The sequence below is a fragment of the Electrophorus electricus genome, chromosome 10 (assembly GCF_013358815.1).
Source record: "Electrophorus electricus isolate fEleEle1 chromosome 10, fEleEle1.pri, whole genome shotgun sequence".
Lineage (NCBI taxonomy): Eukaryota > Metazoa > Chordata > Actinopteri > Gymnotiformes > Gymnotidae > Electrophorus > Electrophorus electricus.
The window spans coordinates 8156305-8228393 of NC_049544.1; the positions used below are offsets into that span (position 1 = coordinate 8156305).

The window sequence follows — 72089 nt, forward strand, 5'->3', positions numbered from 1 at the left end:
GGAACTGTACCCTTCTCTATTCACATGTTTAAGCATATGTTGTATGGTCAAGTAACCTTTTTAGCTTGGTTTGATTGGCAGTGGGAAGGGTCAAGAGGCAGACAAGTTCATTCCTGCTGCCCCCTCATCGCCTCTCAGAAAACAGGAAGTTGAGAACCTCAGGTGAGATCTAAGTCCCCCCTCCCAATGACAGAGCAAGAGGAAAAACAATCTTATTCAGATAGTTAGTTTTCCTTTAAAGGAATCTTAGATTTACTAGATTTCCACTAGATGTGCAACTTATTTCCAAATTAGATTACAAATTGAATTTATTTTAATGACACATTTTCTTTTCTTAATGAATGTGTAATAATGGTTGTGTGAAAATACTTTGATGAAATTATCTAGTTAACATACTAATCTTTTTTTATTGAAAATCTAAATATTGTGTTAGAAATGTGTTGGAGTACTTTGTAAAGTGCATCAGTGTTTAGCATATAAATAGCCTTTTACCTCTTGAGCACCACCTTTTGCCCCTCCTCGTAATCTCCCTGCCCTCTTCTGTGCCATTCCTCCTTCGTCTCACTCACTTTGTTTTTTGTCTCTGGAACTAATTAGTGAGGCAAATCTTTCTATTTTGCCCCTCTCCCTCACTCTCTCTCTGTCTCACTCTCTGTCTTTCTCTTGTGCTGTTTCTCACACCTCTGTCTACTTACTCCCTCTTTCCCCATCTACTCGGGCCTTTATTTTGGCATAGGTTGGGCCTGTGGACACAGTGACATGAAAAGGAGAGGGTGGGTGGGTTGAGGGCTGACCCTGGGTTGACACCCTGATGCGGTGACACGTTTATGAGCGCGCCCGCCACTTACTCAGGTTTCACTTCCCGGAATTCTGCGAGCCTTTTGTGTCCAAGCCAACCGCTAAGAGGCCTGCACGCCTGCCCTCCGTCTGCCACCTTCTCTCCCTTTCTTCCCCAAGCCCTTTTAACGATGGCCTTGGAGCAGAGCTGGAGCTAACAGAAAACAGAACAAAGCTGAAAGGCTATGGAGGGCTTTATTAAGAATACCTCCAGTTATTGTTACACATAAAATGGATTATCATTTGTACTTGGGAAATTAGGATGTACAAGACATATAAAAGATTAAATAAATGACCCAAGTTTGTTTCCTGCATCCTCTGCGTCCCCTCTACTCCTTTAGGGAGCAACATGTGCTAATGATTTTGCACATAAGTGAAAGCTTTTAAACAGAGTAAGTCATCCTTATTCGAAGAAGCAGTTTTTTTTTTTTGCTTTTACAGTAAAGCCTTGTCTGCCATGTCTTCCCATATAAAGGGTCAGCTAATGTGGCTTAGTTTAAACATTAGAGCTAGACTGTGCCTAAACTTGTAAGTATTTTTGTGGTTTGTGAGCTGGTGCTGGGGGCAACTTTGCTGTGTTTGGCGTCCATGGTAATGGTTGAGTCACAGAATCTAGACATTTCCCCACACGCTTTCATTAGCTGAACAAGTGTATGTGGCGCCACTGGAAGATTATTGAAATCTCCTAGAATGTGTGATTCATTCCTTAAATAATAATGTTTTCTCTGCTTCTCTCTGTTAAGGAGATCAGTAGCAGGGCATTAAAAACCTGATGTGAAATGAAATGTTTTGGTTTAATCTCCCCATTCTAATTGTATCTGCATGTTATAACTGATGGAGTTCAGCATTTTATCACCACCACTGTGGTTGTGGTGGTGTATTCCTACTCCCATTCCCATTTGACTGTTTCTGTGATTCTTTCTTACAAAGGTGCTGCATTTTAGCCTGTAGTGCATATGTGGCTCTAGCCCTTGGGGACAACCTGATGGCTCTTAACCATGCAGATAAGCTATTACATCAGCCCAAACTGTCAGGATCCCTCAAGTAAGTCTTGTCTCTCCTCAAAGCGCTTGCATTCCATTCTACACTCCAGTAACTTTTTCTCTGTTTCTGAATGTTTTCTTTGATGGAACCCACCTGAATGAGATCTCAATAACTATATGGATGGGATGCTGGGTTCTTACATTTAAGCCCTGATTTGACTATTTTATCATTTCTGATAACTAAAAGCATGAGTTGTCTTCTCTGCACTCTTACCAAACAATGAACTGTCCAGTCATTTTGTGGTCAGTAGATGGGTTAATGCCTGTCTTTAGGTTTCTGGGCCACCTGTATGCTGCTGAAGCTCTCATCTCTCTGGACCGAATCTCTGATGCAATCACTCACCTCAACCCTGAGAATGTTACAGACGTATCATTAGGTGTGTCACCCAGCGAGCAAGACCAAGGTAAATGCATGTACACATGCTCTTCATACATCTTCACACACTCTTCAAAGATCCAAGGTTGGAATGTTGCTGAAAGTTAACTGTTTTTCTGTTTTGTGTGTTTTCCCACACATCTGGCACTGAACCTACAGGTTCTGATAAAGGGGATCTAGACCCAGTTGAATCCTGTGAGTTTTCCATACTGTCATTATTCTTTCTGCTTCTTTACCCTGACCTATTTGGCTTTTGCATAATTATGAATTATTAAAATCGCATTTACATTAAAATCTGAATGTAATAGTATGAATGTCTGTGTTTTTGTGGGTGTGTGTGCAGCAGGGAAACAGATTCCTCTGTGTTACCCCAGTACTGTCAGCTCTGCCAGGGGCATGATGCTCTTTAACCTGGGCAGTGCTTACTGTCTGCGCAGCGAATATGATAAAGCACGCAAGTGCCTTCATCAGGTGAACACCACACGTTTGGCCTCTAGTTTGACTAGGCCCTAAATCTCAAATATAGTTTATGTAAATTAAGCCTTTCTAACAGGTTTTATTTTAGATTATAAATTGAATTTTACATGTACCTATTTAACCTATAAACATATCCTGAGTTCCAGATAACATCAAGTCAAACTGTTAAATATTAATGTTTTACATTATATTCAATCATAAGTTCATAACAAATGTTTTATAGATTTTCAATCAATTTGTCAAAAAATCTTTTACAAAATGCATAACATGCAAAACACCTATAAGGAATTAGGTAAAGATCATAAGAAAAACTAAGGCCAGCCCTGTTTGAACTTGCTTTGAGAACCAGAATTTCCCAGGTTTAACTGATCTCTCGAACCTCCTATGAATGAAGGCCCGGTTTGACCTGTCTGCTTCTCCTTCCTCCTGTCTAGGCAGCCTCCATGGTCAATGCAAAGGAGATTCCCCCAGAAGCTATTCTGCTGGGTGTGTACCTAGAGCTGCAGAATGGTAGGTTCAAGCCCCAGCAACTCTGAGCTACATTTAATCAAGTACTGTCAAAGCCATAGGACTACAAGGACAGAAAAAAAACACACTACATCCACTCTGCTTTATATGGATTTGCTAACCTGGATCTTAATAAATGCATTTATCTCTTTGGTTCCTTCCATGATATCTATGCTGTTTCATGGGATGGGGGTGAATAATCTGAATGGCTCCTACAGGTAACACACAGCTGGCACTCCAGATCATCAAACGCAACCAGCTGCTCCCGTCGGTCAAGTGCTCATCCTCTCCAGACCTGCGCAAGAAGCCTCCACCTTTCCAGCCGCCACAGCCCATGCAGCCAATCCAGATGCCCTCTTCCTTCACACAAGTGCAGCGCAAATGATGCACGCACTCACCCCAATGGCATAAACACCTCTGTAATGCTCTTACTATTTATGAGTCTGCAACAGCTCAGCTAAATGTGGATGAGTGAAGAGATGGCTAGTAAGGAGGGCCAGATGAAGGAAGAAGGTGGTTAAAACAATTCATCTGTTTCCTTTGGACTTGCTTTCTGTGAGCTCATCTCTTAACTGTACATTGATGTATTCTGGGGTCTGAAATCCTAAATAAAATTTATTTACACTTGTGGGTTTTTTTGTTTTGTTTTGTTTTTTTTCAGTGAATTAATTCATTTGTTAATACAAACTAGAATGTAGGACTTTGTATCCAAATAAAAAACCTTAAACATGACGATACATAATGACAAAACGAGAGGTACATGAAGACAACTGCAAGACAAATAAGAACCCTGAACAGAATGAATGTCAACTTTTTTTGAAAATGCTTTTTTGTCTTCAATATCTAAGGCTAAAATAGTCTTCTCACCCTTTTTTTTTTTACCCTTCAGCCTTGGTTTAAAGTGCTAGACATGACTTCTGTAATCTGACCCTAGGGAGATGCAAAACTATTCAATGTGAAAAGTTGGTGAGGAGGTGTTAAAACAGATCTTCCAATCTGTCCCATTTTATAGGTTTGTAACCATTTCTTGAACACATTTTCAACTATTATAACTATCAAAGTAAACGGCTTTTTTTAGGCTTGAGCTAACATAGTAGTTTTTATTTAATAGATTCAGCTGTGATTGTAGTTTCTCTTCACTAAAGCAAGAGTTATTCCACATATCTCTGCATTGTAATTGCTATATTAAAAAGTTGATGTAGTCCTTTTGCACAGATATAAACACTTCCACCTCCAGCCGCCTCCAGCCAATAGTACTGTTTTGAATGATAAACCCCATAGAATAATACGGACTCGTAAAAACGACACAAAAGCAATTTTGAAAAGCCTCAGATCTGGAACAGCCAGCGCCACCCTGTTGTTGGCTGGAGCCACAAACAAACAGCCCCTCACTGTGGAATGCACTCTCTGTGCTGACCTGGCGTCAGACCAGGCCACTGGGGGTGGACATTCCACCTCTTTCTTTCATGTGTGGTCCCTCCCCTTCTTTCTTTCTGTGTCTCCATCGAGGGTGGCCAGTCCCTACCAGATCTTTTCTCATGCTAAGTCCCTTTACCCCTTCCTGTCCTCTCCTCCCCCAGCGCTCAGTATTGTTACCCCCATGTCCCCTCTGACGTATCCTGTCAACGATCTTCCAGAGAAAGCGACTTTTATTGTTTGTCTTTTGTTAAAACCTTTAAAGCCTTTAAATTATGCTTCTTTGAGCATAATTGTTGTGCTTATACTGTAACTGTTTTCATTAAAAGCTTAATTACTTCTAGTGCATGAAGTACATCATTAAATGAACCAGCATTGCCTAAAATGTCAACAGCAAAAAAGGTGGGAGGGTGAGGGTTAAAGGTTCTTAGAAAGTTAATGGAATGACTATTTAACCAAAGACTAAAGATTATGTCTGTTGTCAAACCACACCCATGGTAGAAGTAGTAGATTTAACAGCCTGTTTGTTTAGGGACTTGGTTTAATCTCTGTTTTACTTTGTCACATTTTATTTTTGAATTGCTATCAAGTTAGATATGAAGGTCTTGTTGCTGTTTGAATATATCAGTCCCTTCATTGCATACCAGAGTATCTTTCAGTCCCTTTTAAAACTCTTAGCACATATTTACCCATTTCAGTTCTTCCTGAAATTTCCAAAAATCCCCTCTGGCAGTTTCACCAAGTGAAATATCATGGGACAAAGTAAGAGAATTCAAAAGACAAAGTTTACCAATCCAGTTTGTGTGGCTAAGCTTGCTTTAGACCTGTTATTTTAAGATGCCATCTGCCCAGCCATTCTGGCTACGCTGCTGTCTGAAGCTGTGCTGTGACCTTTTGGGCAGGGCCCTGCCATGACCCCTGGCCCCTTGGTATGTAGAGACACTAGTTTCTCACACCACATTGGTGGCCATGCAGTCTTTTGTTAATATTAAAAAAAAACAAAAAACACCACTTTAAAACACTACCTCTGACATGAATGAAATCAAGCAGCTCCATCAACCTGACCACAATAAGTAAGAAAGTAATTAGTAATTATACAAATGCAAACTGCTGTTTCAATTGAAAGTAGAGACACAAATCAAAATTCAGGATCCCAAAACATACAAGTTTATTTAAGTGTAAACAACTGAACATACCAAAAACCAAAACAAAACAAAAAAAACCCCCCCAAAAAACAAAAAAACAAACAAAACAAAAAACAAAAACAACAACAAAAAAATAACACAAACAAACTGCATAGTAAATGTTTAAAGTTCACAAAAAAACGAGCACAAGACTCAATTCCACCAAATGTTTCATACAGAACCCCACGAGAATTGTGATCGAAGGTTCGAGAATGGTGAATTCTGCTTAGACAGCAAGTGTGGGAGAGCAAGGGAGAAGAGAACCAAACAGACCTCTAGGAGGGCACCGAATATTAAGCCCACCCACAAAAGCAGACCTGGAGGCTTTATCTGCTCCTTTGATCCTACCATAATCATTAGATTTTAAAAGACAAAGCGGCTCCCAGGTCTTAGACAACCTCTCCACCCATCTTGACTTACTCTGTGATCAAGGTACATATCAAACCAACAGCTGTACTGACTAGAAGACATGTCGTGATGCACTGAAATACAAACTGAATTTCCTGAACATAGAAAAATGGACTGCTTCCATCAGAAAAAATGAAAACAGCTTTAAATAGTTTGGATTCATCTCAAGGCAAAATAATTTATTTTAAAGTAGCCAGTTTGTTTGTTTCTTTGGTTAATTTAGATTCTCAGTATATCGAAGTTTGAACACATCTATATCTGCAATGAGATTGTTTACTTTCTTCGGGTATCAAAAATATATCCTCAAAATTGTTTCAGTGCCATTTTTATAGGATTATTAGACAGTGATTTTCTAAGTATCATTTTTCTATGTTTTATATATTTTGCCCATTCCCTGTTCAAAAGCTTAACAAAAACTGCAAATTTGGTTCTAAAGGATCCTATGGAATTCAACAGCAAACACCTTTTCCCTTTTTAAATTGATCAGTACAATATATGCACACAAAAAAATAGATACTAAATCTTATGAAGTACTAACAAAGGATTTACTATCCAATTGTAAGAAACAAATACTGAATTTGAATCAAATCTCTAGAAAGCTACCTGAGTTGGTTTTTTTGTGTTTTTTTTCTTAGATAATACAATCATATAAAGACCATGCACTTCTGAACTGTTTACATTTTTCCTTCTCCTTTTTCCAGATTAGGAAACAGGTCAAAAGCTGGAACACACCACAGTTGGTGGGAAACCCGTACAGACACTGGCAAGAGGTCCAATCAAGAGATAGTATGTGGTGAACAGACATTAGAAAGGGCACCGTTCAAGTCTGATTAATTACAACAACTTTAGATATATGTGTACATTTAAAATTGTATTGTACTGGCACCATATGCTATGAGAAAGTTAACCATCCCTCAAAATACATACTACTCTTAGATATCTTCCCTAATCAGCACACAGTCAATATATTGATGAAATACTGGATGGTCAGGTTCTGGTTTAGTGTTACTGAAAAATGAGGTGGGGGTTACACATGATGGCTCCTCAGGACATATTTAACTTGTATTGCTGTCAAACACAAATAGTATACAATTCCTTAATCAAATCTACTGGAATACATCTGTCAACACTACATTTTAATGAGGAACCACTAGAGTTGAGGTCAATCACATGAAAATAATGGCCCTCATCATTTTACCCTAATTACCATATAGGTTATTATAAATAGGGAAATTGTAGGTTTAGAGGGGAAAGAGGAGAAAGAAGTAAATAAAACACAAGAAGGGGGGGCGGGGGCCGGGGGGCTCTTTGGCAGTTTCCATTCTGATTAAACTCCAAACGTAGGAAAAAATTCAAAGCATACTGCAGCAGTTTTAAGGCATGTGAATTTAAACCTTTATCCTAGTGTCTCACACAGACAAGTACCTTACTCTATAAAGCTATCTATCAAAGAGTAATACAATCTTGTAGTCAAAGCAATCCACCACAACCCAACTCAGGAAAACTGTGTGTGTTTGTGTGTGTCATTGTTTCCCCTCCATCACATACATTTGTCTACAAGGGCTTTTAAAGCACGCAAAAATATTTTTTGTTTCCTCTTAAAGGGAAGAGATTTCTTTGGGTTTCTGGGGACAAAACTGCAGCTAAATCCCAAAAGCAATTCAAATGCTTGACATTAATACTGAAAGATCAAATCAGTGTAAAATCAGTGTCTAAGCAGCAAATCCATGTTTATCCCGTCTACTGCCCAGTGCACATGCTCTTCTCCCCCTTCAACAGGTCCAGCACTTGCCTACAAGCCCCTTGGTTAGTTTTGGAATCTTTACATTTCTAATCTTTAGTTACCAGCCAACATTCATTCTGTAACCCTGGGATCATTTCCCCCACTTCCTGAACTGGTCTCACTCACTGTGTTGGACAACGCGCAAGCAACTACAACAAACTTCGGAGGCCTTTACAGCCCCTTCGTCTTCAACGGCGGAGTAAATGGGCCCCCTTAACTTCACTCAGCTGAGGTGCACATGAAGGTAATGCAGTGGGGAGCTACTTCACAGAGGTGATGTTGCACAAAATTTCTCTGTAGAAAACCCAAGTCTAAAATATTCAACCCAGCAGCAGTCTAAAGAGCAGCTCCAGAACCAGTGTCCATTCAGACTTCCTTTTGACACATGCCTATTTCCAGTAGTCACTGTTTGGCAAGACAGAATTCTGGGCTGCATGTGAACAAAGCTGACTGCAACACCTGGGTACAAGAAGCCAGTCTAAATGGAAATACTGTTGGTACAACCTACTTGTTGCCTGGTCATGTACTGCAATGCTGCCATGCTTTTCAAACACTCAACTAAAATTTTAAATGTCCTGGTACTTTGAGACCTGGTGCTAGTACTTTTGGGAAGCACCACACAAGTGGAGCCCATTCCTGATGTCAAATTAGAGCCACATGGGGCCTATTTTTGCAAATATGTCTGACCTGACCTTCACCATTCACAAGTCACAACATTATGTACCAGACTTAAAAGTAGCAACCCAGCACAGGCACACAGTCAGCAGGAAAAGCCCTAGATTTCACCTCTGCCACTGCATGATCAGCTTAACAGACAAACACCCATCCAGAAGAAAAAGGAGCTGACCAAAAGCAATACCTGCAGAAACACTTTGGGCTTTAGGGCCTGGAAACAGCATGTCAGGAACCAGCACTTTTTGAATAAATATTTCTCACTGGCACCTCAGCTAGACTTCACTAAAACAGTTTTTAAATTTTAAACACATTTTTTTTTTTTTTATTCTTACATGCCTTATCTTTAGACTGGCTAAATATAAGGGTGAAATCTGCTGGGTACTATTCTGATGCATGTCAGTGCTCGTCTTTTTTGTTACTTTCAAATGCTTCCTTTTTTTTTTTTATCAACAGTAAAGAGAAGCAGGCAACATCATTCATTAAAGTGGTTCCCCACAAATAAAGCAATAATTTTAGATTTAATTTTAGACCATGCTCAATTGATTTTAGACGTTTTCAAACTGTGTTCCATTGACAGAGCAAATGGTCTCCCAGGAGATCTAACTCGTAGCTCTTTCTTTCAGGATTTAGCCAATAAATACATTCCAGACATTCAGAAAGGGCTTTCCTCCAAATAAACTTTGTAGTCCTACACAGTTTGGATTACATCCAAGTTTGCCAGCTACAGCAAGTCAGCCATGTGCTAACCTTTCTGACAATCTTCACTTCATCTTAATGGTGCATTAGATGAAGAACATACAGAACAAATACAGAAATAAACAAAACAAGGGATGATTCAATTTTATCGCAGGTCCCAATAATAAACAAACAAAAACATTTTCAAAGCTTCATGGAGATTTCATACTCCTTTTCTCATTTTCATCAACACGTTTAAAACATTTTTGAAAGTGGGAATAATCAGATTCTTGCATTACTCAAACCCCAGGGCTCTGTTCTACACTGAGAGCCCCAGCAACTAACTCAGCTAAAGCCCACTATTCATACTATAGGCCATCTTGCATGGTGGTCATTTTGGTGGTCATTTCCATAGGCTTACATATTACTTTTTAAAATGGAAACAAACACAATGTGAGGTATGTAAAATGAGGCATTTGTACACAGAGGTACATTTATCATGTGAGGTAAGGTGTTTAAATGAGGTATGATGCAAATGAAAACCAACCTAAAAACATAACATGAAATTCAAAACAAAACAGTAGATTTATCAAAACATTATCCAAATGTTCCTGCCAAAACATGCAGCCCTCGTCTTTTGGTTCACTGTACTCAAACATTCAGGGGTCCAACCTGTGTTATGTGCACAGTAAAGATCAGGAGAAATTTGTGCGAGCTGTGCAAATATCAACCAAACATTGCTTCATTTCTTATGTTATGTCCTCTGACTCTACAAATAAAAAAAAAGCACTGAGGTAGACTTCTTTATAAAACTTCACAGACTCTGCACACACAAGAGAGTACATTCATACATAAGCTGGATGAGGTAGGTATAATGCAGAGAGAGAAAATTATTTCAAGAATGCTAGAAATTCCCTGAGAAAAAAAAAAAACAAAAACAAATAAGAAAAGATTTCAAGACACAGATCAAGAGCAGAAGAGCCTAAACTACCAGCAACCACAGTCTTCTTGCTCTACTCCTACTCTTAGACAAATGGCTTGTGTACAACGGACACTTTCGCCAGCAGCGTAAATCATACTACAAATCACTATATATATATATATATATATATATATATATATATATATATATATATATATATATATATATATATATATATATATATATATATATAATATTATATATTAAAAAAGGCTCCACACTACTTCCACTTTTCCAACATTCAGCCATGGTTCGCTCCTGACCAGGGTGTTCCTAAAACCTCCTCCCCCCCCTCCCCTCAGCCATCATACTTTTTAAACCTTATATAACATCAAAACATGAGGATCCGGTTGTTTCCAAAGTCAACGGCTACAATCATTCCGTCGGGGGTAACGGCTATACCCGACGGGCGGTCCATCTGCCCAAAGCCGCTACCCTGAGTCCCAAACTTGCATAAGAAGTTGCCATTGGGTTCGAACACCTGAATACGATGGTTGCGGGAGTCGGCCACAATAACGCGATCCTCTTGGTCCACGGCTACGCCTTGCGGACGTAGGAACTGCCCGTTGCCTGTTCCCTCTGAGCCGAGAAAGCGGGCTGACTGGCAGTCAGGCCTGATGACGAGCAGGCGATGATTGTTAAAATCAGTCACAACTAGATGGCCCTCCTGATTGAAGGCGACCCCTCGAGGAGAGTCGAAATGCTTCCAGAGAGCACCTTCAAAGCCGTACTTGTTGAGGAACACCCCATCGGGCCCGAACAGCTGCACGCGATGGTTGCGTGTATCCGAGACGAGGATCTTGCCCTCAGAGTTGACGGCCACATCCCAGGGGTAGTTGAACTGCCCATTTTTGGTTCCCTTTTCGCCGAACTTGAGCAGGAACTGGCCGTCAAAGGTGAAGATCTGGATGCGGTGATTGTCCTTATCAGCCACAATGATTCTTCTCTGGCTGTCACAGGCAACCCCAGCGGGCCGGTCAAACTGGCCAGGCCGTGAGCCCAAAGTGCCAAACTTGTGGTGGAAGGTGCCACACGGCTTGAAGATCTGGATGCGATTGTTGCTGCGGTCCGCCACGATCACGTAGCCTTCCTTATCCACGCAGATGCCCCAGGGACGGCACAGCTGTCCATCGCCGTCACCCTCTCCACCAAAGGACGCCACAGGCAAGCCAATGCCACTGTAACTGCGACCGGATTTGACCATGACCTTGAAGGGGCTTCCCTCGATGTGCTGGTTGGAAATGAGCACTGAGAGCAGATGCTCCCCTTCGCTCTTGGGCACATAGCTGACTGAATAGGTGCCGTCTTGATGGTCAGACACGTCTGCGCTGGAGAAATTGCCGTCCGGACTCATCAGCACCGCAGAGACGCCATCACCACCGGACAGCCGCGGCTCTCCGTCGTGGTCGTGGCCCACCACTGTGAAGGACGCCAGCTTCCCCTGCAGCGCCCTCTTCAGGCCTTCACCGTGGGCCTTAGTGGCGGCCGCGAAGGCCCCACTGCTGATGAGCCCCATGGACTTGATGGCGATGAGCAGTGCTTGGTCCGGAGGTGTGAACATAATGCGGTCGTCCTCCTGCGGCTGAAGGACGCAGCGCAGTGCCTTCAGCTCCTGCAGCTGTTTCAGCATGTGTTCGCGCGCTAGCAGGATGTCCATGCTGCGGCCTTCCTCCAGCACCTTCGTCACAGTGGCAATAGTGCTGTCCAGCTTGGTGAGGTTCTGGTGGAGCTTCTCCACCTGGATGTAAAGCGACTTGGCCTTCACTTGCCGGATCTTCTCCAACTGCACAAGGAAACAGAGGTTTGAACAGGGAAGGCTGCCTGAAAGATTTTCAGTGAATTCACCAAGACAAAAGCTCAAACAGCAGCACATACGTTTCTGCTCTTAAAGTATTAAAAACTACTTAATATACAGGCTTTATCACTGTAGAAAATCGCTACAACGTTTGCACATAAATGCAACACTGGTTCTCCAGCGATAACACTAAAGAAATATCTGAGAGCTTGGAATGTGTGTGAATAATATTAATGTAGCATGACAAACATCAATTAAAAAGAATGAAAATGAAAAGTCATTTCATTTAAAAACACTCGTCAATGATACTGAATTTTCAAATCCCTCTGTTGCTAGGACACACCCTGAAGTCTAGCTGCTATTACAGGATTAACTAGTGATCATCAAGCAACAAAAATGCACTGATGAATCTTGTTACACACTGGTTTGTTCAAGTGATGCCCGATACCATGGCGTTAAAAGACAGCTTGGGCTTTCAAAGCCTCCTGCTCAGGACTAAAAGACCAGGGCTGTAACTGTATACACCATCTGACCCTCGACGTCACAAGAAAGCACTCGCTCCTGAATAGGGTGTGTTCCTGTCCAGCCAGCAGTGTAACCTTAGTAGTAAGGCGATCTTTCAGTTAAGTGAATAAAGACTCCTGTTCCTAATGCCCATGGCAAACATGGAGGGGGGCCCCTGGTCCAAGCTGGGAAGTCTGCTTACCTTCCACAGTAGCTCACACTCGCGCTCCTCCAGGGCTTTTTTATGGCGCAGCGTGGTGGTTTTTACCTCCGACTGCACCACCTTGGCCTTCAGCTCCACCTGCTCGGCGATGGCTTGGGCTTTCTCAATGCTCAGCTGCAACAAGAGCAGCAGCAGCAGCAGCTAGGCCGCTTAGTGTTCACAGAATACAAAAAACAGCATACTGTACAATATACCTCAGCAAGCAGTTTAAAAAAAGAAGGGGGCATAAAAGCCCCACGATGTGTGAAGTTATGAAATACAGAACAGACAGAAAAAGTAGTACAAGAAATGGTTTAGTTCAGACAACTGTCAGTAAAAGACCAGAAATTACTTCTTAGTAAGGGATACTGAATACTGTATTCATAAATACAGACATCCACAAAATTAAGACCTTCCCCACACACATGCAAACACACACGTACACACAAATGCTGACGTAGCTATGCTAGTAACCCTGAATGGATGCATGAAAGCATGAGGTTCCCTTTGTGCCATTACACAGAGGGGGGGGGGGGAGACATCAGGCAGCAGTGTCATGACCTTTAACCTCTGACTAAGCAGCACAATGCTCTGGCAGAGGGAGTCTGGACCCCCGCACTCCCCCTCAGCATGCATAACGACAACCACAATCTTCCAAGGGTTTTTTTGGCATTTGTTTGGTTCATAGAGATTATTTCCCAAAGTTGCCATTGTCCTCCATGTAAGGGAGATCCAAGAATTCCCCTGTAATTTGGAGATAGATAAGTTTTTTTCTGACAATACCATCAATGAGATTTTGCAGTTTTGAGTCCTTGCAGTCATTGTATATGTTATTTTTTTCAGACTGTATACATTATATGTAAAGATGACTGGGGCCTCATTACCATACTTGCAGAACCGTCTGCATAATCGAGAAAATAATGAGTACTTTGACCAAGTGGCCGGGGGTCTGATGCAGGACGAGGGGCCGGGGGTCTGATATGGCACGGGCCAGTCACGGTCAGGGCACTCTCAACGTGCCGCTGTCCGATGGCATTGTTAATACCCTGCAGGCGCTTTGAGGCCCATAACCGATTAGAGGCTTCCTATTTAACACCACGCAGTAATAGGATTAGGACAGGGTCCAAGAGCCCAGCCGAGCTGGGGTAGCTGCAGCTGGTCCCCTCTGCTTCTAGCCTAGAGCTGATGAACCTTCCAGAGAGCAGGAGCCTTCCAACAGCATCTGGCATGACAATCATTATGAAACACTTTGCCAGCTGACCTTCCACTTTGGAAGCTAAACATTAAACTCACACTGGGGGGCTTGGACTGTCTTTCAAAGCACAAAACAGCCTACCATTCGCCAAAGCAACCAAATGTGTGATCTGTATTTGAGAGCCTGTGTAGGGGCCCGTCTGAGCCAAAAATGAGCACACTGCCAAGAGCAAATCCTGGCTGATCCAAGATGTCTTGTTTTGGAAGCAGCATACCGTGCAAAGCACTTCAGTGGGCCCAGAAGTGACGTGCAGTGGAGGGAGTGTCCAGAGGAGGTGCACAGCCAACTCAACCCGCACATTAAAGAGAGGGCAGGGCAGTCATGCCTTCTTAAGTCCTTGTTCAATAGCATCCATGCTCTGAAAGCACCAATCTGTTCAGCCTTTCTCTTTCAGACTCCACGGGCTCCTCCTGCAGATAAGCTCTGCTCAGTGTCACCAAGAAACATGCGAACATCTCTCTTTGGGGACACGTCACCCCTAGCCCCACCCCCACCCTCAAACTGTCCTCTGAAGCCAAAAGTAGGAGTGATCGAAACATTTCCTCTATATAGAACTAATGATGCATCCTGTTCTGGCCATCGGGGCCATGACTGTGGCTTGGAAATTGGCCCATTCTGGTCAGAGGGAGGGGGTTCCCCACAACATAGGTCCACAGACACTTTATCAAAAACATTTTAGCCTTCAGTCAGTCACTTTTCTTTTACAAAAAGAAATTATCCATGCATATTTTTATTTATACATGCTTTTCCATGTGTTGACAGCTCTCCCCTTCCCCAAATGCAAACTGAAAAGGTAGATCTCATACATGTCACAGTTCAAACAGGCAATAAAATCAATCAGCGTATGGCTAAATAATAATTAGTGCAAAAATCTACAACTAAAAATGTAAAGCGTAAAACGCTTTTTTTTTTTTTTTTTAACATTATTTTCACATAATAGTCTCTAAATCACAATATTCTGTCCCAATATGTAAAAGCCCATGATTGGTGGATGGGTGTGGTAGAACGCTGTCTGACCTGTACGGTCTGCCTGCCTTGCTGGGCATCTGCGAGTAGTTGGATGGTGAGCGCCCGTGAGTCCTGCAGCACGTCCTGCAGGTAGGACACACTGTGGCCCACGTGTCTTCCCACGCTGCACTCCCTGCAGATGGGCATGGAGCAGCTCTCACAGAAAAAGCGCAGCACCTGGCAGGAGAGAGCCAAACAGCACATCAGTCCCATGCATAGCCACTCCCAGGCCAGCCCACCACCCAGCTGGTATCCAGGTATTCATTTGTGCATCGCTGTACATAATCATATACTGCCATACTTCCAGACTCAAACTCAAGCCACATCAGTAGATTTCTCAATGGCAACAGTCAAAAGAGAAAAGAAACTCAAGTTAATCATGGTTTACCAAACTATTTGATATGTGCCACATTTATTAAATATCACACAAATGCCATGGTTTGCTGCAACATCACACCAGTAGCTACAATACACAAGCTCCTTCCACAAGAGAAACTGTCTGACCTTCCCAGCAAAACAGAGCATGTAAAACCTGAAATAACAGACAAAAATGAAAGAATCTGTTTGTAGACCAGTATCCTCAGTTATCAGGGAAAAAGAACCCAGCTCATCACTAAGGTCAGTGAGTGACTAACGAAGCAAAGAGGAGGTGTCGTCATCCTTTCAAGCTCCAAAACAAAGCCCCTCTTTATTGGTTTCCTGTGTTCTGACAACATGTGATGGATTGCTCAAGACTTATTGTTCTGTCATTCATCTGTCTAATTTTTTAATTATGTCACTGTTGTTTAAGAAACATCTGAAGATGAGACGAGACAACAGCCTTAAGGGCTTTTCAGTTTTCATTTGAATTTTTAAAAAATCCTGCAGTAATGTGTTAGAAAATAGGATTACTGAGTAAGCCCTTAATAAATTGTTCTTACGCTCACAATCCCTGCAGTACAACATTCCCATAGAGGTCTGTACAAGCTGCCTCCTTCACAGGAACATCTTTACCAAAGGTTCTATCAAATGCTAATGGCACACCTGCCGAGCACAGAGCAGGAGCAGCTGCCAGGAAACTCTGAGCTGTGGTTCCACTCGTATTACCTGCCCGGAAAAGCTGGCCCTTCTCTCTGTGAACCAGATGGCCTGACTGTGCCAGTGTACACAGAGTCCACGTGCAAGTACAGCCTGGGAAAAAGCTTTATGGAAGGGCAGACCTGAGGGAAGAGCTGAAGACTTCTCACAGGGAGATGACTAACAAACACTCACTCACCATTCTTTTGGGGGAACCTACTGTGATGGCCACAAAGACCCAGAACAATATGAAATGAATGCAAAAGGAACACCACTAAAGAATTCAATACTGAATAAGTTAAACATACCCTCCACTGATGGCCATAAAAAAAATAAAATAAAATAAAACAACCAAATTAATATTTGGGAGAAATCAAAACTATACAAAAGAGTGCAATTTGAATCAAACTGAAATATTAGGCAAAGAGTTTGTGGTCAGCTTTCTTCAAGACTCTGATTTATGATACATACACTTCACGCACTTGTGCATGTTCCCCTGTTCTTTTTCTCCCCTTCATTAACTAGTTCAACCCCTCTCCCCTCACACATGTACCCTCTCTCTCCCTGAAATGAGGGACCATTGGGCCTCTGGAATCTAGGGGTCTTTAAATGTCTTTGCAGGTATGGACTGATGTTCTCTTGCAGTAAAGAACTTCAGGCACAAAATGAAATCTGTATTTTGTTAAATATTGGGAAATAAATATTCATAGACAAAATGTTTACAGAAATTTTTACTTCAAGAAATCCTAAATTTAACATGACATGAAAGCATATGTAATACGAGTTTTGACATGACAGGACATGACAAAGTATATGCAACAGGCTTCAGGGAAAGAACAAATGGTGAAAGAACAAGCTCAATAATGAAGTCTCCATCAAACTGCTCAAATATCTTGGAATCTAATTTAAACCCATGCCTTTTCATCCTTATTTAAAAAAAGAAAGATATTATATAATATATCCCTGTCCTTGCGATTTTCTTTTATACTGAACTAATGTATAAGGCACAAACAAGGCATCAGTTTTCTCTATGAAATTCCATGGTAAACTATAGTACTACATTAGGGCGAACACAGTAATACTAGAACAGATGGCAAAGCTGTTATGATCACTGGCCAGCATCCATGCCATTCTGGATAAATTTAAGTTATTAGAGCAAAAAACTTTTACATTTCTTTTTTGAACGCAATACACCAATGCACTATATACAGAAAAACCATTTTAGATGCAGTTTGTCTTTTAATAAAAACTGACTCAAATATTAGGTCTCACACAAACACAACAGAAAAACCGGCTAAACCTGAAACCTTGCCATTGCTAGTTGAGAAACAAAGATGTCAACAGTAAGAGAATTTAGCAAAGTGCTTCGCTCCACTCACTCTCTAGCACCTCCCTTACTCCAGCACCCCCACCACACAGCCCGACTCCAAACGAGAATTACATGTTGCTACCTCCTTTCCCCTCCTGCAGTGTGTCATTCAAATACAGGTCTATACGAAACCTTATTTTGAATGCTACAGTCTTCATTTGGGGTTAACACTTGTAATGTAGCAAAAGAATTGGCAAGAAAAAGGTATTATATGGAATGATCCTAAACTAAAAGAGCTACAACAAAACAGCAAATGCCCGTTTTGTGAATTACAAATCAAAATCTCTCTCACTCTCTCTGTGCAAGTAACCCCCTGACCACTTTAGGAGGCGACTACCCTTTCAGGTGACCTCATGGACTGTTCACGAGAGGGCAAACAAACCTCTGCCTCTAACCTGGGTGTGTGGATGAGACAATAAGAAACTGCCATATTACTCCTACAACACCTACAATTCACCAGGACACCTGGACCTGACCGACATCGTAACCTTCTACGCACTTGTATATAACAGGATGAGGCACAAGCATTCTGTGTGTCCAGGAGTCCGTTCCTCAATTGAATGTTGGGACACATGCTAAACAGCAACAATAAGAAGCCAGTTCTAGGCCTGTGGAGGATGGAACCCTTCAGACATGCCAACATGCCCTGATGGCCTACGTCTCCGGCTAAAACGATATTACACCTCAGTGCTATTAAAGGGTTATTGATGAGTAGTACTGGCCTGTAGTTTTTCTGATTTAGCTTTATTTGTAAAGGGCATGTCTGCTATCCTGTTAATATAAATCTCAAGGCTAGACCTCCTATGCAAAACAATGTGAGTCTAGACCTCATAAAGGGCTCTGTTGGAACTTGCAAGTGACTGTTTTGACTGGTGGAATATCTGAAGCTCTCCACTGTTCATCTGCAGGCCTTTCTAAGTGCTCTCTCCCTCTCCCAGCTGGGTACATCTGTCTTCCTTCATTTAACAGCATTAAACGTTCAGACATGTGTCCCACTCTTGTTGAGTCCTGTTTTATAGCTATGAGGAAAGCAAACCTTTAAGACTATGATGTCTTGGAAGCTTGAAGAAGCAAGTGTGGAGGGAGGAGGCTAGAATCTCATAACTCACCAAGTCAAAATTATATGTTTCATGCTTACCCAGATATAGCATCTATCTAAATGTTGTAAGATGCTGAAACAAGGAGCTGGGACCATGTTCTCCTCCTACAACGGGCCAGGGTTTGAGTGCAATCACCACCAGCTCATGCCAAACATCTAGGGTTAAAAGCTCCAAATATTTATTGCAGTGCTTACATCAGTGCGTAAACAGTGGAAGGGATTCAAAGCCTCTGCCTTGTGGACCCTGATTTATGTGCAAATACATACAATAATGCTGTATTCTGGTCTAAAACAACAACATATGCTTTTTAAAAAGTCTACAAATTTCCCCAATTACATAAATATGTTTAAAGATGTTCCTCACTAATATTATGAAATGTGCCTCTTGCAGGGTGGGCTTGGTCATTTTCAACATTTCACTAGTATATTTCAAACTGTCAGGTGGGAAAGAATAGCTTGTCAGTAGGAGACGATGTTTGGCTTCTAGTCTTGTGACTGTCTACAGGCATCAATCTTTGGTGAGTTCTCAATGTGCTGACCATTCCACATTCCTCTAAACCTCTAAAGGAGGAAGGCCTTTCAGAGGAACACTCCCAGACAGAGCAACTGCCCACAACAGATGGCCTGCGTCTTGGGTTCTTCAGAGATTGGCAAGAATGGCTTGCCAGATTCAATATCAAAGGTCCAAGAGGAGTGCACATGAAAACAGTTAAAAACAAAGAAGCACGGGAAAATGGAGTCACTGAAATAGGGTCATAAAATGCATGCTCAAAGGCTTTTCTGCACTGCTTTTACAGAGACCCCCACTAGAAACCAGAGACTCACCATCCAGCACTCTCAGCATAAGCACAAGATCAAGCAGAACCGCGCTTTGGACTACTTATGTTTTGAATTGATGGCACAAATGATCATTAATCTCACAGAATAATGAAAGCTACAGTAATCTTTAGTATGGCCTTTGGAGTTCATGCCATGATTTTATTGTTTAGTTTGCCTTTGTAAATGTTGCTTCATTTAGACCTACTGAGGCTGCTGAATGTTGTGGTATATGTGAGGATTATATTCTAGCTACCTCACATGATAAAAGTATTTGTGAAGCATTCAAAACAAAAACAAAAATTTAGTTGTAATGTCACTGACTTCCTGAAATATAAAATGAGTAAATAATCTATTAAAAATAAATAATTTATTCTGTCTAAATATGAGTATTTCACACCTATGCCATCATAACAAAAATAGATGAGAACTCTGGAGGATTGAAACTGATGGTGTAAAGTTAAACTGAGAGGAAATGGCTGATAAAGGACAACACCTTTTGTCTCAACACCGCCTACTTTAAATACAAGGATATTTTTTCCAGACAGAAATGTGGCCGTCACATGTCACATGGACTGCCATTGTAGCCATCCTAAACACAGAAGGGAAGGAGAGGCCCAGACACCTTCTGGGGAATACCCCCCCCAGCCATTGTTCCAGATGATACACCTGGGTTAAGATCAAAGTCCCAGAGGTGCAAGCCTTCACAACACTCAGACACCAAGTTCACTTTGGAAAATGAACAAGACAATAAAGCTGGACCATTTACTCAGCAGCAAACATAAAAGAGGATAGCAATATGGATATTGGAGTGATTACTGGGATGAATATACAATGCCTTTCCCACCCACAAAAACATTGATTATTTTAACTGTGAAATTATTTTTAAATCATGTCAAATTATGTCTTAAATTATTACTGCATCTGGGGAGGAGAAAAAGAAAATGAATGAAGCATGATGGCAGGTACTCATTAACATTAACTGAGTAGCATCAACAGAATAGAGCTTTATAAAGTCTTGGAAAACTTATATTTGGGTCTTCTACCTTCCCACAGTTTTTAAATGTATAAATGAAAATGCAACTTTAAAAGCACTAGTGCAAGAGCTTTCCGGGGACATGTGAAAAAAGTAAATAAAATCATTCTCAGGATGGCTACATTGGTATGCCCTTAACAGTTTCTACAATATTGGTGAAGAGCAGAAATCTTTTGTAATCTTCATTAAACCCATAATGCGGGCACATGCCATAGCGTGCTGTTGGGTGGCTGTCTGGTACTTGTTTTCTCTGCAGGAGGCATTTGTATATCATAGTATGACATCTCCATTCTACAGGCTTGAAGACATAACCAGGGGAATGATGGATCTTAGAGCCCAAATCAGCACAAGAATATTTAACACGGCCCAATTCGAGTCACAATGAAAGATTTTAAATGAAATGTTTCAAAAACACTGAAGGATGGGCTTGAAAACAAAAGTGATACTGTCCCAAAATGAACAAAATACTGGAAAAAACTACAGGTCACAGTGATAGGGATAATGTATGCAAATGTTTGTCCAACATTTAGTCACACAGTTTATACATGTCCTGATTGTAAAGAATGGAGACTCAAGTAACAAAAAGGGCAGCCTAACTTTGAGGCTTTGCGGTACGGTTTAGACCTTGCATTAATTGTACATTAATATTAGATCAATTTCAGTTTCAATTGACCATCACACCAACACATTATTCAGTATTAAAAAGTAAGGAAATGTTATTTTATGCTCGTCTTGCATAGGGCCAACAAAAGATTAATTTAAATAACTCCTGCTGACAGGCAGGCAGACATTACTAAAAGTATGATCATACAGGTCTCCAGGAACCGTTGCCCATGTTCTTAGTGTTCTTGATCATGGGATGTTGGATGGGTTAAAAAAAGAACAGAAAGTGGGATTTTTAATGAAGTGGGTTTTTAAACCACTGTGTGATCTGCAGAAATGTGCGACCAGGAAATACCCAGATTCTAAAAAAGCTGACAAAAAAATTGGTTCTATTGGAAAATTATGCTCTGAAAGACAGTTGCTCTGGGCAAGGTTAAAGGTCGAATGCTATTAAATTGCAGTGACGCCAAACAAAGAGTACCCTTAGTAAAAGCCAGGCCCCTGGCATAAAACGGATATTTGGTGTGGGGTGTGGTTGGGTGGAGCAGAGGTTACTGCATGCAGGGAAGCAGTGGAATCAATGCAATGCGACTGAAACCAAAAGCTAAACTAACTGAAACGCAGCACATTACACCAAAACCCATGAAAAACACACCAAACTTAGAACCATGATTCCTACTGTCTTTAGCTTATGACCTTGTTTATTGGCCTCATGCTGCAAAAGCTGAACCCTCAAGCATGTTGAGAGAAACTCATGCGAAGTCAACTAGCTACACATCAAAAAAGTAGCCCAATTCTGAAGGAAAACCTTTAAAATATGTTTTAGGATTTTAATAAAAAAGGCATTTCATGACATTATAATAATCACAAAAAATGTAAAGTTCATGCACATACTGCAGCATGCTCTTTTGAGGCAGTTCACAGTGTTAGACAAACCTAATACAGTGGGAGACAGTTACAACTTAATCACATGAAACAGTAAATCTTTATAGTTTCTCACCCTCTTAGCTAAGCACATAGCAGCCAGGTGGAACTTCCTGAGCTGACCTCTAACCACTGGCCTAAGGGCAATAACTGAGTGCTTGTACTGTCCCATGCTACCTCACTTCTCCTAGCAACAAATTACTAGGACTTATCTACATGACACACGCACACACACAAAATAGCTTTGAAGTCAATTTAACACTAAACAGTTTGCATGAGACAGAATGACCAGATATACAGATACAAGTTCACCACCAGACTCAAGTATTCTTAAGAAGTCATAACCATTTAGATTTTTTTCTGAATGCACAGCATAGATTGATACATGTTAAATGTATAAAGCATTAAGAATTATTCATTAATATATATATTTTTTAAAGTATGCTTATGATTCTCTAACAGATTGCAAAATGTGTGACTTTCTGCAAATGAGGGGGATGCTCAATAATATTTTAAAAGATACAAATAATTAAGTATTTTTGGCTACCACTATCCAATTGATAATCCCTGGGAATGCTTCTACTGTATTACACAGGTGGGAACCAAATCAGTGATCCTATAAGCATAGATCATGTTACATGCCTCTGGTCAGTTTCCAGATCACTGTTTGTTTTCAGCAGGGGAAAATTCTTCCTACTTCATTGTGTCAGAATACTTGGTTATTTTTTGAGTTGACAGCAGAAAGAAGAATGCTTACGACCGCACAGTTGCTGTAGCGATTACTAAAATGACAAGCCTTACTCTCCAAATCATCAGAAAACAAAGCATGCAGTAATGATTTTAGTGTGAGCGTTCATCTGTGCCAGATTCAGAAGTCTTGAAACCTGTAAAAGGTACCTTAAAAACTTCTGCACATAAGAGCCAAGCGCTGCTTAGCATGCACAGATCCAAACAGCAAGACAAAGGGTAAAGCAACTAAACAAGCTATGGAATCAATCTGTATACATAGGAACGGAACAACAAGGCTGCCTGATGCATTTCATTGGTCAATGCTGAACTGAATATCTAATTCTAAGGTTGACAAATGTTGTAATACAGAGAACAGATCTACAGGCAAGCCCAAGTCATGGAGGCTGATGTTATTGTTCTTCAAGAGGAAAAACAAAGGTGATGGACTTTGGCCCCTGACCCTCTGCTCACACACAAACTATTTGACCTTTCACTTGCAAATTCTCTGACACACACCCACAAACACCCCCCCCCTTCCTCATCGAAGCACACCCCTTGGCAGAATGGGTGTGCAAGACACAAGTAATGGCTCGGCCTGCTTACCCTTACCAAACAGGACCACATTCCATTCTTTATGGCACCATTTGAAACAATTAACAAGCCCAACATTTTAAAAAGCAAAAACTTAAAAAAACAAAAATGATATTCTGATATAAAAGACAATTCAGACAGAGTGAATGAACACAGTGATTTGCAGGACTAAAACTGATAACAGCAATCGCAACTCATCTAAGTGGGTGAACCGGCACATGTTCCCTTTTAATTCTGTGGCATGTGTGTGAAGTTGCATATATACATACATGTTTTGGTCACACTAAAAAATTATTGGCTCATAATTGTACAGGATATTAATTTTGATCAATTGTGTGTGAGAAATATGACTATTTTAAACTGCACATTTAGATAAATTATATCACTACACATGACCAGATGAAGAGACATGGGGGAGGTGCACACGCAGAGAGAGAGAGAGAGAGAGAGAGAGAGAGAGAGAGAGAGAGAGAGAGAGAGAGAGAGAGAGAGAGAGAGAGAGAGAAAAAAAACAGGGAATAGCAATATGGGCAGAAAAGCAAGCAGAGAGAGGCAGTGGTTCCTGGGAGCTGATGTCATAGCATTCTGGAAGCCGGCATCTCTTATGGAGACTCAGTCACTGTCTACAGGACCCACTGCTCATGAACATACATGCACATATCTATTGACTTCACCCCCAAACCACTTTACTGTAAATTCATATCATAAGTACATTTTATAAAGAAAAATCAAAAAGAATTTCCTTGGAGATTTAGTGTTACATTTTTTTTTTTAATTTGTAGTCCCTAAGCTGGGCCAGTGCTCTATTTGCTAGATACAAGAAACAAGGAACAATGTTGCCATTGATCCTACCAACCACCAAACAGCCACTAGTGGTTCCTAATTCCTGTCCTGGGGACACCGTGCTCTACACATTTTGGCGTTTCTTGTCAAGCTCCAAGCAGCCTAAGAGCTAGATAATTAGCGTTCCTGCTCTAAGAAGCCTGAGGGTGAAGTAATTATCTTATGAGTTGAATCAGGTTTTAAGATTAGGAACACTAAAAATGTGCAGAGCAAGGCCTCTCCAGGAATTGCTGCAGCATATTTATTATTATTCTTATATTTACAAATAGAGAAATTATAACATCACATGACCACACTAATCATATTTTGAAAACATGATTTCATGACTCTAGTTTGGACTTCCTGATAAAAGCATCCTGTTAAGACGAAGCTTACAATGGATTCACCCCTGCTAGTTTTGGGAAAGAGCGGTCTGTTTCAAACATGCACAATTTCTGCTCACAAGTCAAGATGAAGCAGAATTTTAGTCATGCTTTCTTCTAGCCATGATGGCTAAACTGTTGAGTCTAAACAGTGTCATGACACTGCACAACTGTGGGTAAACTAAATTAGAACCAATCTAATATTAGTGACTTGCTAAAGGGCCCCACAGCTGCAGTCATATGAAAAAAATTTGAGAAAGAACCTGCAGAACCTCAGTAGAGAGTCTGCAGGCAGCAGGCGCCATCAGCAACCTTGCAGTTTGGGGTGCAGAGGCCTGGCCCAGTGCTGCCCACTGGTGCAATCGACAGCATGACTACCGTCAGTGTATGGAGCAGAGCATCTCTGACAGCCCGTTGCTACTGCAGTGCAGGCCAACAATGCTCTATTGGGAAGACAAAGGACAGTCATTATTTAAAGGTCTGGTCACTACGATGACATGCAGAAATTTACGTCGATCCAAATTAGTTCGTTCACAGCGAGGATTTTCAGTTAACCGTTTATATACATTCGTGTGATATTTTTCTCTCTACAATACACGTATTCCAAATAAAACGTTTGTGCATTTAACGCGGTCCATTTAGTGTTAAGGTTACCACGAGATGCTCCCGGAAGTCCTATCAGAATGTTACGTGTGTTACGTGACCTATTCTTTTAATTATTAAAATACTGCAGACTCAAATGTGCTGTTTATGTAACCTACTTGCTGACCATTAAAACGCCAAAAATAACCTATTGAAAATGGCATTACTTTTCTAAATATTAGATGAATTCCCATTCGGAATTCAAAAGGTTCGCAAAGGTTCTACTTGCGAAATCAGATTCAAGGGTTTATATTAATTAAACAAACTATTAAGAGAATACGTCAGCTAATCAAATGCAATTTTTAATTCGTACTGAGCCCAGTAGGATCAATCTATTCCTCTTTTAGTGCTTATATATATATTTTTTTTTATTCCGATCGAACTACCAAGGCAATTACTAAAGGATTATTAGGATGCATGTAAACGCATTAATGGAATTAATTCCACACAGGACCAGCACAGCCACAGGAAAGCCCTTGGGTGTTTAAATGATCAAAAAGCAAATGTATACATGTATACATGCAAAAACATTCGTTCCCAAATAGCTACAGATACCTGTTTTTCATCTGTTTGAATACCGTATAGGCCACTGCCTGAATTCAGCATGGTACATTCAAACATTCATCGTTGACAACGATTGGTCCAATTCTGCCACACGAGCAGAATACTAGAAAATGTACGGGTTTTTTGTGCGATTCCATGTCACTGTTGTAATCAAGAGTTTGAATAATTTTAAATATTACTATGACAAGTTCTCAATCTTGCAAAGTTCCTAAGTAACAGAAATGTTTGAGAAAACATTCTCATGGGAAAACAATTATTGTACCATTCAATCCAATTCCATTTATTCAGTAGTTTATGATGTATTAGGGTTATGAATACTATACAGACAATACTGACTTTTTAGAAGGGCCTATGGCTAACCCATCAGCAGGACATCATGGCACAATTTTAAGATGAAAATACATGACAAGAAAACAAAGCAAACATTTTAAGATGAGTTATTTAAGTCTGCTTAACTGGCAGAACTCGGCACAAAATTGACCCTGCGATAAAATTAAGTATTCAATAAAACAAAAGACCTTGTGCTTGTATATGTGGGAGCCGACTTCATGGTTAGATAAATATGATTAAATATTTACTAACAACCTGTTGACTTCTGATACAACAGAACCAAATTCACAACTTTTGCATTCAGTTAGATTTCCCCCTGTGGCAGTAGGTCAAGTGATGTTAAACTGTCCATCTCGTGCAATAAAACACCGCTGCAGAGGTCACAAACAGACACTAACCTACTCTTCTTTTTACTCAAAAAAGACCGTAAAAGTCTAATTCTCTAGGCATGTTTTTCTTCCAAAAAAACTATCATGATTAAATTTTTAAGTGAACAGATGCAATTTTCTCTCTTTATTAAACGTTAATGCTGTCAGGAACATGCTCTCCAAGTTCATATCCATATTACTTCTCGTAGCACAGCGGGCCTAATAGGTATAACACTGCTATGGTAACGGATCCGCTACTACGACGCATGTTTTTAGTTACACAACAGAACCTTAAACTCACCGCGTTATCGTGTTGTTGACAGTAGTCCACTCGATCCTGGAAAACAGGGAGCAGCGAGAAGTTGTGGAACGACTGGGACAGGCTGATCGGAGTGTTGGAGCTGTTTGTTCGATTCGCCAGGTGCAAGCTCTCCATCAGTCTCTCAATAAAATGGTCTTTGGTCAGGCGGACACGCTGATGGGCTCGCACGCAGTTGTCACACAGGTACTCCTGGCAGTCCAGACAGTGTGAGGTAGCGGGGTTGCCTTCGTCGCAAGAGCTGCACTGAGGGTCTGCGAGGTGGTGCGGTCGGAGAAGACCACCGTGCGGGTTGTTTCCTCTACAGTTATTTTTGCTCTGCTCCTCGGAGGAGACCACGACGTCCAACAAGTTGCTAAACAAAAAATTTGTCGACGGCAGAGCGTCCACCCCGGATTCCGTCATCGATACTTTCTGGTCGCAAGTCGGGCATCGAAGTTTTAAAGGATCACCGTTGTTCCTTAGGCTCTCCAAACATTGCCTGCAGAAGGCGTGCAGACACGGAAGGACGTGGAGTCTTCTGGTGGATGAGGTAGATGAGTTGGATGTTTGGGAGGAGGACGAGGAGGTAGATGAACTGGAGGAAATCGGAGCAGAGGAGCCACACAATTCCTTACACAGAGGACATGTTTGCAATTCGGAATCTGGAAATGACGCCATTTGGACTAGCGCAGATCAGTAAATAATTTAAGACGTAAGATTGGCAGAGACATGCGTTGATTTGCCTTGATTGTTAGGCGTTAGGGCAACACAATGTTGATTAGACTCCAACAGAAAGGCCTACCGTTCTTGTAGTTGTGTAACTGGTGGTGGATGTTTAAAGCCTAATAAATCGTATAGAACCAGCTAGCTAGTATGGGAATCGAGAAATCTGATTTTCCAATCTTGTTCTTGAAATTTGGCATAAACTTAAACTTAATTAGCTGCCTGTAATAAATCCGTAAGGTATTAGAAGCATCTACTTAAAAAAAAAAAGCATAACAGAGCGTGCTAACCATTTACCAACAAACCGTTGTCATTTTAAAGCGTTATAGCCCTCCGATGTGGGGTATTAACGTTATTGCGAAACATGAAATCCGCTGTGAGGTCCCTGCTCCGATCCTCCCCCACCGTCGCATGACTAAAGGGGCCACACGTTCAATACGCCGTCAGTTTTTTTCGTCCAAAATACAAAATTCTTCGTCTCCCATGAAGGCTCTATTTATTCGTAGTCTTCCATCTGCGATTTTGTTCGGTTTACTTTCGGGTTGGTGCGTGATGCAGCGCACAAGGTATTTAAATAATTCGCCAAACTATATCCCATGTAGCTTGTAGCTAGCAGCTCCTGTGGGATCCTCTTACTGCATTACAGTCTCGCTTCAAACAGCAAAAAAAACCCCGCTCACCCCTGAAATCACCTTCTCGACTTAACTTAGGACAGTTAAGGTTTCTCTTGGAGAAAGGAGAGGACAATTCAACCTACCGTTTCATCTCAAAATATCAGTGTTGTTTTTCCAGAGGCTTCCCTTGACTTGACTCGGTTATTCGATAGGACGATATCACAGTCTGTTCCTCTAACGCTACAGAGTATTGAAAACCGTATTGTTTCAGTTCGAGTTCACTTCTCAAGGACGCATGTTGATGCCATGTGAATTTGCGTGCATTTCGCTTGATATTACGTCCATGTAACGTGAATTGCAGCGCATAATCGAGCAAATGCCTCAATACTGGGAGATTTGAGCACACTTCCGCTTGATCACACGGGGGCAAAGCAAACGTGATGAGGGGGTTGGGCAGGGCATCAACCAATAAACTAGTAGATTAACTAGTTCCATATTGGGCTATATTAGTTGTCTTACAATTCATTGTAAATTGTAAAGGTGATGCTGTCAGTTGATTTTGAGCTTACGGGCATTTATAGGGTCAGTGTAGGTTGGTTGATATCTTATGGCCACCAAAGTTTATTTTAGTAGCTTCCTCAATTCTAGAAATGACCTCTTTTAAAATAACTGATGAAATTCATCCTACAATTTTGTTGTTGTTGTTGTTGTTGTTGTTTTGGTGTTCTGCTGTTTCATTCTTTTGAATTCACTTAGTTACATCCACAAATGTCTGAATAAATTAATAAAATATTTGGCATTCAAAACCTTAAATTTAAAACTCAAAGTCGATCTGCCTCTTTTTGTAATGCTACAGTGATGGCCCCTTTCATAAAAGATAGCTACCACATGTAGAATTGACTTTTGAGCTCATTTACAGGCTCTCAGGATGGGGTGTTGGTGTGGCTTTAGTGTCTGAGGAGGAAGCCTCTCGGTGGGGTTTACACTCCAGATGCGAGCAGCCCAATAAAGCAGTGGGATGCCTGACTGAATGACAGGGCTCTGGGAGAGACCCTTTGACCCCCATTATTGTGAGTTGGATTAAGGGCTGTGGAGGCTGGTCACTCTCTGCTTGGAGGTTCTGGACATCCCAAGGACATTTCATTGATCTTCATGAGGAAAACCGGAATGGGGGTGGGGTGAGGGAAGCGGCACTGCAAAACTCTGCGAATCAGGGAAGGGTCAGATGGTGGAAATGACCACAGGCAACACGCACAGGGGTTTGTGTTTGTGTGTATGTGTGTGTGTAATGAGGTACTGGTTCTTTCTTAAACACCAGAAACAGGCAGTTCTTTGAGTGTCATTTTCACTTGGAAGCAGTGAGGATAAATTTACGTAACATAATACTTAGCCTGAAAATATTAGATGGTATATTTTAAAGAAATAAATGAGCACAAGCCACTCACATGAATGCACCTGAATGCTGAAAATAGGAAATTTGTTTATTAGATGTTCCTGTTTGTTTAATGCTTTTTTTGTTGTATTATTTGAAAATGTTTGTATCTTTCATTCATTGTCAATGGGTCAACACCCCCCACACCCCAAAACCTCATCACTCAGCCTTTGCAACAAATATGCATTATTTCATAAAGAGATTGCAGTGAAATTTTATAGGGGCAGTGTGGAAGGGTCCACGTGTGAGCCATGTGTCCAAGCTGCCATAGTGCAACGGGCAGAAGTGTCACCAGTGCTCCCTTAGGGAACACGATCAACCATGTGTTACATTTACATTCACTAGGATAACTGAAGCTTTTGTGCTGGGTAGCTTACAATGGCTGCATATCAGTGATACATTATGTTACTGTTGTGACTAAACCTTATATTCTCAAAACACAATCTTGTTAGAAATCTGTTCATTACTGTGATCTGCGCAAATAATCACAATGCTTTAGCATATTTGGGTTAAATGTGTTAAAAAACATATGGTTAGGACTTAATCACACAGTTTTGCCAAATAAGGAAAAAGAAAAAAAAATCTATAAGCAATTACAGTAATTGGAATTAATAAACAGACTGAAATTAATTTAAGAACATTTGTTTTAATTTGTGAACATACTTATCTGACAGTAGCAACTTCAAATTTGACCTGAATCTTATCACAGTCACAGGCTATGATACCTCCATATTTATTATTTAAAACCCCTTTACTCTACTAAGAGCTCATAAGTTTCTTATAAACCAATGCATACTGGAGCTGTAAAACAAACAAGCAAGAAAAAAATCCATAGGTTATTAATTTGGCATTCAGGACTCTTTAAAACACAACACAAAACATCAGATTTGCATCTTTCAACATTACACAGTGAAATATGGACTAAAGAGGAATCTTAAGAACAGTAAGAGAAAGACAGGACGAAAAAAGACATCTATATAAAAATGTTAAGCATAAAATAATTAGCAATACATTCATGTTATTGCATTAAACTGAATAATATTTTAATGTATAATAGCACTTTCATTAGAATCAAGGTATGATTTAAATTGGTCTTTGAAATCCAACTCCTCGTTTCTTATTTGAATGTGTGGACAAATAGGTCTGCTCATTTCTGACATCTAGGGGTTGAACTTGTTTTTACAGTTTTTAAGAGCTGGCCCTGTACCAACCTAAAGTAAGATGTAGAAGGATCTAGGTTACCTATCCAGTTTTACAGCAGACAAAGAGTGAAATGCTCTTGGCCAGCTATGTCACACACTGTGCGACACTGATTATTGTGATTATTTATTATTATTATTGATTTCATTCTTGTACAACATAATTTCTTGTTTTGTACTTGAGCTGTATGTGCCACATCAGTCTACATTAATGAGGGCAGTAGTTACTATGTCACAAAGTTATTTCCTTCATTTGCATCAGCTGCACCGTGTTCAAAAGGGATTAATGCGCTTCTTTGGGAAGAAATGGACTTCACTCCAGTGTGGTATTTCAACTCACCCTTTCTCCGTCATTTGGCACCATAATAATAAGGAGCCTAATGCATGTTAATTATTGCATGTCACAGAGTTCAAAAAGCCTCTCGATTTAATACCTCTGCTAAAAACGTGCCCTGCAAGCCTGAGGGGGGTCTGCAAGAACTGAACAACCTCTTTTTACTTTAAAAATGAGTAAGAGGCAAAATAGATTAACACTAAGAAGAGCTCACAGCACCATAATACCTCTTAGAAAAAAGCCTTATTTACTTAGAATGTTTGCGGTTTCTACTCAATGGACAAATTATGCATAAGAGATTAAAAGCAAAGTTTAAGTTAAAATGTACACATCAAATTGTCACATTGTTCCAGCTGAAACCTTACGTATACCCTTCCATATGTATTTTAATTTCCAGTTCCATTCAAATCATGTAAACCTGAGTCCATTTGGTTCGGTGTGATCCACGGTTATAGACTGAACTGGCACATATCAATGAGACTTGAGCTTCTGCTACTCCCAACAAAGATGATGTTCAGAAGCAACATTCTGGATTTCTCAAAGAATAATAGAATTCAGCTTTATTTAATCAAATGTGTTTTTCAGTCTCATATACAATTCCATAAATCAAGTAGTTATTGCCTAATTTGCTAATTTTATACCCCTTAACATTATTCCACTTGAAACATTTACATTGTGCTAGCTAGCCTACCTAGGTTATATACAGAGTATCTACAGGTAACCATTTAACTTATACATCTTTTCCTCCATTATGACAACACAGAAGTTAGGATTAAAAATATCAACAAACTACATTTATTTCCTTGGTTTGCTGATTTGTCTAAGGAGCAGCACTGTGACCTTTATATAAATGCATTTTAAAAGGCAGGCCCGGAATGTAATGTGTATGTAAAGTTTACATGTCTAAAGTCAGATTAATATGTCAGTTTTCTGAATCACTGAGCACACATTTTGTAGTCTCTTTTCTGTTGCTATAAACTACATGAAATGTTATTCTATAATGAGGATGAACTATTGGTAGATTAGTGAAATGGGTTTTTTTTCATGCACAGTAGAGTTCCCTGAAAGCTGCAGATGATCGCCATCTAGTGGACAGCAGGGGCATTACACAGTGTTTAGTATTTTCAGGCAGTATTTCAAGACTTCTTTTGAGACCGTAAACACAGTGACTTCGAATGACATCCTAATCAATATTTCTAATGGCAATAATAGTAATGGCATACATACCTTGATGTGATCTCTCATGGTTCTTATTTTTTCAGATCATTCAAAAAATAAACATGTACCCTGACCAAACTAATGACAAATCAAGTAATTTATTTTCCTTTCATAAATGAAAAGACTGCAATGTGCACGTGTTTCTGTTCAAACTCACAATCACAGTAAACACAGCCAAAATACCAATACACAATACAAGTACTGTTCACTTGTTATAGGAACATAATTTCCACATCAAAAAAAGCAAACCACCTCTCTGCTTGCATCATGGAACTGAAGTGCATTCCGACTATACAGCATACATAGCAGTAGGTAAACTGGCACACCCTGTCGTGCTCAGTCCGCCAGCACATGTTCCAGGTCCACTGTCCGAGGTCTTGCAGTGTATGTGCGCGTACAGGAACGACTCAGCCCTTCCAGTCCCAGGGGATGCACAGATCGCCATCCTGCATGACAGAGTAGAAGTGGGAGATGCGGAGGTGCAGGCCCTGCATGTGTGGCCACCTCTCCTCCATCAGGCGTGTGCAGCAGGGGATCATCTGGCTGCTGGACACACTGGGCTCTTTGGACAGGCTGCGCAGGGACAGACCGAGCATGCAGCTGGACACGACGTCCTCCTCCTCTGCCTCCAACCTGCAGGGGCACATCCGGCACAGGAAAGGGGCTCGGTAGAGGCCCACATACTACCCAAGCAAAGCTCACACGCCATCCGTAAAAAAGCCCTACTCAAAGCTGGAATCAGGACATCTGGACATATGAGTTGCCATGGTTCTGATGCTTCTTAAAACAGACTACACTAGCACTGACGTCTTGGCTAAGGCTGATATGTCATTTCCAAAAGGATCTTATAATGATTATTTGCTAACTGCGGTGCAACTGAGAAGAACCAACTTATGCATCTCTTTTAAAGGCTTTGTTAGAGAGCTGGCTGTGCTCCATATGCAGCTGCTGGAGTGGCACTCACTGGTCCTTGTGCAGACAGCGGGCACGAGCCTCTGCGGCATGGCTCTGCAGGAAGCTCTGCAGCTGGGCAAGGTCACAGATGGTAGGGACGATGAAATGGCCCATTGCATGGAGAGTGGGAGTGGAACGGTCACTATGACAACCACAGAACACAGAATACCGCAAGTGACTGACCAATGCAGCAGATGGAGGAGGTTATCTAATACTGATGAACCCTGGGGTCCCACTGGTCCTAGCCAGCACAAAGTAATACACTGAAAGAAAGACACTAGGCAGATAATGATGAAGACCATCAACTGCTTGGGCAATGCAAAATAAAATGTTTTCATATTTGCCCATTTGCCTAACTTTCTTCTGAAACCTTACATTTTTTTAAGAATGAGCCAAGCATGCAGTTTAGCACAGCTTGGTAACCCCAGCCATTTCTGTTTCCCTGTCATGGTGCAAATAAAGACAAAATACAAACAATGCTATAACAGAACATATACCAAAAAACTCAAACATACAAAAATAATACATTAACACACTAATAAATATTTAGCACAGCAACAATATAGAAACAAACAAAACATTTAATAATGTTTCAGTCCCATAACAGTATTCAATAGCAGGATCCTATTCATGTTATTACAACAGAGAATAGACAGACACATCCACCAAGTGCAAGGACATTAGTAAGTGAGGTCCTACTTCTCCAGGGTCATGGTGAGGCCCTGCAGGCTACGGGGGTGCAGGGCAAGTCTGTGGGGCAGCAGCCTCCTGTGAAAGGTGCTGAGGGTGCTGTAGTGCTCCTCCAGGGGCAGGATGGCAACCCCACGCTCCATGTGCATCACCTGGATGCCCCCTAACAGCAACCCGATCCGATCCTTTAGCCACACTGTCTGCTGAAGCAGACTACAGTAACTGGGCAACCTGTGAAAGAGCTACGAACATATGCACACGTGCGCACACACACACACACACACACACACACACACACACACACACACAGCTGACAGCACTGAAAAGAAAAAAATCTGGTTGTTTCTAATATGTTTACTAGCATAAAATTGAGTTTTTTTTGCAGTTTAAGGGTGGCAATGGGCTAAACAGCATGCGGTGTACTTTTGTCCACTGATGGTGCACATCCATCGTTCCCAGCATCACATGGCCGGCGGCGTTCATCCCTGACTGGTCAGTGAAGACTATTATGTATCCTGTGTGGTGGGAAAATGACTAATTAAAATGAGAACCAACGTGAGTACTTCATCTAATCCATCTGTTGGTTCATACAGTAGATAATCAATTTGTGACTACAGTACCTCTCAGATTGAGCATAGCCTCTGGGCTCTGTGAATAGAGGCGGCTTAGACTCTGTAGCTGACAGCACCTGTGTGCAACACCCCATTTGCGCTGCCACCTGGAGGATGGAGGACCGCATGTCATCCTTTCACGCATCTTATCTGCCTGCCTAGACTGAGCTGGCAGCAATCCTGAGCTGACCTGATATCCAGCAGGCCCAGTTTCTCCATTAGCTCTCCCTTCAGCCTCTTGAGCTCTGCGCGGCGTGGCATGCTGGCGTTCTGCTTTTTCGTAGCGTCTGGCTCATTGTTCGTCAGCCACTGACTGGGGGATGAGAGCAGCATTGCGTAAAAACACTGATTTCCATCAAGTCCCAGTAAGCAATTACTGTACATGGTGCCAGTTACTCCAGTACTATTATTACTACAGAGCAACATACCAAGAAACTCATGTGATAATGTGCATTATAATGTTGTAGCCATTTCATGCCTTGTTTTTAGCTTGTGCTAAATAAAGCATAAACCTTTTATTGTTTACTGTAAACAAGAGACCTCAAGCATAGAAAATGCAAATTAGAAACAGGTCCCATCACCATGGCAACACCATAGGAAACACTTATCCAGTTTGTTTTTTATGTCTGATCAAATTTAGGCTACAAATGTGTTTAGACATGCCATAAGTGCACCTGCTGAAAAATAATTAAGAATGTGGCTTAAGCATGAAAAAAAAAACCTTAGACTCAATCTGTGGAGGTATCAGGGCATAAGATCAGCTAGGTCTTAGGTTTGAGTGTGTAGCTGTAAGTATTGTACCTGAGTGTAGTCTCAACTTTTTTGGCCTGCTCCAGCTCCTGCTCTGGGTCTCTGAACCCTGTGAAGCTGTAGTACGTCCTGTCCCATTTAATTGGCCGATAGAAAGGAGTTCCGCCTGGTTGGGGTGGGTTCTTGCTGTCTGCTCTGGCTCTGAGGAGTTCTTGCATGTGCTCCACTGACAAGCTGCAGGACTTCAAAATATCCACTACCGTGCTAAGGACATCCTTAGACCGCAGAGTTAAAGTCACTGAACGGAAACCTGGGAAATGTAGGACAGTGATTCCAGCATTCACTTAATGAAGGAAAACAAGAAAGGTGCCCTGTGATAACTGCCCCCCTAAAGTCCTCCCCCTTACTGCTCTGCCTTCCTCCGCTATTCCCACCAAAGTGCACCATGCTGCTTAGCACTGGAGACGAGTGGATCAAAAAACCCTCAAGATTCAGTCAGCTTTAATGCTTATCACGAATCTCCACATCTGCCTTCACACAATCCTTTAAGAAGTGACAGACACCAAAACCGTGTTTACCACTTTGAAAAGCGAAATTAACATTGTTTCAATGCATACCATGATAATATATGCTTTCTGCTGTTCAGTTAAATGTAATGCCAGGTGGAGAGTAACAATAGTATGAGAATGTCCCAGAGCTTAGTTAAAAATACCTCACCCTTGTTTGGGAAGGGAAATGCTAGTGATACTCAACATTGAGAGAAGCATGCAGTCAGTGTGCACAGGACACAAACGAAGACTACGAATTATGCCACTATTCAGCATATATGGAAAACCATTCAGGGCACTGCTCAAAGCTGTATTCTACACTGATTAGACAACACTAATTAAGGAGAGCTGAATACTGTACTGCATTTACCTAGTTCCATATTGAGAATGAGATATGCCATGTGATATATTAAAACACAGTGGTGAGCCCATGGCATGAAGACCAGCCCATGTTACTTTGACCAAACTTATGTGTTGAATTATGTGAATGGTACAATTTTACACACACAAAACTTTTGCGATGTTCAGTTTGGATAAAGTGCATAAAAAATGTGTGTTCAGCTGTAAGTTATATTGCTTTGTTTTGTGATATCGGTTTTGCAAAGGCCAACATTCCAACAATGCTTAACAAACAATACATATTCATGAGCCACTTTATTAGAAATACACCTTTAGCTTGTAGGTGTACAGTCACAGTCTATAGGTCTGCTGCCATGCAATTAGAATCTGCATTACTAACTATCACCTCAGCATTAATGATGTATGGAGAAAGGTCTACCACTCAAAAAATATCTGGTCAGCAGTGGTCCTGTCGGTGTTTTGCATAAATGTGGCAGTGAATGCATCATGGAGCTCTAGACTTACCAGTGGGCAGCAGGTCACATTCACTCTCTATCTTTTCCTTTGTATCCCGGACATAAAAAGTGAGCATTGTTGGTTTGAGTGACCTCATGCCTGGCTTTTGAAGACTCTCTAGATAGGCATTTAATCTTTTCAGAGAGTTTTCATTCACCTCCTGCAAACCAAAAAATAAGAGAGCTTGAAGAGGTGAGAGAGATGCAAGTCTGCTTAAACACATGTACACTATAGCCATAAATAAGCTATGACAGCTGACATCTCGCACCCTGAACACTGCAGCTCTGCAAAGGAATGACAGTAACATCAGGCTTTAATTTCTTACCCTCTCTCTTGGATGCTGGCCAAAGAAGTCAGGGTGTACTGCAAAATAAAAGGGTCTGAGTGCATTAACAGCATCCGCCCCCGACAGAGCTCTCTTTTGAACTATCTGAGCAGCACTGTATCTGCCACCAAGCCTAAGTGAGTTAAAGAAAGCAAAGAATAAGCCGAGATCATTTGTGGGTAGTAAAACGATATATTACGCTGTTCTACATGTGAAGCAGGACATAATACAAGAAGGGACGTTCTGGCAAATGGTAGTTCCTTTACAATTTATATGCAGCTCTTGGAAACACCTGGTGTACATTCTTCAAACATTACTCATTATACTTAGAAGTTAACCAACCTCATACGTAGGAAAGAGGTCACAGACATCACGAGAGCGTTCGCTGGCACGAGCATTCAAACTCTGAAAGCGTTCCTAAAAAAAACACCCCATAAATCGTTACATATCGCATTCTTCAAGGTCCGGTTAATCTAGGTACCAGCTACAACGACGTGCTAACACTAACCACCACTTTCAGCGGCCACTGAGATAGTCTCCCAGCTGTTATGTCATTGTTACGCAAGTTAGATAACTTGCTCTCTGGCCACATTAGCTTCATGCGTTGAACAGTCATGCTGCAAGACATCTTTATCAACTCAGCAGCTAGTTTGCTGTAAAAGTGTAAAAGCGGAACAGCAAACGACCGTTTCCGAGGCAATATCAGGTTCGCTTAAAACGGCTGACATCTCGATAGCTCGCTACGCTAGCTGCGTTATCTTACTCGTTTTACTTAGCTAACTAATTTGGTAAGAAGTGGCAGCTACAAATACCGTTAGCTACGCGAAGCAAATATATTTTCTAGCTAACTAACTAGCTCGCTAACTGACTTGTGCTTATGCTGTTACCTGCATAGCTTTGTTTACAAAAACACAGCTAGCTAGCTAATGACGGCTATGGCTTGTCCACTGTACCACTCTACATTAGCCACGTACATGTCATTTAATCAAATCTGAACATAATTAAGACTGCAAAATAGTTACATTTACCACTGCGATGTCACATATTATGTAAGATTAATTAAACAAAAAGAAAATTGTGATTCTGACACATCTAGGTCATTCAAGGTACAGCCTACTAACTAACTAGCTAAATACCCACATGTTTACAGAAACTAAGGGGGCGGTCCTCCGTTGGCTTGGTGGGAATATTGACATCTAGTGGTGTATACAACACACTTGCTCTAGTCCAGAAATTATTAAAGTATGCTGTACTGTCTTCAACTTATGTAGCGTACACTGCTCAAAAATTAAGGGAACACTTACTCATCACAGTATAACACCAAGTCAGTTACACTGTCCAGTTAGGAATCATATGCGATTGTGAATCAGTTTCACCTGCTTTGGTGCAAATGGAAGAGAGAACAGGTGATCTAGAGAGGCAAGACAACCCACAAAAGAGGACTGGCTTTGCAGGTGGTGGCCACTTCCTGACTGATTCTTCTCTACAGTACTGTAGTTTTGCAGTTTGCTAGTGTGCTTGTCACTACTGGTAGCATGAGGCTGTACCTGCAGCCATTAGACAGGTAGTCCAGTTCCTCCAGGATGGGATGGTACATCCATATGTACCATCACAAGAAGGTTTGCTGTGTCTCTCAGCACAGTCTCAAGATACTAGTTCACGGGCCATTACACAAGGAGAGCTGGACAGGGCTGTAGAATGGTATCAATGCTCTATCAGGACCAGTGTCATCACCTTTGTGTGAGGAGAAACGAGGAGCACTGCCAGAGCCCTATAAAATGACCTCCAGCAGGCTACTTGTGTGCATGAACAAACTGTCAGAAACCAACTCCTTGAGGTTAGCACGAGGGCCCGATGTCCTCTAGAGGGACCTGTTCTCACAGCACCATGCAGCTTGACTGGCATTCACCAAAGAACACCTGAATTGGCAGGTCCACAACTGTCACCCCATTCTCTTCACAGATGAGAGCAGTTTTACACTGAGCACACGTGACAGACATGAAAGAGTCTGGAGATGCCATGGTGAACATTATGCTGCCTGCCACATCATCCAACATCACGTTTTAGCAGTGGGTCAGCGATGGTTTGGGCAAGCATATCCTTACAGGGTTGTACAAACCTTCACTTGATAGCCAAAGGCTGCTGTTAGTTATCAGGAGGAAATCCTCAGAGTGATTGTCAGACCTTACTCTGGTGCAGTGGGCCCTGGGTTCCTCCTGGTGCAGGACAATGCCCGGCCTAATGTGGCCAGAGAGTGTAGGCACTTCCTGGATGACGAAGCCATTGATGTCATTGACAGGCCTTAGACCTGAATCCAATTGAGGACCTCTGGGATGTTATGTATCATTGCATTCGATGCCTCCACTGATGCCCTGATCCGGGTCTTGTAGGAGATCCCTAGGATACCATCCTCCATCTTATCAGAAGCATGTGCAGACATTGTCGAGACATTACACACTACTGAGTCATATTATGAGTTGCCGTAATGAAATTAATGCAAATTGGATCATCCGATTATTTCATTTTTTTACTTTGATTGTCAGTATGATTCTGAATCTATCCCTCAATATGTTGATGATTTTGGTTTCCATTGACTGCTTTACATCATTTTGTTCTCAAAGAAGTACACAATTTAGAAAGCAAAAGAGATATTAACCAATAGCATGAAATATTACATTTTTCCCTCTTTTTTTTCCAAGAATATAATGTACAAACACTATTCTTAATAGGCAGAATATACTCTAATATATATGACAAAATAACCTCCAACCACCATCAATGCGTCCTTCCTGATTGGAGTCATTTAAATGTTTTTGGAGTGATCGGATGCTATATGCTTTGCTCAACTTTTTAAGGTACTCAAGAAAAAATCAGTCATGCTCCATTAAACTGACCTATTTGTCATAATGGACCTAATCCTCTTTGAGTGTAGTTTTCACTAATTCACTGAGGCATAATTTTACTATGGAACCTACGTTTTCTTCCAAAATATAAGATATTTTTTACTATTGGTAATTAAATCATCACACACCTAAATTCACCGTTGATAACTAGAGCGCATCTGAGTATGTCCACTAGAGGGAGCAAATATTACATACTGATTTCTTTTTTGCTCTGAAAAAAAGTATGAAAATAGCCTTTGGGTGTCATTTGAAAGACTCACCAGCAAGTACTGAATTATTAAAAGAGCTACTTCTAAGATTAACCATGTAACAGGGCCTTTGGTTTCACAAAGTTATAACTGATAATACAAAGTAAGTTGCTTGTGAGTGAATTGTTAAACCTACAAGGTCGTTCTTTTCCATTTGGACAGTGCGTTTGTGGGACTGTAACAAACAGCAGTATCATAGCTGCTAGTTTGAAGTCATTTGAGTTGCCAGCTTGTCCTAATGTGGCAATCAATGTGGCTATCATCACAAGAAAAGATGGTATGACAACTGCTTTAAAAAAGTATGCTTGTGCAACATTAAAATGAACAATTGAAAAAACAATTAAAAAGTGGGGATTAAATCAGAGAAAAGTCAAAGCAATGCCTTATTTTTCAATAATTAACACTTTGATACCTTTGTGATAATGATATATACAGTGTGTTATAAAAAATCATAATTCGATTGTAAGCCTATAAGTAATTAAGATGTAAATCCACATTTGTAAATGATTATTAAAAACAAGACACTGAATTTTGGTTGCTATTGTCTTTTTTTATTTTGAAGACTCTATTGTATAGTTTTTTTTTCTCTAAAATATATACTATTAAAATATACATAGGCATAGGATTCTTTTTTAATCTGAACACATACTACCAAGTATGAAGCTATATACAAATATAAACTAAATCCAAAATCTGTATGTGACCTCACAGTGAAGCCTTACAGTGTCTTAGTTCTTTATCATGATATCTTCTTGTGACATCTTACTGCTCCGCTTAGTAGTCTGGGTGTGGTAGTTAAGAAACATTGCCCTTGTAGGCCTCATTCCTGGACCATCAGCAGTGTGAGTGGCTGTGTGTTTTCTGGCGCTGTGTGTGGAAGGGTGTGACCCTGGTGTTGTGAAGAAGCCGTGCCCTCTTACTGTGGCGGCCTGATTCACAACACCAGCTGACTCGCCCCACCCGACAGCTCCACCACTTATTGTTTTCCTGAAATACCAGCAGATGCTCACCTGCAGAACACATCCAAAACAGAGCATATTTAGCATTATCAGGTAGCACTTTACTGGCACAGCATGAATAAATCCTGTTGGAACAGACACTGTTAGTAACATTCATTAATTTGCACTGATTTGAAACTCACTGTACCCCTCTTATGCTACATATTTGTACATGACTAGTGTGGCTGGATGTTTCCCACACAGTTTTTTTTTTGGGGGGGGGTGGGGGGGGGGGACGACTCATTTGGCAAGTCATTATCACAGTGTTGAACAACAGAAATGACATTGCTTTCAGACAAGGCTGGACAACTGGGGTGATAGAAGTATACCTGAGCTGTTCCTGCTATCGGGGTCTTTATAACACAGAAAAAACAGCTCTGCATGCAGAGTGCACACAGTTAAGCACCAAGCCCATCCCTCCATTACTGGAATGGACCCAAACAGGCTGAATCACAGTTGGACAGTAATACAAACACACCATTTTTCACCCCTGCCTGTGTCATTAATAATGGCTGTTTTGTTTCTTGATTCACCATAATGTTTCAGAGACATGTGATTCTTAGATATACAGATGATTTACCCCTAACTGTAACCCTTGTCAAGTAAGTTACGTGTGATTAATCTTTGTGAGAAATGTCATTGCAGGGGTTCTCTGAACTATTTCCCCACGTCCATCACTGTCTGTGCAGCCTGTTGCTTGCAGCTCTGCCTATGCAAAGCCTCAGCCATAGTGTGGGTGCCTCTAGCCCTTGATTTTTCGCTAAATGATTTCAGCACGTTCAACAAATAAGTCTGGGCTTTGCAGCAGAAAACACCCATTTCCTGTTACTCATTTATTCTAATTAGCCATTTGTCGGCCTCTTCTGACACAGGAGGTCAATCCCTGTTAATTCCTGCACAGATTATCATTATGTCAGAGCAGGGTATATACATCATATATACTGATATACATGCAATACATTTTCCCTAATCCTATTTCATCAGTTGGTCTGCCCTTTCTGTTCAATCTAATTGTGACAAAGCTCACATGAGGGCTTTTGTGCTCAGAACATCTTTATGGTTTCAATTAAAGGGCGTGAGAGGTCAGTGTAGGATCTTGGGCATCTGCCAATGTCCTTCAAACAAACAATGTCACCACATTATGCTACAGCTATGAACAAAAATGCACAGGCACTCATGCCAGGGTTTTACATGGAGGCATGCCAAACCACTAAATCAGTAACAGAGGGGTCCTGTTTGTGTTGTGTGTGTTTGTGAGTGTGTTAGTGTAAGTGTATTTGCATCTCTGTGTCAAAGAGAGACACATATGACACACCTGTTTTGGTAGATAGAAATGAGTTGGAGCAGCGTAATTGCCTTGGTTGATGTACTTTGACTTTAATTTTCAAAATTTCTTGAGGCCACACAGGCACAGTGAATAGCTATTATTAGGCCCTCCAGCCTCTTAAACTGTACACCAGGCATCTTAACACGGTGCTCTGGTGAGCCTCTTCATCTCTCTAATATGGACTTTCTGCAGCTCAGCCCATGTCTGGGCCAGGCAGCTCCCTGCTGAAACACCAGCTGCTCCTCTGACAGTTTGATAGATCACCAATGTCTCATTTATCTCACTGTACATGTCCTCACTTCTAGACACTTCCCCAATGCCAAAAGTCATACAGACATCTGGGATGAAATAGCAACCTGTTATTGGTAGTTATAATCCTTCAGACACATGAGTACTGCAGAGTCACTACACATGCCAATATTTTGTCATAGGCAGAAAGGCATGGAGAATATATACTTGAAATGTCTTAAATACTGAAATAGCATAAACATTTCTGGAACATTGTGCACCTGAGATGTTGGCTTGAGGATGTCATGTGTACTGATACAATATAGAGAAAATATTTTTCTATAGTTTTTATGTATGTATGTATGTTTGAGTATTCACCAACTATTCATTAATGGCATACTCAGATAATGAAGACATTATAATGGGTTCTGATGCTTGCACTTCTCCTTCTTCTTTTACCTTTGGAAATAATGACTTGATTGGGGATGCCTCAGAAAGTCATGTAGAAGAAGCCAGCTGTGCTTGGCCTGCTTGTTAAGGTACAGCCCAAATGCTTAGGACTTTGGAAATTGGGTAGAGCTTTAGTGTGCGTGCGTACGTGTGTTTGTGTGTGAGAGGTGGGGGCAGGAGTAAGAGCTGTGGGGCTCAGGGCTTTGTGCTGAGCCCACAGAGCTCAGGCCCTGGTCGGTATGTCCTGGGTGCTCAGATAGACGCACTCAGGGCAGCAAGCAGGAGAGGCCCCACCCACAGTCTGGCACGTGGCATAGCACGTAAAAGTCAGCCATGCTGTCCCAGTGGGAAAATCGAATATTTACGTCAGTCATAGTAATTAATCATATAGTAATGGCCAGAGATAGAAAGAAAGATAGAAAGATAGAAAGAAAGAGAAGTGTTTCTGCAGACTGTGAAACGGGTCAGCATTTTGCACTGGAAAGCTAATGTCTGTTTAACCTCATGGAAAATATGAAGCAAAATGCCAACTACGAATTCAGGTATTCAGCTATAAATATCTTATAAACCCCCCAATTATGGTAAACTTCCCTTTTTGTGTGTAAGTGCATGCAGGTTTGTATGTGTATGCATATGTCTGTGTAAATGCATCTGTGCTTTGCACGTGTGAGTTTGTGTGTGTGTGTGTGTGTGTGTGTGTGTGTGTGTGTGTGTGTGTGTGTGAGAAAGAGATTGAGTTTGACGGTCATTTGGAAGGAGAACGGCTCAGAAGCAGAGCTGAGTCTCTTATCAAGCATACTGCAGCTGCCTGAGACGAATTAAAGTGATAGAAAAAAGACAAAAAAATAAAAGCGAAAACTTTCAATCATTCTCCACCTCACACACCTGCCTGTTCTGATACTTCAGGTGCAGAAATCATTGACAAATGTTCCCTATAGATGGCATTTAAAAATTCCCTTTTAACAATCAGGTTTCGATATAGTTTATTTTACTCTATTGAATTTTTTTCTTGCAAATAGATAATGCCTATTGCAATAAATAAAAGCTGAAATAAGTATTGTGATTACATCTCATATACAAGATATACAAATATTCATAGGAATTCCTAGAATTTTCTATACTAGCAATGCTAGCACTGGGAAATGATTCAGCATGTTAAAGAGTGTAAGAGAATCGCCTCCCGCCTGCTCTTATCCATTCTGATGGTCTACAGGGCTAAAAAGACAAAACCATAAAAAAAAAAAAAAAAAACTATATTAGCATAACTTTGAACAGCCAATCATTACTGCTTAAATTTAGAAAAATGATTAAAGTTCATTTTAGATTTGAAGATTGAGGAATTTATTTAAGCAATAAACACATCTTGAAATAAAATATGGAGTCTACACAGACAACGCACTGCACCAGGTGGAAAACGCAGTGATTGGAACGGGGGTGTTATTTCTTGTATCTATAAGGATTCTTCTATATCACAGCAGAAGGCCGTTTGCTCATTAAGGACCAGAGAAGCCTTGTGACGAGCTACTGGTCTGAATCAGTCTGCATGCATTAACCAGCTCCTCTGTGAGCAGACACAAACAGAACACACACACACACACGTCTGTCTACCGGCCCTGTGGTCTCTAGGCTGTCAGTGAACACATAGCTGACAGTTATGGTCCCTCCTGAGTGCCTGCTATAGAGTATGATTGTACCACATCCTCTCTGTGCATCATGACACAAAAATGTCTCTCTCTCTTTCTCTCTCCTTTATTTCATAAGTTTCCCTAGTAATTGCGAGACCCGAATCAATTGTCTTCCTTGCTAGGCTTTCTCTCTCTGCCATAACTGTGTCAGTCTTCATGGCCTCCAGGAACAAAATGGCTGCATTTCCTTCCTAGTTCATGCCGTAATTCTCAGTAGAAACATCGATGAGTATAAAATATCTTAAGAATCCCCATATTAACATCTGTGAGGAAAAAATTTCCCTAGGATGAGTAGCTGAATATGATTCATGCGTATGGTTATATTTGGGCTGTGTCTCTTCCGAGCAAAGAGCGGCTTACGCTAGGCCAGGCTGGGCTGCTGTCTCTCAGTCATTGTGCATTTGTGTTTTTGGCAGGCGTGGCACTGCAGCAGAAGACAAGAGACAGAGGCACAGAGAGGGAGAGTGAGAGAGAAAGAGAGAACATGAGAGAGAGAGACACACCTGCCCTCTGTTTCGAGCTCAGACCATTTGGCTCTGTTGGCTCTGTGGAGCAAAGACACACGTATATAAGATGAACGAGAGTTTTAGTATGTGGCGAACTGCACTGGTGATACTCAGGGCACCGAAAGATGGAGCAAGAGATGGGATAGAAGAACAGAAGGAATAATGGAAAGGGAAAGATGATAGAAAGAAGACGAAAAGACGAGGGACAGGGGAACATTGTTTAAGCCAGTGACCTCCTCACAGCAACATGTCCCCCAAACCCCCCATATAAATATTGTCCTTCAAAACAGAAGTGCTAGTCAAAAATAAAGAAACTAAAATAAAAAAAAATTCTACATTCTTGCATGGAACTTATTTCATTTTATGCAGATAGGCTGATGGATCCGACACTTCCCATACAGTGAATCTTGAGCTTTATGCCAAACGTAGGAAGCTGTATGACTGACAAGGGCCCCAGGTATGCGCTAGTCATTTAGCACAAGCGCTGCATCTAGCATATTGATCCAGGGGTAAAATGCAGTTCAAATGCTCCACTGTGGGTCTTGCTGAAGCCAGCAGACACAGCTAGAAGAGCCAGTCGCGGTGCATTTGTAAGTCCATTAAAACTTTGCTTTTCTTAATTAGCTATACCGAGATTATAAGCTCCCCTGTGGTCTCAGCAAAATGCAAGTCATTCTGCAGTCCCAACGCCCTCCAACCCCATCATCATCACCGGGGGAAAAAACCCACTCCATCTGATCCTACTGTCCTAAGACGCATATTAAATGATAACATCTGTAATAAGTTAAAGCTCCATACTGACTGACAGTTGGGTGAAGACGCAGAAGGCAGGGGAAAGAGGCTAATGGCAAGAGTCCTTTTACATCAACCAAACATGAACACAACACCGCACACCATTAACTCAAATATAATGATTAGCAATTATGGCAAGCAATGGTGTGCTAAATATTTCAGAAATGATGTTATATCTGCAGTGTGCCTTTGTCAAGTGAGGGAAATATCATTCTGACATTTATATGTCAGTTAAAGTATTTGAAAATATTTTTGAAATGGCAGTGATTTTAACTGAATATTAAAGTTTTTTTTCATTTAAATTGACCAAAATATATTTGCAAGTACATTTAGTTAACAATTCATAGGTTTAGCTGATAGTTTGTGCCACATTCATCAACTTTTTATAGCCACATCTTAAAACTTTATTCAAAAGTAGAACTGACATTAAAAGGAAATGTCACGACAGTTATTTATGTACCAAAGGGTGCTCATTTAAGTCAATATGTCACCGCTTTTAACTGATAAATTTGGGATGATTTCATTTGTGGTTAGAATAATAATTTAAGCAAATGAAACTATTGAAGCAAGTAAATTAATAAGCATAGATATTCATTTTGTAAAATTATTGAATCTGCAGCATGGACATTGATAACCTTTTTTTTTTTTTTCCTGAATAGAACATAAGGCTATTCATGAATACACAAAAGACTGCAATAAAAAGCGTTTCAGTGATTATTTGCCACTTAGCATTTCCTAAAGAAGCAAATTTCAATTGACTGCTTTCACTATATCTCACCTGACATTGTGTAATGCCTAAACATGGAGTGAATGGAATGAAAAGGGGAAAAACCGCTGCAACAGATGTCTCAACAACTGAAGTAAGTGATGGCATGCCTTGCAGATACTGAAGAGGAAAAGCCCCTTTACTCAGTAAAAGAAGACTGATTTAGCGTTGACTAAAGGGCTCATGGTGCATTTGATTGATTTAAGTGTGAACACAATACAAGCAGAGAGCCGGAGAGCGAGTGAATGAATTAAAGAAGGAAAGAAAGGCAGCACGCTGTTTATGCTGAACTGCCTGAAAAGAGCTGTTAGCATGCCAGGGCTGCGCTCGCACACCATTTGCTCTCTCCCTACCCCTCTCTCTCCCCCTACCCCTCTCTCTCCCTCCTTACCCCTTTCTCCCCCTACCTCTCTCTCTCTCTCTCTCTCCCTTACACACACACACACACACACTTTGTCACAATGGACACGTGGCCACTATTGTACCTACTAAAATACACAAAGCAAAGGAAGCAGTCTTCTATAGAGATTGCAACAGATTGTTAGAGTGTGTTGCAAAAGCAGATCACAGATTGACAGTTAATTGAAAACAAATAAAAAGGTAAATAAATAAATGGGAAAATCATCAAATATTTCATAATTTCATTACATTTTTAAAGCATTAAATAACATACATGTTGTATTGTGTTGTGTAAGATGTTGTGTAACATACATACTTTGTGTTTAGTCTGCATGTTAGTAATATTTTAGTTACATAAATTATAACTATAATTATATATAAATTATAATTATATTACAGACATTTCAGGGGTTATCTTTTAGGCTACTACATATTTGCTCTTGTAACTAAAATATTACTAACAGGCAGACTAAACACAAGGATTATATATGGGTTATGCAATTTACTAGGCTGTAATTTAGAGTTTAAATGGAATTAACAGAATTAATGGATTGAATTCCATTAATTCTGTTAATTCCATTTAAACTATAAATTACAGCCTAGTAATTTGTATAATCCATATATAATTTACATTTAAATGCCAATTCCATTAATTCTGTTAATTCCATTTAAACTCCAAATTACAGCCTAGTAATATATATATATATATATATATATATATATATATATATATATATATATATATATATATATATATATATATATATATATATATATATATATACACACACACACACACACACACACACACACATACATATACACACACACACACCCCATTATTTTTGACTCTCTACACCTTAAAGTACGATAGTGAAGTTAATCCCACTCTAATAAGAACAGTTTACTTTCCATGCCTTTAATTTTATTCCAATTAAGCAGGGTTTTGTGATGCTACAAATGTATATTGTGTAGCAAGAAATCTTTTTCCTTAACTTTTTTATTGCTTAGAATAACTCATTAAATATCCCACAATAAACTGTGATTACACTGAAGTTTTGTTAAGTAATGAATAATGGTGGTGAAGGTAAATCTAATAATGTGAGGGAGGTTTAAGAAAGCGTGTTACGTGTTGCAACTTTACCATGCAGATGTAGATGAGACGCTTCAGACGACTTCCCACACCTATTGTCCCCCTGCTGTGGTTAAGACAAAAAAAATGTGAATTAGCCTCTAGGCTTTTAAGGCAAAAATGAAAGAAACATAACAATTTGATGAGCATCCCAGTGTCTCTCATATCACTCTGTGTTGTAATAGTAAAGAGAAAATGAACTGATGTGTAACTTACATTCTGCTCTGTTTTGTTGTAATATTGCAAGGTTATCAGCACTGAGCAGTTTCATATCTTCTGTTTTTTTTATACTGGTTTGTGATAACAGCCGCTCAAATTCAGCTGACAAAAAAAATTGAAACAAGGAACTTTATGTACAAAACACAAATGCTTGTACACACATGCAGAGACATGCGCACACACACAAGCTCACTACACTCAGAACTCAATGACCAAATGATCTATGAAAGACTTGCGGGATAAACAGAGAACAAGAAGAAAAGAAAAAAATGAAGGGAGGGAGGAAAGAGATGAAGGGATGATGAATAAGAGGAGACAGCGAGGAAACACGGCGCCACTCGGCCGTCCGGGTGGGGTTCTAGTCTTCTCAGCATGAAGATAGGTGGCCAGCAAACAAGACTCTTTCACACAGATAATAGTGTCATTAATCAGCCAGTCAGTGCCTGGGATCATTATCAGATGTAAGCCATATGATTATGCTCATTGATTGGGCTGAAATATTCACCTGCTGTTCTGATCTCGCCATTTCAGCCTTGTTCCAACCCGATTGTTTATTAATTGACTAATATATTTGAGGATGAGAGCTGACAAATTAAAGCCTAGAATAATTCTCCCTTCAGTAAGACTACTAGTTCAGAAAGAACAAGGGCATGGATTCTTTAAGATAGATAAAGATGCCCATTCCCAGCAAAACACTTTTGATTTGTCCTCAGATGATAAAGTGGGCAAACAGTAATGACAAATTACAAACAGCCAAGAGCAATGAGAGATGTGAAAGAGGTGTTCCCATCCATGCCTCAGTACACTTCCTTGGAAGACATTGCATCTACAAGTGTGTGGATATCTAAAGGTGTGTATATGTGTGTGTATATTATATATATATATATATATATATATATATATATATATATATACACATACACACACACACACACACACACACACACACACACACACACACACACACACACACACACACACACACAAGTAGATGTCCTATCCTGAAGTTTTGCTCAGTGCTGAGCAGCATTACTGTGTATACGATGGCATGGAGTGAAAGAATGCCTAGAGCACCCTCATTAAGCAAAGAGTGAACAAGCAAAATACACAGCGTAAGTTCATACACTTAGCAACACAGTTTTCTCAAAATTGGCATGTAAAACAACATTGCTAGTGATTAACATTTATGTGATGTAATAGTTTTATTTATTTCAAGATGATGTAGAGATTGGTTTTGTAATGTGTGGGGCAATAATGAGTATATGTCAGTCTTCATCTGATAAGGTGTAACCACATGGGAATGTAAAATAAAAAGCTTGCCTTTCTGACTATAATAGGTTCAGGGCAAAAACACCCATTTTTTGAAAGATGTTACACTACAGCTAGTTGAGTCTCCAACAGTCCATAATGTATTGTTTTATAAAATAATGAAAAAAACATTTATTTTTAAATATTAACTGTATATAAATTGAAGGAATGTGTGTATTTTTAAAATGAAACCTACAAAAATATTCTGTTAGTCAGAAGAACAGAAACACATCCTGCCAACTGGACTAAGATAAAAGCATATCAGTCCATAACCTCTCAAAATTAGGATGGTAAATTGGGTCAGTCAAAAAGGAAACATTAATTTTACAGAATTATTGTAAAGCCTTGGGGCATAGACCAAATGATTGCCGGCTGTTCCAAAAAATCACACAGAAATATAGCTCATCATACAGACTAGGCCAAATGTTCTCTCATAAACATATAGACACAAACATACACATTCACATGCACATGCACTCAGGTGTATGTGCAAACACACACACACACACACACACACACACACACACACACACACACACACACACACACCACAGGGTACAGGGGCCCTGAATTGGTGTTTTTCGAACCAATTATTTTTAATCCATTAATTGATACACATATTTGTAACTGTTGATAGGTCAGATTAATTTTAACGATCTGTATATGCTCTGCTTCTGATTATTAGTAGCATGCTATGCAATGGGAAAAGAGCTAGCTGTCAAGGTCAGAAAGAACGAGAGTTAACATTTTATATATATATATAAATTCACCATCACAATCTGAGGAGTCAAGGTCTGTTAACCAACTCATAACAGTAACGGTGACTGCGGCTGGCACAGAGCTGGCGTATAAAATGCGACTGGCATGACTATGACGATGGTTGTGGCAACCAGGCCTGTATCTGCGACATCTCCTGTTGTGGCAGCAGAGGACAGCGTTGCCTCGGTGCCACCACCTGTTGAGCAGAACAGTGCATAAGTGAACCTTATGCCCACACCTAGACCGATAGCCAACTAAGATAGTCAACAGCGTTCATGCTTACTGTGCCAAAACTGGCCAAAATCTTGTCAGAATAGAGATGCTGACTTTTCAGCCTCTGAGCATCAGTAAGCGTGAAATGCAATTTTTTTCCTTAAAATTTTATTCAGTCACAAATTAAGCAATGGCAAATGTCAGCTCAGTTACCCTCCCTCTCAAGGGAGTATTTTTTTGTTTTGTATGCAAGATATATGGGGAAACAACTGAATGTTCAAACCCATTTTTTTCAAGGTTACAGTGACCTGAAGCATGCAAATGTATGCATATCTGAGCAAGAAGGCTATGAAATCCACAGGAAAGCTATGCTTGTTTACATGAACCAGAGTGCCAATCGCAGAACTATTGATACCTAATTCAAAAACAAATTGAGGATGAATGCGTATTGGGCTAAGGTTTTGCAGAGCGTTGCTGCAGTAATTAGGCGATCTGCATTAGTGATGAAGATCGTGGCCTACCTTTGAGAGGTCACACACAGACATTTGGGCAGCGTGATAACATAAATTACATGAGTTAATTAGACAGACGTATTAGCCAGTCCAATCCTTTTTTGAAAACACATATAGAAAAATACAGAAAAGCTGGAAAAGTAACAATCGCTTACACCTGGAAAGGTGTGTGAATTTCTACATCTAATGGGGAACAAAAGTGTGCTAATCGTTCTCTCTGCTTCACTTTGTTTTGAACCCTTACAACGGTTTGGATAATTTGTCTATATTAGTCCGGAGCAAACTTGATTGTATTGTGTTGCAATGTGTTGTATAATTCTGATTTTACTACACCTTTTTTACTACACCTGTGGGGCCCATGACCAGTCATAGTTCCTGGGCTCAGGGGGAGTAAATCAACTCTGTGCACACACACACACACACACACACACACACACACACACACACACACACACACACACACACACACACACACACACACACACAAAGAGAAGAGCAAAGAAGCTGCATAAGATGCTTTGTATTTTTAAGGAGGTAAAATTTGGCTCTGCAAATTCATCCTGTCGCTGTCTCCCCCACCATGGAAACCGCTGCCATTCTGAGAAAGATTTACATTTTTTTTATCTTAAATGTAAATACCTACACTTTCTGCAGAACTTAAATTATAATCCGTTTCAAAGGGAGGGAAATTATAGAGTGTGTGTAAAGCAGCAAACTCAGTTTCAGAGGCAAAATGGCTGCTGTCAGAGCACTCTGTTTAGAAGCATGTCTCTATTAGTTCAGAGGCAAAGAGCTGAATTTGCCTGTCTTTTTTTTTCTCCATTAAAGTGTGCAAAAGGTAGCGATAATAACAGTATATGTGTAAACTGGCTCTATGTATTGAGTCAAGGAGAAGAAACCAAATGTGTGGCAGTAGCAGCAAACATAAAACTGCTGACACTTTGGGACTTAGTTTGTGCCCAGCAGCAGAAAACTCTCCCAATGAGAAGGTAGAGGTGTGAAGTCCATTTACAAGTGCCGCAGGCAGGAAGGCTCCCGTTCTGCCGGAAGGAGGGCCTGAGAAAAGTAGTGCAACAAGCACAGGGTATACTGCTGCAATTGCTTCACATTTGTACAGTGGTGCTGCGTTTTTATGTATGAATAAGTCTTTACGGTGCTGCTGAAATTATACCCTGTGATTGTATTGTGCAGTGGCTAAACAGCATGGGCCTGGCCTGTAAACTCTGAGATGATTCACAGCAGCACAAAGCTCCTGCGTTCCGAGGCATGCCGCAGAACGCAGTATGGGACAGCAAGGAGCTTCCCTTAGGATTATTGATGGAGGTGATGCAGGTTTTACAATAGCTACTTACTAAAATCTTTCCTCAAAATCATTAATACACACAGGGAGAGAGAGAGAGAGAGAGAGAGAGAGAGAGAGAGAGAGAGCGAGAGAGAGAGAGAGAGAGAGCGAGCGAGCGAGAGAGAGCAAGAGAGAGAATCTCAAATGCACTGTGGGCAATTTATGGCAATCATGTATGTCAGTTTTTTCCTAAAGGGGATCACAATTTTTATCCTCCACTCTCTGACAAACATCAATTATTCTCATGCTGTACTAATCCTCTTATAGGAGGGCCATGCAAATGCAAAGCACAAACATCTACAATTGTGAGTTTTTAAATTTTTTTAAATATTATTTCTCATCACAAGGCTCCACTGATATAGTCTCATTCCTGTCTTGAAATCTTCAGGGCACAAAATGGCAGCCAAAGAAGCATATAGACACATTACTAGGACACTGATTAAATGTCAGTTATTCACAGAGCCAGAAGAAGAGCTAACAGAGCTAATGATAAAGTGAAAGAACAGAGCACATGTGAAAGGTTCAGCTAATATCCTTAGATATTGTATCTCATTCATGAAGGTTACTAAAATGGCAAAAACAGTGGTTTTGAGACACACTATCTCTTAAACTGCTACAATGGCTTGATGAGTTGATTAGTTTTTTGAGTTTCTGATTTTATTGTAGGTGTGAATTTTTTTATTGTTCATTCTGATTCCAGCATGGCAATTTCCTGTAAATGGATATAATATATATTTTGAATTTCTTGAGAATTAATGTATAGATTAAATACGTTTAAGAATGTATTTATGTGTAAAGTGATTACTGTAAACAGTCCTGACTGTGTCTTTAAACATCTACATATAAAAAATTTACAATTATTCAAACTCACTAAACAAATCCTTTAGAAATCTAATGCATCCTCTCAATATTGGTCTAGCCTTCAACACTGTGGAACCATGAGTTAGTCATAAAGAATAGACCAAAATTATTTAGTGCTAACAAATGCTGCAAAGGACTATGGGAAATGTAGTCTCACATGTCATGATTCACATCGAACCATATCACAATTACCAAGGCACTTGATATCTGTGAAACCTAATCAATGAAACCAAATTATGCATCTTCGTGCTGAATCCCAAAGTCCTTTTATCTCAGGGTATGTGTCACAATGAATCAGCATTTTCACTGAACTGAATGCCCTTTGTGTGAAGGCTATCTTAAAGAATATGTAGCCTCAGATATTTCAACATGCATGTTTGTTATACACAAAGAAATCTCTGAAATCCTGTGACATATGTTAAACAACATACAGTTTAGAGCATCTTGCGGAGATAGAAGATTACGGCTCACCAGAGCTCCACACAGGAGATGGGAGGAATAATGGCTCATTGGCTCAAGCCTGCTGATGGAAATAAGTAAAAAGCAATGGCGCTTGCACATGTTTTACTTCTTTAACAAATCACTTGATTTAAAAAAAAAAAAAAAAAAATTCTGTCCCTACTACAAAAACAGAGCTCATCCCAGTGATGACCCAGCATTCACTGGACTTTATCAGTGTAGATGCTTCTTTGACATTTAGATAGAAAAGTGTGGATATCATACAACATAAAGTGCCTCAGAGGGGAGAACAATGAGAGACAGATTGAGGAGAGAGCAGTGGGCTAGGCCTAGAGACTTCTCACAGTACCGGAGTCCAGAGGAATGTGGGCTTTGCTGTGTACATTTTATACATGGACCCATTGACAATTCATGTGTAATTAGAATCATACATAGAAAGAAATTCAACAATTTAATTCAAACATGAACCCATGAGGTATAGTATTTTTCATTATAGAATATTTCAAAATGTGTAGTTACACAATAGTCATAATTTATTATATGTTACAGAATAAATAAAATACTCTGAGGCATTTGTACAGACTATCATTCTTGAATAGCTATAATCAAAGCAAGTTAAACAACTAATTCTGCAAAGCTACAAAAATAATCAGATCAATTCCTAAAATATTATGTGCAACATGCAAGCATGACATTACTTAACAATACATCAGAGATGAAGTCATGTTAATATTAGAAATAAACTAAAAATGAACGTGATCATTAAAATTCACCCAAAGCAGAGAGCCAAAAAATGGATAAAGGGCTTACCTTTCCTTAGCATTAGCATATAGGAGCCCTGCATACACACTCCCACAAACCCTCTCACACATGCACAAGCAGCCAGACAAGAGAGCCCATCATTGTTCTCAGCTAACTCCTCCCACACAAAGCTCACACAGTACGTGTGGAGATATGCAGGAGCAACAGAGAGTGCGCATGCATGCACACGCACACACACACACACACACACACACACACACACACACACACACACACACACACACACTTAAATGTGTACATGACAACATGCAAGCCTTACACAAAGAATCCCAATGAAAATCCAGTGCAATCATATGATGTGCGCAAGTGCCTGAGCATGTATATGTGTTTGTATGTGTGTGAGAGAGATAATTTGTAAATGGCCAGAAGGCTGGTAGAAACAGGAAATGAACAGAGGAAACCCTATAAGCCGTCACCCTGATAGTCATTAAACATAAGTGGATATAGAACACATCTGTTTTACGAGACCCTTGGGGGGGCTTTGACGCCCAACCCCCGAACCACAAATTCCCTCTCCACCCCCCAATTCTCACACACACACCATTTGCATTATTAATAACTCTTAATGGTGCCATTATATAGAATAGAGGCTTTACTGTTTTAACATGATAAAAGTCCCTATTCATGAGATAGTGAAGAGAGAGACCCCTATTTCTGATCATTTATGTTATTTCTTTTTAATTTTCTATTGTATCTTATGCATATCCACTTAAGAAATTATGTCTAATTTATGACTAAAATTGCGTATAACCGCCATCTGAAACAAGAGTTTTATTTACCCGAAGGTAGTCATCCCCTGGTCATGACATTTTGCCAAAATGCAATGAAGCCTTTTGGAAACTGGACAGACATTAAGCTGTAAAGACACAATGATGCTGAGAAATGCGTTTACACAGAACGTACAAGACTGTACTGTCCCTTGTCCTTGCGACACATTTCGTGACACAGCCTAAGTTGCTTCCACACAGCAGAGAGGTAGGAAGAGCGAAAAGGCAGAGAGAAGGGGGCAGGGCTTAGACACAGAAATGAGTGGCTAATTCTAGCACACAAACCCAATGGATGAGAGAAACAGGCGAGGAACAGGCAGGGTGGGTGAAAAGAGGGAGAGATCTAGAAGAAGAGGTAGGTAGAGGGGGACGCACGTGGTCTTATCTCCTTAATGACTAATCAGCACGGCTATTCTGCATTTGAATTTCAAAATCTTTTGTTTCATAAATTCATTATTATCTCACTGAATAGAATATGGCAATATGCTCTTGTATCCAAAAAGAATAACAATTATAGTAAATTATTAGTAAAAAACAAGTGCAACTATGACATAAGAAAAGATTCTTTTTTACTGACTTTTACTGACTTTTGAATTTCAGTGACTGATGTCTGTATTGTTTGCTTAATTCATGCTATTATGGAAATACCTTTGCTATCATATTCCAATATAGTGAACGATTACACTTTTTAATATAGTGCAACCATGTTTTAGAAGGATTAACTTTCAAGTGCATTTGATCATAGCTATAAAGAAAAGCTATGAATTATTATTACATTATTACAATAAGTCTTAAACTGTTTTATATAACACTTATTTAGTTTAGTCCACTTTAAGTAAAATGGAATTTATGTGTAAGTAGAATTCTGAAGCATATATGCATTATATTTTATATTTATTAAACTGGAAAAAAAATCTGCAAGAAAATATTGTTTGAACGCAAAAACTCTTTTTAGTATGTACATGATGAAAGACACACATGCACAATCACTGGTGTTCATGCACGCACAGTGCATGTGCATTTTACATGTACACAGTTTGCACAAATAGAAAACAAATAACTTTAATTGTGTTCGTTATAAAAACCAATTAATTTGCCTCTAACTGCCTTTGTTAATAGTGCTGGCCTGGAGAACAAAGGGGGAGAAGCCCTTCACATACTGTGGCTCATTTTGCCTCCACACTCCACACATACCTCGATGTAGAGAGCACCCCAACCCCCCATTCTCTGGATCTCCCTGTCACTCACTCAGGCTATGGACAGAACCACAGGGTTCATGCACCACAGCCATTTTGCATTCGGAGCAACACGAAGGAGAGGCCTCTGTGCCCTCTGCATCTTCTTACTCTAAATTTCCCATACAACAATGTAACAGATGGATTATGGAGCAAGTGAAAGCTTTTAAAAAATATTTTATGCAGTGTTATTTTCTGTTAGTTAGAAACACCTAGTTCGCTGATCATGTTTTATATATATATATATATATATATATATATATATATATATATATATATATATATATATATATATATATACATACACACGCACACACACACACACACACACACACACACACGCAAATCAATTATTATTATTAATTATAATTCAATTTATAGGACCCCCCCCCCCCCTCTTATGTTCCACATATATTATTGGTGTAGATTAAATGCTTCTGTGGCTAGATTAGTTTTTGATTTCATTCATCAATAATATTATAAATATGAGAATCAATTTGATTCTGGGTAAATATGCAAGCCCTTTGGCACTGTGTAAATGTGCTGTGTTTTTAATATAGCTCACATGCCAGCTAGACTAACTGGTTCTTGCCAGTCGTTATACCAGTCAAACGGAGCTTTACTGCTTCTGCACTTCATGGCACATAACAGGTTTAAGCACTGCCCGTCAGTATGGCTGTATAGAGCACCACACCCAGAACCACTGAATGCAAATGGTACCAAACATAGGCTGAAATGTTGCTCAGTGAATGCAATGAGACACTCACTGTATGCACACATGTATGTGTGATCAGAGATAGAAAGATAAGATCACACTTACTGGCTGAGAGCGACAGGTTCCCATATAGAATTAAAAGCTCCCAAAATGCCATTAAATGCCAGTCTTGAATGCTGTCTGAGAGTCATTTGTAATTGGCCCACTGTGTATCATGTCCGAATAAAATACAGTGTATAATTTTTTTAATTAAATGTTTTTGACAGTGGTGATGAATGTGCACATATACGTTATATATGCTTCGCTGCCCATTGTACTGGCTGTTCTATTCATTTAAGTGCGCCTAGAAGCATCGACCCATTTTCCCAAAAACTGACATTTGGATCTGGTGTCTTACAGTAACACAGACAGATGTGATTTTAAAATGCAGCAGGGTTTTTTTTTTTTTAGGTATTTTCACCCATATTTGTTCACTATGAAAAAATAAATAAATTTGGTCACTGGAATATATCCCCACTTAGACTGATTTAGATTGGTCACTGGAATATAACCCCACTCTGACTGATTTTGATTGGTCAATGAAATATATCCCCACTCAGATTGATTTTGATTGGTCACTGCAATATATCCCCACTCAGATTAATTTTGATTGGTCACTGCAATATAGCCCCACTCAGACTGATTTTAATTTGGGCATTGAGCTTTAACTATGTATTGGATTACATACTAGTCTAATGAAGTACTAGCATTACATACTAGTCTAATGTTTATAGAATGCAATAGCTGTCTGGAGTAATAGTGTTGTGTATCTATGTTGTACTGTGGTTGTGTAGTGTTGTACTAGTGGTGCGGTATGCCAAAGAGGAGTGCAGTACTGCAGCATGGTAGAGTTTAGTAGTGTAGTCTAACCGTGTGTTGTACTGTGGTGGACATTTTGACAGAGGGTAATACGATAGCAGTTTCCTCCAGCGCAGGAAGGGCAGGAGTAAAGACTCGAACTCACGCTCATGCATGCATACATGCGTACACTCGCATAAATTAACGTGTGCATTCTGAACAAACACATTATCATGCATGAAGGTAAAGGCTTCTTGCCGTCACATTCTATGGGAAAAATCCTGCCTGTGAGGTGGAATCAGACTCACCCAGGAAGAGAGCACAGAGGAAACTGCTTCTCTGACCGCAGCTCTCTAGAGTTACCCTAGAGTACGAACACCTGACTAGACGTCAGCCCTACCACACCCATCACATCAAGCCCTCGTAGTACTAGTCACCAGACACCACAACAGTTGAACAGGAAAGGGCAATTCAAAAGGAACTTATTTCCTATCTAACATCATTGACCCTCCAAGGTATTATTCATAATATGGCTGATGAACACTGCATAGCAGTAGGGTCTGTCACATGTCTTCCATCTGTGTGTTGTGCCCAGAATCAATCAGATTGGTCTCCTATTCAATGCACAGAGAAATCGCATTGGATCTAGACCTTAATGCGGAATTCAAAATGGCCGGAATCGGGACTATACCACACCTAATCCCAAATCTCCAGAGTGTGAAACATTCCACTCTCTGGTTTGGAAGTGAGAGTTAGCCTTCATCTGTTAAAATTAAGATTATCCCTATTTGGTTTACAACAACCACAGTCCTTTCTACAGATAAAGCTGCTTACTATCTCGTACAAACTATGCTCTGCTTTACTAACAGCTTCTGGGGCCCTCTACTTTGTAAGTCCTTCTTCGTTTGTCAATCAAACTGTGAACAAAAACCTCTTCGAAACTCTGATCAGTGTCATCCCTGCATCCATGTCTCAGTCTGAGAGTCCTGAGAATGTATGTGAGAGTGTGTGTGTGTATGCGTACGTGCTATTGAGCAGCTGATTCCAAGTGTGCATCGATCACATTTGCAGTGTGAATGGGGATCAAACGCTCAGGTTCACAGTGGAGACTGGACTCAGGGGTGACGCTTTGTCTCCAGGCTTGGCCAGGGATTGCAGGACAGTATATGAAATTGATTGCATGCAGCAAAAGGCTTGCAACGCCTGAGTTTTTTTCCCTTTTCATATGGCAGAGGGCTGCTTGCTGTTCGCTATGAGGAATCTATAAGCAATTTCCAAACTCTCTTCTCCACAGCCAGGCGTTACTACTGTTAAGGTGCTCTTAGCTCTTTACAGTGCTTGACAGCTTGGTAAAATACTATGACACACCACTTAGCAGGGCATGCAAGATGAAAGCTCAGGAGCGCCATGTATGACTGTGAAAGCCAACTCTTGCATACACAGTACTGAAGTGTGCAGAGAGTTTCCTAGCAGAAAAGGCCCGAGGGACATCAGGCGTGGGAAAATACATAGATACATATGCAAAAGGAACGAGTGCATGTGTGTATGTATGCGTGCATGCTCCCAGCACTTACCCTCAGATGCCCTGATGGTCTCAGTAGACAGTGGTGCTGATTGTCCTACTGCTCCCACTAGCTTTTTCTTTCTGATTGCATCTCTCTGTCTCTCTCTCCCTTTCTCCCTCTCTCTTTCTGTCTGTCTCCCCTTCTCACTCTCTATCTCTCTCCTCTCACACACTCACACTCTTCAGGAGCATCAGATCAGTAGCCTCACCCTGGCACAGAGAGTGGCGAGGCACATGGGAGGGGTGTTTTGTAATCTGCCAGGTCGTACCACCCACGGGAGCAAGCCGAAGAGAGGGGGGAGGGGGAGGGAGGAACTGTAATGCTCTCCACCTATACCTTCAATGTTACCCTCCGTCTGCTGCCAAGTGGTCTCTTCCACTTCCTGCGCCCTGATTGGAGCTCCCACTTTGCCTTCATTAAAATTCAAGGAAGGAGAGGAAAAAAAGAGAGGGGGATGCCTTCATGCTGGAGATTGATTCAGCCAACATTATTTGCCTAAGATGTAAGGATTAGTATTAGTCATTGGGGTTTGCTAGAATGAGCACACTGCCATCATGTTACTGTACATATAACGTGCGTTGTCTGTGCTCTGTGAGCTTGCGTGTGAGTGTGTGTGTGTGTGTGCCTGTCTGTATGTGTGTGGGCTGGGATAGTTGGCGAGCATTGTAGTACAGACACTCACAGACATTTCAAAGAGAGCAAAGATCCTATTTATCATGCTAACATTAACCTTCTCTAAGCAATGTGCTAATTATTTATATTGTAGCAATTTGTAATAAATGGATTGAGTTGCACTTCTGTGAAGGAGAATGCCCACAGAGCAGCCACACTGCCGATGACAAAGCTTTTTGTGTTTTTACATACACAAAATGCCTTGCATTTACATAAACACAATAGTTGTTGTTGTTGTTTTTTTATCCCACAATGGCCCTACATTCACTATGGCACTGACATTGCCAGAATCATTGAATGAACCATGCAGGTCCGATCTGCAGACATCATTTTCTGATTAGGAATATTTCAAGAAATAATCAGAGATGACCTTAATAATAAAATATTATTATATTAAACCTTAAACAACCCGGGTAAATGCAACCAATCAAACACAATGCAATGCTTGGCACATATGCTTTGCTTTTATTTAGGTATGTGGAAATCCATAGCTAATGGCGTTTGCAGTCTCCATCACCCATCAGCCATTGGGGGCAGTCACAAGATCAATAAGAGAAATGTGTTAACGTCGTATGGGCTGAGAAAAACACGACAGCTAGCACTGCAAAAAGCTGCTTCTTCATATGGAAAGTGCACATCATTTAAACGCTGCAGATGAGGATGAGGTGGCTTAAATTTCACAGCGCACACAGCTTGAACTGCACTGCAAAAAGCTGATTTCTTCACTGAAATAAAAGCAAGATTGTTGTAGTCATGGGAACACCTAGGGCAGCAAGGTAACAGTGATTTGTATTGAGAGGCCAAAATGTTGTGTGTTCACTTTAACTGACAAGTCCCTAAGGTACAAAAAGGAACATTTGATTGACAGATAGCCAGGATGACCGACTGTGTGTGTGTGTGTGTGTGTGTGTGTGTGTGTATGTGTGTGTGTGATATATTTTCCTCTCTTGTCTTCTCATATCTGCATGGGAAAAGAAAACAAAGCACTTTGGTAGTGTAGTGTCTGTGTGGGGCACACATATGGAGTCTGTCTCTAACTGTCAACTCACATGTAGATTTTTATGCCCAGTATGTGAGTGACTGAACTGTATGGTAAAGTACATACGGGCAAGCTGTTGTGGGTTTGGACATGTGAGGATGTCTATGTTAATGTAACCTCCAGTAAATGGCTGTGTGGGGAGGATGGCAATGTTCCCTGCCCCCAACAAAGCACCTGAATCTGCACGCATGACTGCTGTCCTCACTGCAGACATGCAGTGTGCGTGGGAGGGTGGGTGTGGCTTTCTCTGTCTACCTCCACGCAGGCTTTTCCTGAAGCTGCGGGTAAAGGAGAAGCGGGGGCAGCGTTCGAGGCTTTCTCTCGTAGCAGCACGCGTGCGCGTGCTTCTGTAGCCATGCTCATCCATGCCTCCCTGACGACGGTAAAGGGTTCTTCCTCAGGCCATTCCCCTGCGGCACACGGGTCTGGAGAAGAGAGCAGACGGCTGCACTCGTGCCAAAGCTGCAGGCTGGCAGCGGCACCGCCCTATAGGCACCGCCGGTGTGCCTCCACTGCCTCCACTGCCTCGCCACAGCGGGGATCTGATTAGCTACTGCTGCCAGAGTTGGACCAAGAGATGGAGGGGGAGAAGAAAATGATGGGGGGTGGGAGGTGGGGTGTGGGTGTGGAGGAAATTGGCCATACATGCTTTCCTCTGGGACAGCCCCCATTGATTTTACCATATGATGAGACAAAGGTGAAGATTGAGAGGTGGATGAGTGGGGGCTTGATGGGTGTTGGGGGGCGGGGGGTTGCAGGTATATTTGGCTCCCGTATAGCACCACTGATTGGATATCATCATGTCATGGTATTTGAGTTTGACAGAGTGACAAAGATAAAATAAAGGAGAGATTGAGAGAGAGAGAGAGAGAGAGAGAGAGAGAGAGAGAGAGAGAGGGAGAAAGAGAGTAAGAGAGAGAGAGAGAGAGAGAGAGAGAGAGAGAGAGGGAGAAAGAGAGTAAGAGAGAGAGAGAGAGAGAGAGAGAGAGAGAGTGAGAGAGAGAGAGAGAGAGAGAGTTAGTGAGAGAGAGAGAGAGAGAGAGAGAGAGAGAGGGAGAAAGAGAGTAAGTGAGAGAGAGAGAGAGAGAGAGAGAGAGAGAGGGAGAAAGAGAGTAAGTGAGAGAGAGAGAGAGAGAGAGAGAGAGAGAGAGAGAGAGAGAGAGAGAGAGAGAGAGAGAGGTGCCGTGGGAGGGGGAAGGGGAAATTAAACCATATACATTTCTTGCAGAGCATGAAGAAGCTCCATTGATTGTGGCTTGTCACTAGACCATGTTGGTCCCCATTGGCTGTGTCTGAATAGATGGTGTCTGAGAATGCGCGAGTCTGCATTATGACACCATGTGCATGTATAGTGTGCTCATGTGCATCTGAGAGTCACTCTGTCACTCTGTGTGTGTGTGTGTGTGTGGGGGGGTGTGTGCATGTGTGTATGTTGATGTGTGTTTGGAGGCTGGGTGAGCTACCCCACAGTCCATAGAGCAGCTCCGATTCTAATGGACTCCATCTGTCTGCTCCCATCACCCACAGAGAAGGAAGAGATGCTGCTAATGTTTATGCTCACACGGCACGAGGGACGGCCACCCCCCGGAGCTCTCTCAGAAAATCTGGACACTGGGTTGACAAACAGTGGCTGAGTTGACACTCATCTGCTTTGGATGACTATAGGAAGGCCATTGCATTTAAACTACAGTACCTCCTGGTTGTGAAACTGACAGTACTTGAACTATGACAAATTAATTAATCATGCTTGAACATACATTGAGGTAGAGTAAATCAATGTTAACTTCTAGAGATTTAAACCTTACAATAGTAGCATATTCGGTCCAACATTTAAGTCTCTCTTTGGCTTCACTCCTATGGAGACTGCCGAATTCACTTATTAGATGTATCTTACTATCTTAAATAGATAGTTAATGCCTAGAGTGAGCGTAGACGTGTGTGTGCATGTGTGTGCAGTTAAAAGCTGGCTGTCAGCATCTCGATCTGCTGAAATGCATGGCTGCCCACTCTCCTGTTTGAGGATACACCCAGCTGTCCTAGGCCTAGCTCAACCCTGCCGCCCCTGTGTAGGATGAGAGGATGTATGTGTGTGTACGCGTGTGTGCAGCCTGCACAGACGGTTGTCAGAGCTCAGCTATTTAAAGCTAAACTCCACTGCAGAGCTGTTTGAAGAGAGTAAGAGCAAAGAAAAGGACATACAGCAGTCTTCCTCTATTCAGTATTACATTGTTAAACACTGATTTTTTTTCTTAAAGCCATAGACAGTGAGTGGGTAGACTGTCTTGTAAAATCATGAATCATTTTCAACATTATGAATAATGCAACCTAAAACAGTAAAAACATTAATGACTGGGTCAGTTGCCTGTGTAATCAAAAATAAACTTAAGTCACATCAGCTAAACAGACCTTTTATTTTTCATTCCGGATCAGTCACCTCAGCCACTGAAACTGTCTCTTCACCAACTGTAGAATTCCCTACATAGGGCGTGAAGTAATAGCATTTATATTGCCTGCTGTGCACTACTTGTCAAACAGAGAATCATTTTGAGTGCAGACAATGCCTGGGATTTTATTAAGACGAGCCAACAGACTTTCCCATCTGACCTCCATTAACATCAGCTGTGGTTTTACACACTCCTAATGCAGAGGAGCAGCATGGAACTCTCTCATTTCCACACACCACTATTGACTGGCATGTCCATAGGGCATGTGAAATGCTCTACTCTGTGTATTTCAGTGCAGTCATTTGCATTAAGTAGATAAGCATGAATTTCAACTGAGAAGCTGATTGGTCAGAGGTACTCTTGCCCTGTGGCTCTGGGAAATATCTGAGTGTCCAGAGACACTTGGCTGGGTGTTCCCTCTCAATGCCAACCGCCCCATTGATCCCTGTTGAACCTGCCATCATTTCTTTCAGCCATGGAGAAAATTGCATTCGCCCGTGTCTCTAACCACACAGCGGCCACTTATCAAGCCTAAAATGAGTCAGCGTTTCTGCCCGGACTGCATCACTGCAACCTTCCCAGAATCCCACACTGCTTCCCAGACATGGCTCAGCACCAGGCTCCCAAAGGAGCCAGCAGTAACAGTCACCAAACCAGACATGAGTCAAGCACAGTTCAAAAGGCACCGCTAGCAAATGTGCCACTGTGTGTGTGTGTGTGTGTGTGTGTGTGTGTGTGTGTATTTTCAGATTTAATTCATTCAGTTTCACACTGAGCAAGTTTTCAGAATTAGTTTTAGACTATAGCTGTAGACAAATTCCAGTGTAAAACAATATGTAATAGCCACAACTGCTGGTTATTGGAAACTGATTATCTTGAACATAATTTATTTATATAGCAGTTCATTCTGACAAATAACGGAGAATAATCAGTCTTGGATCCTATTATTCAATATTCCTGACAAATACTTATTTCTCTGTATTCTGATATTTCTAATATTGATCAATGTTCCTAAGAGTCTATATATATCCGTTATCTCAAATGTTGATTTTAAAATTTTATTACAGAATGGCTTTAGTAATCATTTTAAATGTATTATATGCTTTAATAGTTACTCAATTGTGCACAAGATAAGTGTTTATACCCATTATTTGTAAGGTATGTTTCTTAAAAAAGAAGAGCTATGTATGTAAAAGTAGATAAATGTTTAATTTTTATGGCTTCCATATTCTATTCATGAAGAGAACTAGAAACAACTACAAGGCATTTATAAAATTTGGACCAATTTTATTTTAAGAACCAAAATTGATCATGCATCAATATCATAACCCACACAGAGATGAAACTTCCCACACTGGTGAAATCATGGCACAAACAGTCAGTGATAAATATGTAACTAGCTTACACACTAGGTTATTTTCCATTGTAGCAGAGGGGGCAAATATTCCCAGGTAGAGCATTCACAGAAATGCTATAGTTGGTGTTCTGTGAATATAAAGGGGCTGCTATTGATTTCTGAGCACATTTAACTCCAGCAGGTTTATTCAGACAGCATGCACTACAACACCAATGGCACTCCCTCATGACAGATCCCAGAAGCTGGCGGCTTGTACCATAGAATAAACCAGCCTCCTGCAGAACACAAGCTGTGTATCCAAAAACCCAAAGAAAGCATGACAGTTTATCTCATGAGAGCCAAAAGCGTCCAGTATACTATCAGAATGGCCACTAGCTAACATTACAACATAATACTAAAGTCTCTGTAACAACAGCTAGCTTCACAGAGAAGTTTACCTCAAAGCTTACACATCCTGAAAAGACAGAGCAAGCAGCTGCAAATAGCTGCAGCACTGAATAGAACATTGTTTTGACTATAATCATATGAACAAGTGAGTCAAATAAAGGAAGGTTGTGAAGAAAATCTGTATTTGAAAAGCTGTAGGATACTCACTATTTTACAACAAATATATTCATAGAGAACTAAGCAGGTAGTAGACATTTAAACCTGAACAGGCCTACCACAACATATACTACATACATTCACAGTGCTGACTATGAATAAAGCAAAAAAAAAAAAAGAAATCATTAAATAAGATAATTGGTAGGTTGTGCTGGTCAAGCTTACATTTCCCATTAAAATTTTCTCTTTTTAAAATAAAATTCTGGGATTGCAACTGACAGTCACAAGCATAATTAGGACCTACCACAGCAGACAGAAAATAACTCTGAAATCCATAACCTTTCCTTTTGTGCCGTTCATTGGGTTTTAAACTGTTTCTATATTTTGAACACCGAGTTGTGCTCATTAAGATTGAACTGCTGTAGTGTAATTGTGTTGTTGAAAACAAATGCGAGTCATGGTTTGTGTGTGAGAGGACAGTGCGTGCTTGCCAGCCGAGTTAGTGGCATCCATCGAACAAAGGGAGGGAATGAACGGCGGCACCAATCGCCAGGCGCTATCAATAGCACAGCTTTTTATACACTGGCAAGACAAGCCACTCTTCCGGCCTCTGCTTTCCCTCTCTCCAGCTTTAGATTTGATTTCAGTCTATTTTTAGCCTACAGGAGGATTCTGTTTTAGGAAAATGGCTCATGTCTTCGATTATAATAATAAACTACACTACAGGTGGTACAGGTTCAGTGGGCAGTAGACCAAAGGAATTGTGATATAAAAATTAGACATTATTGTTGCACATATGGTGTCAGAAAAAAATGTGTTTGTTTCTGGTTTTGTATTTTATTCCAAAACATGTTGACATCTCTTATTGAATGTGATGTAAACACACTACATAAGAGAAAAGAGAGACATGTAGAAAGAAAGACTGAGGGAGAAAAAAAAAGAACTTGAAACCAAAAAAGGGGGAAAGGATGGAATGCAAAGGAGCAGTACATCTAATTGCTGTAAAACAGGCTGAGAGTGTCTTTTCCCGCATCCTGCCTATAGTCTCGGCAGGGAACGTGATGGTCAGCACGTTACCTTGCTGACAGTGCCACACTCCTGGGCATGTTACCTTGCTGACAGTGCCACACTCCTGGGCATGTTACCTTGCTGACAGTGCCACACTCTTGGGCATGTGACCTTGCTGACAGTGCCACACTCTTGGGCATGTGACCTTGCTGACAGTGCCACACTCTTGGGCATGTTACCTTGCTGACAGTGCCACACTCTTGGGCATGTTACCTTGCTGACAGTGCCACACTCTTCGGCATGTTACCTTGCTGACAGTGCCACACTCCTGGGCATGTTACCTTGCTGACAGTGCCATACTCCTGGGCATGTTATCTTGCTGCCAGTGCCATACTCCTGGGCATGTTACCTCGCTGACAGTGCCATACTCCTGGGCATGTTATCTTGCTGACAGTGCCATACTCCTGGGCATGTTATCTTGCTGACAGTGCCATACTCCTGGGCATGTTACCTCGCTGACAGTGCCACACTCCTGGGCATGTTACCTCGCTGACAGTGCCACACTCCTGGGCATGTTACCTCATTGACAGTGCTATACTCTTGGGCATGTTACCTCGCTGACAGTGCCACACTCCTGGGCATGTTACCTCACTGATAGTGCCACACTCTTGGGCATGTTACCTCGCTGACAGTGCCACACTCTTGGGCACGTTACTTCACTGACAGTGCCACACTCTTACAGAGACTCACTCAGTGGCCTTAAGAGAAAAGGGCAGCACAAAAAACACTTATGCAATAATAAGACTAATCTTATTGACTGACATGCAGCAACATGTTAATGCATTTTATCATTACACACACACACACACACACACACACACACACACACACACACACACACACAGACACACACAGACACACACACACACACACACACAGAATATGCACTACTCGAATATTGACCGATAAATTGTTGAAAGGACCAAAATGCTTTTAATAATTTAAATTAAAAATTAATAATGAAATCATCATGAAATATTTGCTAGCTAAAGTATAAAGTTATCAGAAACACAGCTCTGGCCGATAAGTATGATAAGTTTGATAAATATGCACCTCATGATGTTTAAACAGCAGCCTGGTCACTGTGCCTCAGAGCCACTCTAACATTATAAATGGGGAGTTAATTATATGTGCATTTGTATGAAATATTACTATACTAATTAAAAAAGGTTTGCATGATCACACAACTATAAAAAACAAAATAGGCTACACTCTATACCATAACATGTCAGTGTGTCAAATGTTGTCTAAAATATGAGTGAAAATAATCTATTGTCCTAGTGGTTCCTGTCATACTGTACCGGTGTACCACACACTAGCTTTGATGTACACTAGTGTACAGTGTAGAAAAACACCCACGCGATGTCTGAAGAGCAGCATAAATATGAGTTATACAATATGAAACCCAAGCACACACACACACACATTTTTACATACACACACTCACATATGTACTGTGTAGTTATGTGTGATGTATCTTCTCATTCCATTCTTCCCTTGTAAGCTGCAGATGGAGATGTTTGAGAAAGCAGTGGACAATGAAGGACTGACAGGCTCCATTGTAAAGTGACTGTAATCTCATTTGCTCTAATGCTGTTTCTCTCATTGTCTTCAGCTAACAGCACAGAATGGAGTTCAGCTCCATAAGGAAACTCTATTCTTTACAACAATCTCTCTATATGCCAGCAGTGAAAACGTGCAGAGAAAAACTGTTTGGGTAAATATTTATAATGAAAATAGAAATATGATCTGCTTTTCAGTGCATTTGCAAATTATTTGTTTATGTTGATCTTAATTAGTGATAAGTCTTATTTAATGAGCACTGTCTAATTAAATAAAGGGTCCTCTGAGCTGTTCCAAAGGAGGGAGGGGTTCCATACATTGTCATAAAAAAGCCCATTTTAATTCCAAATGCTTCTGCTGACCCAGCGAAGAGGAAAAGTATTTGTGTGCATGAGAGAGAGGGAGAGAGAGAGAGAGAGAGAGAGAGAGAGAGAGAGAAAGAGGGAGAGGGAGAGCATGGTAGAGCGGGGGAGGGAGAGAAGGATAGGGGTGGGAAGATTAGAAAATTAGCAAGCAAGAATGGCTGTGAAAAACAGAAGGAAAATGAATGAGGAAGTAAGCTAGAGAGAGAAAGAGACAGAAGGAGAGAGACTGAAAGAGAGAGAGAGAGAGAGAGAGAGAGAGAGTGAGGGAGAGAGGGAGAGTGAAACCTCTTGCTATGGTCATACAGTTTTCTGACAACTCATCATAACCCTGGCTAAAGCCTGCGGCCAGTGCTGGTTTCATCAGTGGCTCACGCTGCCAATGTTGCATACCCCCAGCCTTCAATCACAGTCTCCTCTCACTGCCGGCCACATACAGCCGCCTTAATGTTGCTGTTGCAGATTTAAATCCGTCCTTTCGTCTGCCTCCCCCTCGGGGGAAGCTCATTGTAAAACAAACCGTCTGTCTGTCACCGGGCCCGTGTAGGTGTAAATGTGCACGCACTGCCTCTTCTGAATACATGAATATTTAAGGAAGGAAATTAGCCTGCACATGTTACAGAGAGTCATGAACGTGGTCTTATATCTAAGCCTATCGCAGAGATGAGTTCAAATTTGAGGCATGATTTAGGCATATCTATATCTCTCTAATATATATATATATATATATATATATATATATATATAAAAGAGAGAGAGAGAGAGAGAGAGAGAGAGAGAATCTCCCTCTTCTCCCATTTGGCAATTGCTATACAATGCCCTTAATCTTAATGAAGACAAAAAGGTACACGTATTCATTCATACCATTGGTAATCAGAGGTTGTCTTTTGTCTATGTCGTTTTTATGTTATAATGTTGTTTTATATTGTTGTTAAAAGTGTTTTTTTAACTACACAGCCAGTGAATTGCCCCAATTGGGTTTTCAGTAATAAATGAAATGAAATGAAATATACATAGCATTTCTGTAATTATTAAAAAAATCTTTATTCTTTATTTGATACCATTGATTTTCCTCCTTAAATATACTTGGAAATGAATACCAAAATATAAGGAGCAGATGAAAACCTGTCCAGTAGCAGATGCTATTAAAGCCTAGCAGTGTGGTAGTAAGAGAAGAATTTGTGCAGTTTCAATGAGGTAATGATGTATTTGTAATGGAATGGCAATGTGATTAAATATGTCTTTTTCTTCTCTGTCTCAAAGTGTTATGTTTTTGTTTTTTGCAATTATAATGATCTGTGCTTTGCAATTAGTTTTTTCTTACAAGTTGCTTTTATTATTAATCAAGCAAAACACCATCCCAACTTCACAACTGTTTCTGCATATGTGCATGCATGCGTGTAAAGGCATATTGTCTTTTAGTGAGTGAGAAGACTCTTGAACCATCTCATTCATAAAGCTCTCTGTTTCTCTCTGGGTCTGTGATGCCCCTCCTGAAGGGCTGGGGTCTGCACAGCCTCTGGCCCCCAGCAGGTCCTACCCCCCCCCCCCCCCCCCATCATGCCTTGACTGTATTGATGGAACCCCAAGTGCAGTATTCGGTGCAAAATCAGGTAAACTACACACTGGGTAAGTTTATTTAATCCTATAGTCTCTCACCTCAGACAGAAAAAAAGACATTAAAAACTGAACAAAAGGTAAAACAACTAAAAAACTGAAAAGGTCAAAACTCATGTCTGTTCTGAGGCCACAGCGCTATACATAGTCTCTACTACAAAAAGGCTGGGAGAAGCAAACCTCCAAAAGTCTACCTAGCAAAACTACTGGAACGAATAAATGTCATTTTTTCAAATTAAGTTAGTTTCACCCATAGTAGGCCAGGTGCACATAATTGTGTTTGTGAAAATTCTGTAGGGAAAAAATGCCATAATAACCACCATATCCTAGTTTATATGTAATCTTTATTGTAAATGTATGGAAATTTCCCCGAGTGCTAAAAGCCGCGTGCCTGACCTTGCCTGTGCACTCCTGCTCTGCCAAACCCCCTGACCTCGCCGGCTAGCTTTATACCAGCGAGACTGCAAGCCAACGGAAATGATCAGAGTGGAATTGTGGAGCTATCGATTGCAGTCATAGCCGGCTTTTACGGGAAGCAGAGGCGGACAATGCAAAGCCTCAGGAAGACTCCCTCTCTGCTAGTTACCATGAAGGCACGTGTGCACACGCACGCATGTACACACGCACGCACGCACGCAAACACACACACACACACGCACACGCACACGCACACACACACACCTGCTCTTCAGACTCCTTATTTTAACTAATAATTTGATGTTTCTTCTTTTCCACCTTCTACCTTCATTCCTCTGAAAAGATTTGATTTCAGCGCTCTGAAAGGCATTTGTGATTATTTAAAGGCTTTGGTCTACAGTAGTGAGAGGAGTGAATGGGGAGGGAGCTAAAGTATTGATGGAATGTAACAAACAGCAGTGTCCCCGCCTTCCTCCAGCATCCATCACTGTTCTTCCAGCAAAATAAACAAACATTTCTTAAATTCTGACGTAAATACTCTGCCTGGTAAAATGAGTTTTCTTTAGACTGTCTGAAATACTGTGTGGATGGGTGTGCATTTACTTTTTAAATGCAGACACAAACTGTATGGCAGTGTGATAAGACATTTATGTATAAAGTGATGATATATTGCTTACATTTATGTCTTATGTTCAGCTCAAATGGAATATTACAAATCAGACAGTGTTTCAGGGAGTAAAAAATGTACATGCTGAAGGAATAAAGTTTTTCCCCCCTGGTTTTCTGTTTCTGTAAATGATTCAATGCTAATACTGTGAAAGACACTGGATTTAGAATTTTATCTTAGAAGTGCAGGAACAATGGAATTGTTTTGTCGACTGTTTACATTTGTTGTCTGGGAGTAGCTGAAAAAGACTTTGGGAGATTATAAAAATCATGTCAGTGA

The 72089-nt window shown here is 40.7% G+C and overlaps 3 protein-coding genes and 1 long non-coding RNA gene across 13 annotated transcripts in view; 1 reads left to right on the top strand and 3 right to left on the bottom strand.

The window, feature by feature from the left end:
- The window catches only part of cnot10 (CCR4-NOT transcription complex, subunit 10), an 18227-nt gene extending 14356 nt beyond the window's left edge, over positions 1–3871 (top strand). For 3 of the 4 annotated variants that reach the window (XM_035531008.1, XM_035531009.1, XM_035531011.1), the window contains exons 13-19: positions 82–162; positions 1768–1881; positions 2154–2284; positions 2416–2451; positions 2600–2727; positions 3168–3243; positions 3459–3871. In XM_035531008.1, the coding sequence (XP_035386901.1) occupies positions 82–162; positions 1768–1881; positions 2154–2284; positions 2416–2451; positions 2600–2727; positions 3168–3243; positions 3459–3625 (733 nt within the window). In that variant the 3' untranslated portion in view covers positions 3626–3871. The remainder of the gene's footprint in view (positions 1–81; positions 163–1767; positions 1882–2153; positions 2285–2415; positions 2452–2599; positions 2728–3167; positions 3244–3458) is intronic. The other variant, XM_035531010.1, reaches the window with a different exon arrangement.
- Positions 3872–10582: 6711 nt separating this feature from the next.
- Positions 10583–31513, bottom strand: trim71 (tripartite motif containing 71, E3 ubiquitin protein ligase). Of its 2 annotated transcripts, XM_027032447.2 has the most exons (5): positions 28241–31513; positions 26761–27355; positions 15137–15304; positions 12865–12999; positions 10583–12146 (listed from the first exon to the last, which is right to left on the bottom strand). In XM_027032447.2, exons 1-5 carry the CDS (start codon positions 28246–28248, stop codon positions 10695–10697), a joined length of 2358 nt encoding a protein of 785 aa, XP_026888248.2. In that variant the 5' UTR covers positions 28249–31513; the 3' UTR covers positions 10583–10694. The 2 variants fall into 2 exon arrangements, with proteins under 2 accessions (XP_026888248.2, XP_026888247.2); XM_027032446.2 differs by having other exon boundaries at positions 26761–31513.
- An 846-nt stretch (positions 31514–32359) lies between these two features.
- Positions 32360–38164, bottom strand: tcaim (T cell activation inhibitor, mitochondrial). Of its 6 annotated transcripts, none has more exons than XM_027032470.2 (11): positions 38042–38164; positions 37356–37430; positions 37014–37051; positions 36698–36848; positions 35337–35595; positions 34726–34848; positions 34545–34642; positions 34348–34439; positions 33934–34166; positions 33245–33376; positions 32360–32913 (listed from the first exon to the last, which is right to left on the bottom strand). In XM_027032470.2, exons 4-11 carry the CDS (start codon positions 36783–36785, stop codon positions 32688–32690), a joined length of 1251 nt encoding a protein of 416 aa, XP_026888271.2. In that variant the 5' UTR covers positions 36786–36848; positions 37014–37051; positions 37356–37430; positions 38042–38164; the 3' UTR covers positions 32360–32687. The 6 variants fall into 6 exon arrangements, with proteins under 6 accessions (XP_026888271.2, XP_026888268.2, XP_026888269.2 ...); XM_027032467.2 differs by having other exon boundaries at positions 37014–37146; XM_027032468.2 differs by having other exon boundaries at positions 37014–37146; positions 38036–38164.
- Positions 38165–40704: 2540 nt separating this feature from the next.
- Positions 40705–60265, bottom strand: LOC118242172. Its single transcript, XR_004776617.1, has 3 exons — positions 60071–60265; positions 48460–48514; positions 40705–41174 (listed from the first exon to the last, which is right to left on the bottom strand). It is a non-coding gene; the product is annotated as an uncharacterized LOC118242172 (long non-coding RNA).
- Positions 60266–72089: the final 11824 nt, after the last annotated feature.

Bases quoted from the DNA above. Each gene is read 5' to 3' on its own strand.
- trim71 (XM_027032446.2), bottom strand. From the start codon at position 27,438: ATGGCGTCATTTCCAGATTCCGAATTGCAAACATGTCCTCTGTGTAAG. The intron at 15,305-26,760 runs GTGAGTTTAAGG...CTCTCCTGCCAG, and splicing joins GTCAACAACACGATAACGCG to GTGCTGCGCTTTTTCTGTGA. The intron at 13,000-15,136 runs GTCAGACAGCGT...CTCTTGTTGCAG, and splicing joins AAGGCAGGCAGACCGTACAG to CTGAGCATTGAGAAAGCCCA.
- tcaim (XM_027032467.2), bottom strand. From the start codon at position 37,411: ATGCTCGTGCCAGCGAACGCTCTCGTGATGTCTGTGACCTCTTTCCTA. The intron at 35,596-36,697 runs GTAAGTCTAGAG...TACATTTCCCAG, and splicing joins ATGTGACCTGCTGCCCACTG to GTTTCCGTTCAGTGACTTTA. The intron at 34,167-34,347 runs GTACACCGCATG...ATATGTTCGTAG, and splicing joins TGCACCATCAGTGGACAAAA to CTCTTTCACAGGTTGCCCAG.